Below are 70,341 nucleotides of genomic sequence, written 5' to 3' on the forward strand. Positions count from 1 at the left end.
TTCCATCCATCCATCCATCCATCTGTCATTCATCCATCCATCCAACCATCCATCCATCCATCATCCATCCATCCACCCATCCATCCATCCATCCATCCATCTCTTCTTCCATCCATCCATCTGTCATCCATCCATCCATCCATCTAACCATCCATCCATCCATCATCCATCCATCCATCACCATCTACCCATCACTCCATCCATCTCCATCCATCCATCCACCATCCATCCATCCATCCATCATCCATCCATCCACCCATCCATCCATCCATCCAACCATCCATCTATCCATCCATCCATCTCTTCTTCCATCCATCCATCTGTCATCCATCCAACCATCCATCCAACCATCCATCCATCCATCCACCATCCATCCATCCATCCAACCATCCATCCATCCATCCATCTCTTCTTCCATCCATCCATCTGTCATCCATCCAACCATCCATCCAACCAACCATCTAACCATCCATCCATCCATCATCCATCCATCCATCCATCATCCATCCGTCCATCGCCATCTACCCATCACTCCATCCATCTCCATCCATCCATCCATCCACACATCCACACATCCATCCATCCATCCATCCACCCATCCATCCATCATCCATCCATCCAACCATCCATCCATCGCCATCTACCCATCACTCCATCCATCTCCATCCATCCATCCACCATCCATCCATCCATCCATAATCCATCCATCCATCAATCATCCATCCATCCACACATCCACCCATCCATCCATCCATCTATCATCCATCCATCCATCCATCTGTCATCCATCCAACCATCCATCCATCCATCCAATCCATCATCTCCATCCATCCATCCATCATCCATCCATCCATCCAATCATCATCTACCCTTTCCCCTATCCACCCCCTATCCCTCCCTCCCTCCCTCCCGCCCTCCTCCACCCACCCAGTCACCCAGAAGCAGAGTTACCGAGCACATCTACTGTAAAGCTGGCCTGTGGAGGATCCTACATAGGCTGCTGCTCTCAAGGCACTCACAGAAAGAAGGCCAGCCAGTCACACATTGTGGCCAGGGTGGTGATGACTATGGTCAGGGTAAGGGTATGACACTCGAACTAGGTCCACCACTGCCTAAAGGTGGCTGGGTCTTCTGAAGCACAGTGGCCTTTTCTTCATAAGGAGGCCGGCCCAGTGGCCACCCGCCCAGTGGAGCCCAGGCCAAGAAGCCCAGCCTGCTGACTTGGCCTTTCCCCATTCTTACCCAGAACAAATACTCCGTGTGCTTATCCACCCACACTTTATAGACCGCTTGGGGGGAAGGTAAGTTTATGTCCTATTCATAAACTCTTGCAGTCCAGGAGATGATGTGGGACCTGGTCCTGCACACCCATCGGTCTTTCAGAACCTTTGAAGGGGCAGGACGTGGGAATGGCTGGTGCTGGCCTGCCCTTGAGTCCTCAGATGCTCACTTGCCAGGAACTCTTTCCCTGTGGCTTGCTGGGGCTGGGGTCTCCCCTGGGTGTCCAGAGGGGCTGAGAACCCATGATTTCTTTCGGCACGCCCTCCGTCTGCCTGCTGAGGCTGGGCCAGAGCCGTGGAGCTGGGGTTGGGTGTAGGGTCTGAGAGGGGTGTGTATATAGAGAGAAGGTGGGGAGAGGGAGAGAGAGGGAGATTTATTTTAAAGAATTGTGGGGCCTACAAGTCTGAAGCCTACAGGTTGGACACCAGGGAAGGCCGATGTTGCAGCTCCAGACCAAAGGCCATCTGGGAGCAGAATCTCTCCTTCTGGAGTCCCTCAGTCTTTTTTCTCTTAAGCCTTCAACTGATTGGATGAGGCCCACCCACATTATGAAGGGTGATCTATTCACATCTAAAACATACCTTCATAACAACATCTAGATTGGTGTTTTATCAAAAATTGGTACTGTGGCCTAGCCATGTTGACACATAAAATTGACCTTCACACCAGGTGACCCAGAACGGGGTGGGGGTGGTGGGCTAGGGATGCACCTGCTATCTTCGGGTCTCTCTGACAGGTGTGAGGCTTCATCTTCTCTCTTCTCTCCACAACCTTCCTTTCTTCTTCCTCCTTCCCACTTCCTTCCTGCCCCCCCAACCTCCTTCCCACCTTCTCCCCTCCCCCTACAAACCCTCCCCCCCCACACAACCCTTCCACTTCCCGATGAGTCAGGTTTGTGGACAGAAAGCAGTAGAACAGTCACTTTAGGCTGCGTTTCATGACGTCTTTGTGGCCTCCTCCCTGTGGTAAATTCGTGCGACACTTGGGAACCGTGTCTTGTCAGGGTAAACACTGCTGGGTGTGGGGCCTGGTGGGGAGGCCCCAGGTGCCCCGGCCCTGTGCTGGGGGTCTGCCTGTCACGGATGCAGTCAGCGACCCCTCAACAGCCTCCCGGCTGCAGCTGGGCAGGGCTGTGTCCTCCAGAGGACAGGGGACGAGGAGCCCGTGGGGCCCAGGGGGAAACACACTCCAGCTGCAGAGGGGAGACCCCCAGGGCACACCGTCCCTTTCCCACGTCTGTCCGTGTGTCACAGGTGGTGGGTGGACGTGCCTCAGGGCCCTGGGCATCTGTGGCCCCAGCCGGGCACTTTCCAGTTTGTCTACCTTGTATGCAGTGGAGCCTGCGCCCCACTGACTCACCTGTGAGCGGCCCCATGACCACGGCGAGAAAGCCCAGCTGGCAGCGGGGGCTGACCGGGGATCCGATGGCGGGGATGAGCGTGGGACTCGGTCCCAGACTCTGGAGGGGGCGGTGGGGCGACGCTGGTCACCCCAGCCTGATGGAGCGTTCACTGCCGCCTTCTGTAGGCTCCTTCCCACCACGCACTCGGAGCCTCACCCTGTGCCTGGCGGTCGGATGTCACCGCTCTTCAGGTGCCACCTGAGACCCCGCAACTGGGCAAAGAGGGTCAGGGTCAGACGTTGGGGCCTCAGGTCAGCCCTGCTGCCCCTACACATAGATGTAGGGCTGACCTTCTCAGACCCCGGGGAGGGCCCCACCTTCTCAACCCCAGGGGAGGACGCCACCTTCTCAATCCCAGGGGAGGACTCCCACCTTCTCAGACTCCCGGGGAGGACCCCACCTTCTCAATCCCAGGGGAGGACGCCACCTTCTCAGACCCCAGGGGAGGACTCCACCTTCTCAGTTCAAGGGGAGGACTCCCACCTTCTCAATCCTAGAGGAGGATGCCACCTTCTCAGACCCCAGGGGAGGACGCCACCTTCTCAGACCCCGGGGAGGGCCCCACCTTCTCAATCCCAGGGGAGGACTCCCACCTTCTCAACCCCAGGGGAGGACGCCACCTTCTCAATCCCAGGGGAGGACTCCCACCTTCTCAGACTCCCGGGGAGGACCCCACCTTCTCAATCCCAGGGGAGGACGCCACCTTCTCAGACCCCAGGGGAGGACTCCACCTTCTCAGTTCAAGGGGAGGACTCCCACCTTCTCAATCCTAGAGGAGGATGCCACCTTCTCAGACCCCAGGGGAGGACGCCACCTTCTCAGACCCCGGGGAGGGCCCCACCTTCTCAATCCCAGGGGAGGACTCCCACCTTCTCAACCCCAGGGGAGGACGCCACCTTCTCAATCCCAGGGGAGGACTCCCACCTTCTCAGACTCCCGGGGAGGACCCCACCTTCTCAATCCCAGGGGAGGACGCCACCTTCTCAGACCCCAGGGGAGGACTCCACCTTCTCAGTTCAAGGGGAGGACTCCCACCTTCTCAGTCCAAGGGGAGGACTCCCACCTTCTCAATCCTAGAGGAGGATGCCACCTTCTCAGACCCCAGGGGAGGACGCCACCTTCTCAGACCCCGGGGAGGGCCCCACCTTCTCAATCCCAGGGGAGGACTCCCACCTTCTCAATCCCAGGGGAGGACGCCACCTTCTCAATCCCAGGGGAGGACTCCCACCTTCTCAGACTCCCGGGGAGGACCCCACCTTCTCAATCCCAGGGGAGGACTCCCACCTTCTCAACCCCAGGGGAGGACGCCACCTTCTCAATCCCAGGGGAGGACTCCCACCTTCTCAGACTCCCGGGGAGGACCCCACCTTCTCAATCCCAGGGGAGGGCGCCACCTTCTCAGACCCCAGGGGAGGACTCCACCTTCTCAGTTCAAGGGGAGGACTCCCACCTTCTCAGTCCAAGGGGAGGACTCCCACCTTCTCAATCCTAGAGGAGGATGCCACCTTCTCAATCCCAGGGGAAGACTCCCACCTTCTCAATCCCAGGGGAGGACTCCACCTTCTTAGTCCAAGGGGAGGACTCCCACCTTCTCAGACTCCAGATTCCACCTGCTCAATCCCAGGGGAGGACGCCACCTTCTCAGACCCCGGGGAGGGCCCCACCTTCTCAACCCCAGGGGAGGACGCCACCTTCTCAATCCCAGGGGAGGACTCCCACCTCCTCAGACTCCCGGGGAGGACTCCCACCTTCTCAACCCCGGGGGAGGACGCCACCTTCTCAATCCCAGGGGAGGACTCCCACCTTCTCAGACTCCCGGGGAGGACCCCACCTTCTCAATCCCAGGGGAGGACTCCCACCTTCTCAGACCCCAGGGGAGGACTCAACCTTCTCAGTCCAAGGGGAGGACTCCCACCTTCTCAGTCCAAGGGGAGGACTCCCACCTTCTCAATCCTAGAGGAGGATGCCACCTTCTCAGACCCCAGGGGAGGACTCCCACCTTCTCAATCCCAGGGGAGGACTCCACCTTCTTAGTCCAAGGGGAGGACTCCCACCTTCTCAGTCCAAGGGGAGGACTCCCACCTTCTCAATCCTAGAGGAGGATGCCACCTTCTCAATCCCAGGGGAAGACTCCCACCTTCTCAATCCCAGGGGAGGACTCCACTTTCTCAATCCCAGGGGAGGACTCCCACCTTCTCAGACCCCCGGGGAGGACCCCACCTTCTCAATCCCAGGGGAGGACTCCCACCTTCTCAGACCCCCGGGGAGGACCCCACCTTCTCAATCCCAGGGGAGGACTCCCACCTTCTCAATCCCAGGGGAGGACGCCACCTTCTCAATCCCAGAGGAGGACTCCCACCTTCTCAGACTCCAGACTCTACCTTCTCAATCCCAGGGGAGGACTCCCACCTTCTCAACCCCAGGGGAGGACGCCACCTTCTCAACCCCAGGGGAGGACTCCCACCTTCTCAGACTCCCGGGGAGGACCCCACCTTCTCAATCCCAGGGGAGGACCCCACCTTCTCAATCCCAGGGGAGGACGCCACCTTCTCAGACCCCAGGGGAGGACTCCACCTTCTCAGTCCAAGGGGAGGACTCCCACCTTCTCAGTCCAAGGGGAGGACTCCCACCTTCTCAATCCTAGAGGAGGATGCCACCTTCTCAGACCCCAGGGGAGGACGCCACCTTCTCAGACCCCGGGGAGGGCCCCACCTTCTCAATCCCAGGGGAGGACTCCACCTTCTCAATCCCAGAGGAAGATACCCACCTTCTCAATCCCAGAGGAGGACTCCCACCTTCTCAGACTCCAGACTCCACCTTCTCAATCCCAGGGGAGGACTCCCACCTTCTCAATCCCAGGGGAGGACCCCCCACCTCCTCAATCCCAGAGGAGGCCCCCCACCTTCTCAATCCCAGAGGAAGACTCCCACCTTCTCAGACTCCAGACTCCACCTTCTCCACGTTTTTTTTTTTTTTTTTTGGGACAGACAGAGACAGAGCATGAACGGGGGAGGGGCAGAGAGAGAGGGAGACACAGAATTGGAAACAGGCTCCAGGCTCCGAGCCATCAGCCCAGAGCCTGACGCGGGGCTCGAACTCACAGACCGCGAGATCGTGACCTGGCTGAAGTCGGACGCTTAACCGACTGCGCCACCCAGGCGCCCCAGACTCCACCTTCTCAATCCCAGGGGAGGACTCCCACCTTCTCAATCCCAGGGGAGGACCCCCCACCTCCTCAATCCCAGAGGAGGCCCCCCACCTTCTCAATCCCAGAGGAGGACTCCCACCTTCTCAGACTCCAGACTCCACCTTCTCAATCCCAGGGGAGGACTTCCACCTTCTCAATCCCAGGGGAGGACCCCCACTTTCTCAATCCCAGGGGAGGACCCCACCTTCTCAATCCCAGGGGAGGACTCCCACCTTCTCAACCCCAGGGGAGGACCCCACCTTCTCAATCCCAGGGGAGGACTCCCACCTTCTCAGACTCCCGGGGAGGACCCCACCTTCTCAATCCCAGAGGAGGACGCCACCTTCTCAATCCCGGGGGAGGACTTCCACCTTCTCAATCCCGGGGGAGGACCCCCACTTTCTCAATCCCAGGGGAGGATGCCACCTTCTCAGACCCCAGGGGAGGACTCCACCTTCTCAGTCCAAGGGGAGGACTCCCACCTTCTCAGTCCAAGGGGAGGACTCCCACCTTCTCAATCCTAGAGGAGAATGCCACCTTCTCAGACCCCAGGGGAGGACCCCACCTTCTCAATCCCAGGGGAGGACGCCACCTTCTCAATCCCAGAGGAGGACTCCCACCTTCTCAGACTCTAGACTCCACCTTCTCAATCCCAGGGGAGGACCCCCCACCTCCTCAATCCCGGAGGAGGCCCCCCACCTTCTCAATCCCAGAGGTGACTCACACCTTTTCAGACCCCAGGGGAGGACTCCCACCTTCTCAGACCCCAGGGGAGGACTCCCACCTTCTCAACCCCAGGGGAGGATGCCACCTTCTCAGACCCCAGGGGAGGACTCCACCTTCTCAGTCCAAGGGGAGGACTCCCACCTTCTCAGTCCAAGGGGAGGACTCCCACCTTCTCAATCCCAGGGGAGGACTCCACCTTCTCAATCCCAGAGGAGGACTCCCACCTTCTCAGACTCCAGACTCCACCTTCTCAATCCCAGGGGAGGACCCCCCACCTCCTCAATCCCAGAGGAGGCCCCCCACCTTCTCAATCCCAGAGGTGACTCACACCTTTTCAGACCCCAGGGGAGGACTCCCACCTTCTCAGACCCCAGGGGAGGACTTCCACCTTCTCAATCCCAGGAGAGGACCCCAGCTTCTCAATCCCAGAGGAGGACTCCTGCCTTTCATATTCAGGGCAGGAGGGGCTGGGCTGGGTGTCCAGTGTCGGACCAGGATTTCTCTGAGTCCCAGCAGGGCAGAGGAAGCCTGGCATGGAAAATCACTGCCTTGGGGGGCTGTGAGGGGCCCCTGTTCCTGGGTTTCCCCGGGGCTCAGTGCCAGCCTGTTCAGCCCCACGGGGAAGTGGCACAATGGGCCTGCTGGCCCAGCTGGCTCTGGTTTCCTAATCCCTGCTGCTCCTGGCTCAGGCCACATACTCGTGCCTGGGTCCCTGGGTCCCCGCAGAGAGGACAGTTCCTGGGCCTGGGGCTGGCGGCACAGTGGGATGGGAGGAGGCGCTCCATCCCAGGCCCCCCAGGAGTGGCAGGCTCGCTGCCCCTGGCTCCCAGACACCCTCTTAGACCCTGGGGGATCGGCCCCTTGTTGGGGCCCCAGGAATCATCGGGTGGCGTGAACAGGCTTCTCGTCCCTGGATGCTGTCACTGTGGTGCGGAGGTCCTGTCTGCAGAGGAAGGGCCCACACGGAGGCGCAGGCCAAGGTGCTGACTCTAGCCGGGTCACTGTCTCCGAGGGCAGCCTGGGTCAGGGAGGAAGGGTGTCCCACGCCCTCACGCTCTGGGCATCCACCTCATCCAGAGTCTCAGTGATTGTTGACATGAGTGCCCCCCGCCCACACCTGCCCCTGGAGCTCGGGGACGACTTGACTGTAATTTGTGGGGGCTGAGACTCGGTTCTCTCCCCACCTGCCAGGAGACAAAACTCCGGGCCAGGCAGGGGAGGCTGACAGCCTGGGGCCACGTTCCCCTCGAGGACGTCCACTCCCAGCCTCCTGCCGGCCCTCCCGTGTCCCAGAGGACGCGTTTCGGCACAGCGTCCCCTGGCTGGGCTTCCCAAGTTTCAGTTACAGGTAACTCCAGAGACCGGATCAGCCTGGGAACAGGAGGGGATTAGGGGGCGGGCGGAGCCGGGGGCCTGATGTTACCCAGTGGGCCGCCCTCCGAAACCAGCCAAGGAGCAGAGTCTGCACAGAGATGAGGCAGCCTCTGGGCCTCACCGGAGCCCACACATTCCCTGCCTTGGGGGGCTCGGGGCCCCAGTCGGGGCAGGGCCTCCGGAGCGGGAGAGCAGGGAGGGAGGAGCAAACACGGGGCAGTGGGCCTCCCTGGGAGCCCCCCTCAGGGAAGCACCTCATGCAACCCTCGCTCTGCTGGGATGTGGGACAGGGTGGGCGGGGGCCGGGAGGACCAGGGGCCTGTGGGATGTGGGCGCACAGGACCTCCCTGGGTGGGCCCTGTCCCGCTTGCTGCTGGGAGGGCGTGTGTTGGTCGGAACCGGGGTCATGGGTGTTGGGGCGTCCTGAGAAGGGCTGGCTTTACTGAGAGCTAATAAAAAGATAAACCACAGATAACTTGAATCAATATTTCCCAAGTGACACCACGGGAGCCCCCACAGCTGTTTTCCTGATAACCTGGCAAACGCCCCACCCACGCTTTGCCCCTCCCCTGCTCTCCCCGCCTCTGCCGGTCCTGCTGGGCCATATAAGGCCCGGACCCCTGCCCCAGTTGCTCTCCCCCGCCACCCTTCTGAGCCACCATGGGGCTGCCGCTAGCCGGCCTGGTGGCCGTCTGCCTGGCCCTGAGCTCAGCTGGGGGTGCGGAGCTCCGGAGAGGTGAGAAGGTGGTCAGTGGCGTGTCCTGGGAGGCAGGACGGCCGAGGCAGCTCAGAGCGGAGGCCCTCCTCCGCCCAGCCTCTGGGGTGCACCGCTTGGGTCGGGCATCCTGCCCTCCGACTTTGGGTGGAAGGAAGGAGGAGGGAAGGTGGTCTTGGGTGCCTGTCATCCCTTTGAAGGTGATCTTCGGGTCAGAGTCTGTGGCCAGGTGGTGGTGCCAGGTGCAAACACCTGAGCTGGGCCTTTGTCCAGGGGCCTGGCGGGTCGGGGGGGGGGCTGGGTGTCAGGGCCCAGGGGCAGTCGAGAGGGGCTGGGTGTCAGGGCCCCTTGGAGGGCCAAGGCCAAGGTAGCCTTTCCGCAAAGTGGGGTGTTGGCCGCGTGCCGAAGGGGTCACTCCAGACTGAGATGAGTGGGAACGCGGGATGGGGGTGTCTCCGTCCCATTTGGGTGACAAAGCCGCTGGGGGTGGGGGGAAGTTGGCCCCAAATGTCTGGACACAAAGTGGGCACCCAGAGACACCATCCTGGTGGGTGAGGGGCGGTGGGAGCAGGGGGATGCCGGAGGGGGTGTGGCGGTGATGGGGCAGGGGTCCCTGGACCAGGTGGACAGGGTGCCCTGGGCTCCGGGAAGTCCCTCTATCCCGCTTGGTGCCAGGCTGGGCGCACGGGGGTGGCGGCTGGAAATGTCCTTTCAAGGGGCTGAGACCCCCTGGTCAGGGCGGCGAAGGTCCAGCAGGGGCCAGTCCTGCAGGATGGCCTCGTGGACGGTCCCCAGAGGGCAGCTGTGGGGCGGGGCCTCGGGACAGGCTTCCCGGGGCCTGGCCCGCTCACCCTGTGTGTCCCTGCTCCCCCAGAGGGCAGGACCCGGAACCACGGCCACAGCGTCTGCAGCACTTGGGGCGACTTCCACTACAAGACGTTCGACGGCGACATCTTCCGCTTCCCGGGCCTCTGCGACTACAACTTTGCGTCTGACTGCAGGGACTCCTACAAGGAGTTTGCGGTGCACCTGAAGCGGGGCCTGGGACGAGATGGGGCGCACCCCCAGCTCGACTACATCCTGCTGAACATCAAAGACGACACTATCTACCTCACCCGCCAGCTGGCGGTGCTGAACGGGGCCGTGTGAGTGGGGCTGGGCGGCCCCGCGAGGCCCTCCACCAGCTAGGAGGGTGTCGGGTTTGAGTTCGGGTCACTGACCCATTCAGCAAACACCTATGGGCCCCGGCCAGGAGCCCCCATGGGTGCGAGGGGCTTCACCCATCCTGTACTGGGGGCCCTAGGCCCCCCCTGTTACCCAGGCTCGAGTTACCCAAGGGGGAGGCCCTCTCCCCTCCCCAGCTATTGTCCCCCATTGTCTCGGGAACAACGGGCTCTAAGCCGCATTCCTGCCCAGCCTCCTGCAAGGTGTGCCCTTTGTTTCCCCAGGGGGTTGTGTATAGGCCCCCGGGGCACAGAGCTGGGGCCTGGAGGAGGGGCATAGAGAGGGACAGGGGCAGGCGGGAGGCCGGCCGGCCAAGGTGGACAGGGCTGACCTGCCACGGCCCCGGCTGCCCCGGAGGGTGGCCACGCCGTCCGTGGCCCTGGCACTGGGAGCGGAGGCCACCCCACCCACAGGACGTGCAGCCTCAGTCCCCTCTGGGCAGTGGGTGACTGTGTGGGCCTGCGCGTGACTCCCGCCTGGCGCCCCTCCCCAGGGTCAGCACCCCGCACTATAGCCCCGGGCTGCTCATTGAGAAGAGCGACGTCTATACCAAGGTCTACTCCCGCGCGGGACTCACCCTCATGTGGAACCGGGAAGACTCCCTCATGGTGGGTGCAGCCCGCGCCACAGCCGGGGGTGCCTAGCGGAGCTCAGGGGCCAGCGGACCGGCCCCCGTCACGAGCGGATCGGCAGCAGAGGGGGCCCCTGGGGGCCCAGGGTGCGGGGGGGAGGCGGGCTGGCCCTTCGCCCACCCCACACCCCTGTCCTGGTCCTCAGCGATCCCCGGTGCCAGGACACCCGGGGCTGACCCCGGCCTCCTGCCGTACTGGGCGCCCGAGGGGAGGGAGGTGCTGGGGACCAGCCTGGCCGTGGTCCCGCTCACCTGCCTCCCGTTGCCCCTCCAGCTGGAGCTGGACAGTAAGTTCCGGAACCACACGTGTGGCCTCTGCGGGGACTACAACGGCCTGCACGTCTATTCAGAGTTCCTCTCTGACGGTAGGGTCTCCTTGGGGGCCTGGCGGGCGGGGCGTGGGCGCTGGGTCCCTGCCGCTGCCCCGCTGACGGGCCTGCGCCCCCAGGTGTGTCCTTCAGTGCCATCGAGTTTGGGAACATGCAGAAGATCAAAAAGCCTGGGGCGGTGTGCGAGGACCCCGAGGAGGAGCCCGCGGGAGAGTCCTGCTCTGAGCACGTGAGTCGCTGGCGGGGGAGGAGCCGTTCCCGGGAGGGAGGGGGGGGGCGTCTGGGGGTGTCGCGGAGAAGAGGAGGGCGGGAGCGGCCCTCACCCCCTCGCCCCCGCGCCCTCACCCCCCTCGCCCCCGCGTCTGTCTGCCAGCGCGCCGAGTGCGAGAGGCTGCTGACGGGCGCGGCCTTCGAGGGCTGCCTGGGCCTGGTGCCGCTGGAGCTGTACGTGCAGGCCTGCGCCCAGGACCGCTGCCGGTGCCCGCTGGGCGCCTCCTGCGTCTGCAGCAGCCTCGCCGAGTTCTCCCGCCAGTGCTCGCACGCGGGCGGCCGGCCGGGCACCTGGAGGACCCCCGTGTTCTGCCGTAAGCGCCGCGGTGCCGCTGGGCGGGTGGGGGCGTGGGCACCGTGGGGCCCTCAGGGCGGGGGCTGTCCAGGGACGGGGCGGCCTGGTGCCCTGCGTCCCGGCCCCCTGTACCCTGGGCCCCCTGCAGCCCGGCCCCCTTGTACCCTGGCCCCCCGTACCCTAACCCCCTGCACCCCGGCCCCCTGAACCCCGGCCCCCTTGTATCCTGGCCCCCTGCACCCCGGCCCCCTTTTACCCCGGCCCCTGTACCCTAGGCCCCTGCACCCTGGCCCCCTTGTACCCCGGCCCCCTGCACCCCGGCCCCCCTGCACCCCGGCCCCCCGCATCCCGGCCCCCTGTACCCTGGGCCCCCTGAATCCCGGCCCCGTTGTACCCTGGGCCCCCTGCACCTGGCCCCCTACACCTCGGCCCACTTGAACCCCAGCACCCCCTACCCTAGCCCCCTGCACCCGGCCCTGCTGTACCCCAGCCCCCTGTACCCCGGCCTCCCTGCACCCCGGCCCCCTTGTATCCTGGCCCCCTGTACCCTAGCCCCCTGCACCCCGGCCCCCTTGTACCCCGGCACCCTGAAGCCGGCACCCCTGCATCCCGGCCCCCTGCACCCCGGCCCCATGAACCCCGGCCCCCCTGTATCCCGGCCCCCCGCATCCCGGCCCCCTGTACCCTAGGCCCCCTGAATCCCGGCCCCGTTGTACCCTGGGCCCCGTGCACCTGGCCCCCTACACCTCGGCCCACTTGTACCCCAGGCCCCCGTACCCTAGCCCCCTGCAGCCCGGCCCCCTTGTACCCTGGCCCCCCGTACCCTAGCCCCCTGCACCCCGGCCCCCTGAACCCCGGCCCCCTTGTATCCTGGCCCCCTGCAACCCGGCCCCCTTGTACCCCGGCCCCCTGCACCCCGGCCCCCCTGCACCCCGGCCCCCCTGTATCCCGGCCCCCCGCATCCCGGCCCCCGGTACCCTGGGCCCCCTGAATCCCGGCCCCGTTGTACCCTGGGCCCCCTGCACCTGGCCCCCTACACCTCGGCCCACTTGTACCCCAGGCCCCGTACCCTAGCCCCCTGCAGCCCGGCCCCCTTGTACCCTGGCCCCCCGTACCCTAGCCCCCTGCACCCCGGCCCCCTGAACCCCGGCCCCCTTGTACCCCAGCCCCTGTACCCTAGGCCCCTGCACCCTGGCCCCCTTGTACCCCGGCCCCCTGCACCCCGGCCCCCCTGCACCCCGGCCCCCCTGTATCCCGGCCCCCCGCATCCCGGCCCCCTGTACCCTGGGCCCCCTGAATCCCGGCCCCGTTGTACCCTGGGCCCCCTGCACCTGGCCCCCTACACCTCGGCCCACTTGAACCCCAGCCCCCCGTACCCTAGCCCCCTGCACCCGGCCCTGCTGTACCCCAGCCACCTGTACCCCGGCCTCCCTGCACCCCGGCCCCCTTGTATCCTGGCCCCCTGTACCCTAGCCCCCTGCACCCCGGCCCCCTTGTACCCCGGCCCCCTGAAGCCGGCACCCCTGCATCCCGGCCCCCTGCACCCCGGGCCCCCTGAATCCCGGGCCCCCTGCATCGTGGCCCCCCTGCATGCCAGCCCCATAGTACGCTGGGCCCCCTGCACCCCAGCCCCACTGTACCCCGGCCCCTTGTACCCTGACCTCCCTGCACCCCGGCCCCCCCTGTACCCCGGCCCTCCTGCACCCCAGGCCCCCTGTACCCTGGGCCCCCTGAATCCTGGTCCCCCTGCATCCCAGCCCCGTTGTACCCTGGGCCCCCTGCACCCTGGCCCCGCTGTACCCCGGCCCCCTGCACCCCGGCCCCCTTGTACCCCGGCCCCTGTACCCTAGCCCCCTGCATCCTGGCCCCCCTGCATCCCGGCCCCCCGCACCCCAGGCCCCCGTACCCCTGCGTATGTGTCCACTCAGGGGCCTGCCTTTGCCTTTGCAGCCAAGAGCTGCCCCGGGAACATGGTTTACCTGGAGAGCGGCTCACCCTGCATGGACACCTGCTCACACCTGGGAATCAGCAACCTGTGTGAGGAGCACCGCATGGACGGCTGTTTTTGCCCGGAAGGTGTGTGCTGTGGAGGCCTCAGGGCGGTGGCTGGTGGGTGGGCGCTGCCCTGAGATGGCCCGCCCAGGCCCGTGTGCCCTGGGGCCGGGGGGCGGGGGGGGGGGGAGGTCAGCGATGGCGCTGGACGCGAGGGGCGGTGCCCTCTTCCCTGACACTGGGTAGAAGGGACACAGAAGCTGAAGACCGCCTCCCAAGCGCACACAGTGGGGCTTCAGGGAGTCTCGGTGGGAGGACTCCTTCCTGGTCATCACCCCGAGGGCACCTGTCCCGCTGCCCTGCTCACAGAGCCTGGAGGCCCCCAGGGAGGTGGTCTGGAGGCTGTGTTCCCAAGGCAGATCCCTGACCGGGTGATGTGTGGGGGCACAGGTGTCCCCGAAGGACCAGAGGGGCCTGCGGGTGGGAGGCCTGGCTGGCAACCCCACCTGGGAGATTGCCCCATCACAGGCCAGCCCGGGGCTGCGGCCCTGCCGGAGAAAGCCCCGCTGTGGGGATTCTGGGGTTTTCCGAGGCTGGCCGAGGATAACGTCTCTTCCCTACCGTGCAGGCACTGTGTACGATGACATTGCGGGCAGAGGCTGCATTCCCGTCAGCCAGTGTCACTGCAAGGTCCACGGGCACCTGTACTTGCCCGGCCAGCAGATCACCAACGACTGCGAGCAGTGGTGGGTCCCGGGTCCCGGGCTGGGAGCTGGTGGGCTGGGGGCCTTGGGCTGGGGGCTGGGAGCTGGTGGGCTGGGGGCCCTGGGCTGGGGGGGTTTCCTGGGCTGGGTGCCCTGGGCTGGGAGCCTTGGGCTAGGGGCCGGTGGGCTGGGGGCTGGTGGGTCTGGGGTCTGGGGCCCTGGGCTGGGAGCTGGTGGGCTAGGGGCCGGCAGGCTGGGGGCCAGTGGGCTGGGTGCCCTGGGCTGGGAGCCTTGGGCTAGGGGCCGGTGGGCTGGAGGGGGCAGCTGAGCCTGACCCTGTGCCCCATGGCCCACAGCGTCTGCACCGCCGGCCGCTGGGTGTGCAAAGACCTGCCATGCCCAGGCACCTGCGCCCTGGAGGGCGGCTCCCACATCTCCACCTTCGACGGGAAGAAGTACACTTTCCACGGGGACTGCTACTACGTGCTGGTCAAGGTAGCTGGCCGGGCAGCGAGCGGGCACGGCTGGCTCCCGGCCCTGCATCAGGCTCTGTGTGGGTCGCTGCCACCGTCCCTGTCCCCTGCAGGGCGACCGCGACTCCTATGCCCTCCTGGGTGAGCTGGCCCCCTGCGGCTCCACGGACAAGCAGACCTGCCTGAAGACGGCGGTGCTGCTGACCGACAAGAAGCAGAACGTGGGTGCCCCCGCCCCTCCCCGCCCGGCGCCCCTGGGCCCCCAGGGCCCCTCTCAGCCCCACCGTCCCCTCTGCCTGTCCCGCAGGTGGTGGCCTTCAAGTCGGACGGCAGCGTGCTGCTGAATGAGCTGCAGGTGAACTTGCCCCACGTGACTGGTGAGTCCTGCCCCCTCTCCTCCCCCCCCATGACTGGTGGGTCCACGGGACGCCCAGCTGGGGGTGGCGCTGGAGGAAGTGCAGCCCCCCGCAGCTCCAGAGCCCCTGCTGACGAGGGGGACCCCGCCCCCTGCCTTGCAGCCAGCTTCTCCATCTTCCAACCATCCTCCCACCACCTCGTGGTGAATACCGCCTTCGGCCTCAGGCTGCAGGTGCAGCTGGTGCCCATGATGCAGCTGTTTGTGACGCTGGACCAGGCCGCCCAGGGGCGCGTGCAGGGTGAGTGGTGCCCTCGGCCCGCCCCCACAAGGGCCCCGCTCGCTCGGGGCCTGCCCCCTGGCGCCCCGCCCCTTCCCAACCCTGTCCCGGCCCCTCAGGCCTCTGCGGGAACTTCAACGGCCTGGAAGGGGATGACTTCAAGACGGCGGGCGGGCTGGTGGAGGCCACGGGGGCCGGCTTCGCCAACACGTGGAAGGCCCAGTCGAGTTGCCACGACAAGCTGGACTGGCTGGAGGACCCCTGCTCCCTCAACATCGAGAGCGGTGAGGCTCGGCCCCGCCGGGTGCACGGGACGCCCCGCGGGACCCGTTGGCCGGGTGGGGCTGGGGGGAGGCCGGCCGGCCAGCCTGGCCAGCTGCTGCTTTCTGGCTGGGTAGGGTGGTCCACGGTGGCTGCCCGCCAGGAGTCACCGTGGAGGGGCCAGGCTTGCTCGCTAATCACTGGGTGGTGGCCCTCGCCCAGGGGCTGGTCTGGGGACATGACACACGCCTTCCCACCCACCAGGTCAGGGCAGGTTGAGCGTGGGGCGGCTGTGGGGGTGTGGCCTTGCATCGGGCTGGAGGGGACTGGGCTCCAGGGGACCGAGTGGGTTCCAGCCTGGGCGGCCAGGCAGCGGGGCTCAGGGGACCTGCCGGAGGGGCCCGCCCCTGCTGAGGCTCTGTCCGTCCCCTGCAGCCAACTACGCGGAGCACTGGTGCTCCCTGCTGAAGAAGACAGAGACCCCCTTCGGCAGGTGCCACTCAGCCGTGGACCCCTCGGAGTATTACAAGGTGGGTGGGACCCGCGGGACCCGCACGGGCACTGCCCGTCGCCCGATCTTGCCCGGAAGGTGCGCCCTGTGCGTCGGGCCGAGCCCGACCCTTGGCCTCGAGTCTCCCCCTGGGAGCTGCCGACCGTCAGCACGTGTGCGCGCGGGGGTGCCTGCGTGGGTTTGCCCCTCGCGGGGTGGGAGCCGGTGCGTGTGCGCGCGCGCGCGCGAGCTGCTTCCCTCGCTCACCGCCTGCCTCACTTTCCCCAGAGGTGCAAGTACGATACGTGTAACTGCCCGAACAGCGAGGACTGCATGTGCGCCGCCCTGTCCTCCTACGCCCGCGCCTGCGCCGCCAAGGGCGTCATGCTGTGGGGGTGGCGGGAGCAAGTCTGCAGTGAGTGCCAGCCCCCGCGGGGTGTCTGGCGTCCCCCGTGGCGGGAGGGGTCAGCCCCGCTGTTCCGTGCTGGCAGGGCGGGGCCCAGAACCGCCGCCCGGGCTTCCGGGGGGGGGGGGGGCGGCGGGCGGGGTTCCCGTGCGCCATCTCAGGGAGACTGCCCTCGTGGGCCCCTTGGCCGGGGTGGGGCTCAGGGACGGCCTGCGGGGCGGGGGGCGGGGCGCCGTCCCTGCGCCCCTCACGCCCGCCCCGCGCCTCCGCAGACAAGGACGTGGGCTCCTGCCCCAGCTCACAGATCTTCCTGTACAACCTGACCACCTGTCAGCCCACCTGCCGCTCGCTGTCCGAGGCCGACACCCACTGCCTCAAGGGCTTTGCGCCGGTGGACGGCTGCGGCTGCCCCGACCACACCTTCCTGGATGAGAAGGGCCGCTGTGTGCCCCCGGCCAAGTGCTCTTGCTATCACCGCGGCCTCTACCTGGAGGCCGGGGAAGTGGTCCTGCGGCAGGGGGAGCGATGGTAGGCGGCCTGGGGTTGGGGAGCATGGGGGGAACCCACGGCCCGCCCGCCCCCACGAGGGGCCTGTTCACCTCCTGCCTCTTCCCCTCAGCGTTTGCCGGAACGGCAGGCTTCAGTGCGTTCAGATCCAGCTGATCGGCCTTCGTAAGTAGCCTGCGTGTGCCTGGCTCCCCACCCCTCACCCATCCCCCGCCCCCGCCCCCGGCCCGACCTCCACTGAGCCGAGGCGGCCCCCTCTGTCCCACAGGCTGTCAGGCCCCAAAGATCCACGTGGATTGCAACAACCTGACGGCGCTGGCCATCCAGAACCCGCGACCCACCAGCTGCCAGACGCTGGCTGCCGGCCACGTGCGTGTGGGGGCCGCCGTGGGGGGGAGGGTGTCCCCAGGCGTCCACACTGGCCCCGGGACCTGGATGTTGGGTCCCGCGCGCACACGGGCCTCACTGGCCCTCCCTGTCCCCGGGTGGGGCAGGCGGTGGCGGTCGGCCCCCCGTCCGGCCCACTGAGGGCACGGTGGCCAGCCTAGGGACCCTCGGCCGGCAGCCCTCGCCTGTACCCCGGCCCAGGGCAGAGCCCGAGAGAGGAGAGAGGGCCGGGGTCTGTGGGTGGGGAAGGGACAAAGGGGTGTCTGCCGGGGTCAGGAAAGGGGGCGGCAGTGACGGGGCCAGCTCCGGGCCCCGAAGCGAATCCCTGAACGCCACTCCGGCCCCCTGCAGTACCAGACGGAGTGCATCAGCGGCTGTGTTTGCCCGGACGGGCTGCTGGATGACGGCCGCGGCGGCTGCGTCATGGAAGAGCAGTGTCCCTGTGTGCACAACAAGGACCTGTACTCCCCTGGGGACAAGATCAAGGTGGACTGCAACACCTGGTGAGTGGCCCGCTGACCCCGGCCCCAGGAGCTCTGGCGGAGGGGGGGGGGGTGTGGGTGTGGTTCGTGAGCCGCTCCGGGGCTGTCCGCACAGCGCCCGGCCCGCTGGGCTCCCTCTGTGCAGGGGTGGGGGGACTTGCACCCCCGTGGCCCCTCCAGGCCCCCTTCCCACTCTCCTCAGCACCTGCCGGAGGGGCCGCTGGGCGTGCACGCAGGCCGTGTGCTACGGCTCCTGCTCTATCTACGGAAGCGGCCACTACATCACGTTCGACGGAAAGCACTACGACTTTGATGGACACTGTTCCTACGTGGCGGCTCAGGTGAGGCCAGCGGCGTGGCCCTGCCCCCGGCCCGTGGCCCCGCACCACGTCCTAAAGCCACTCTCAGCCCAGCAAGAAGGGGTCCCCAGTGAGGGGCCCGGGGAGTGAGGGGCTTGTGTGTGCCGTTAAGGGCCCCCTCTTACCAGAGGAGGGCTGAGGCTGGGTGGGGGCCCGGGACAGCGGTGGCCGGGCCAGTGTGGCTCACGTCCCCCGTGGGTCCCCAGGACTACTGTGGCCAGAACTCCTCACTGGGCTCCTTCAGCATCATCACCGAGAATGTTCCCTGTGGCACCACGGGCGTCACCTGCTCCAAGGCCATCAAAATCTTCATGGGGGTGAGTGCCGCCTGATGCCGGGGACGCGCGAGCCCTCGGGGATGCTCCGCGCGCCCAGTGACAGGGCCTCTCCCCTGGGCACAGAGTCTGGAGCTGAAGCTGGAGGGCAAGCACCGCGTGGTGATCCAGCGAGACGTGGGCCACCACGTGTCCTACACCACGCGGGAGGTGGGCCAGTACCTGGTGGTAGAGGCCAGCGTGGGCGTCATCGTCATCTGGGACAAGAGGACCACCGTCTTCATCAAGCTGGCGCCGTCCTACGAGGTGCGTGGCGGCGCCCGGCTGCCGGGCCCCCGGGGCGCAGGAGGGGCCGAGCCGCCCTCCCGGGCGGGCGGGAGCCGCCTCACCACGCCCCGGGCGCGCTGCCTCCGCAGGGCACGGTGTGCGGGCTGTGTGGGAACTTCGACCGCCGCTCCAGCAACGACTTCACCACGAGGGACCACATGGTGGTGGACAGCGAGCTGGACTTCGGGAACAGCTGGAAGGAGGCCCCCACCTGCCCGGACGTGAGCTTCACCCCGGAGCCCTGCGCCCTGAGGCCGCACCGCCTCTCCTGGGCCGAGAAGCAGTGCAGTCTCATCAAGAGCCGGGTCTTCGCCGTCTGCCACAGCAAGGTGCGTGGGCGGGGCCGTGGCGGCGGGCCTGGGCGGGGCCGTAGGCGGGGCCGTGGGGGCGGGCCTGGGCGGGGCTGTGCGCGTGGGCGGGGCCGTAGGCGGGGCCGTGGGGGCGGGCCTGGGCGGGGCTGTGCGCGTGGGCGGGGCCGTGGCGGTGGACGGCACGGATCCTTGCGCAGGGTGGCCCTTCTCGCTCCCGCTGAGGAGCGCCCTGAGGTCACCATGTGCCTCCTATCCTCCAGCTTCAGCTCTATTTTCTGGCCTTTACCAGAGGCCCGGCCCTCCCGGAGACCCCTGGCTGGGTCCCCAGCCCTCATGTCTTCCAGGGAGGGAGGAAGGACGGAAGCTCCGGGCAGGGGGGGGGGGGCAGGGGGGGAGGGGTGGCCCCCTGTCTCTGGACCTCCCCTCCCGGCCCCCTGGGAGGCTAGTGCTGGGTGACCGTGCCCTGCCCTGGGGGTCCTGAGCTCCTCGGCTGCAGGGGCAGGCCCGGCCCCATGAGGGCAATGCGGGCCCAGGGCACAGAGGTCTTCTCCCCCAGGTGGACCCCAAGCCATTCTACGAGGCCTGCGTCCATGACTCGTGCTCCTGCGACACGGGCGGGGACTGTGAGTGCTTTTGCTCTGCCGTGGCCTCCTACGCCCAGGCGTGCACGAAGGAGGGGGCCTGCGTGTTCTGGAGGACGCCAGACCTGTGCCGTGAGTGCCCGCCTGTCCTGGGGCGGGGGCCACGCTGTGGGTGGGCTGGCCCTCCTTACCCACCCAAGGGATGGGGTGTTTGCAGTCTCTTTCCCTCCTGAGAGCTGTTGCTCGGCGCCAGGGTGGCGTGTGGGCTGTCAGAAGGGAGCTGGCCTGGCGCTCCCTGGATCTGACCCCGCGTCCCCCACAGCCATCTTCTGTGACTACTACAACCCCCCGGACGAGTGCGAGTGGCACTACGAGCCGTGTGGGAACCGCAGCTTTGAGACCTGCAGGACGGTCAACGGGATCCACTCCAACATCTCCGTGTCCTACCTGGAGGGTGAGCGTGCCCCGGGGGCCGAGGCACAGGGTCCTCTGCAGACCCGCAGGGTCGCCTGGGAGAGGCCCCGTGGGGCTGGGGACCTGAGGTCCGGGGCGGACCAGGCCCACCTCGCTGTAAAGCCAAGACCCCGCCCAGGCGGAGAGGCGGGAGGAAGCAGGACGGGCGGGTGTCTCACCCAGGGGTCCCGGGGAACCTCCTCAGGGCCTTGGAGTTGAGAACTAGGGATGTGAAGGAGTGAGCCACCTGCAGATCTGGGGAGGGAGTGCCCTCCCCCACCTCCCCAGGAGGCTGGGAGGGGCCTGGCCATCCCTTTGGCCCTATGGCAGTGTGCAGGGCCCAGCGAGGGGGGACCTAGGACTCCCCGGAGGAACCTCCTGGGGAGAAGGCCCTGACATGGTGGGCACGACGGTGGGGTCTGGAGGATGTGGGATCCTCCGTGGCGGTCCAAGCCCTGTGCCCTGTGCCTACCAGGCTGCTACCCGCGGTGCCCCAAGGACAGGCCCATCTACGACGAGGACAAGAAGAAGTGCGTCACGGCCGACCAGTGCGGCTGCTACGTCGAGGACACCCGTTACCCACCTGGAGCGTCCGTGCCCTCCGACAAGGACTGCCAGTCTTGGTACCTAAGTTCGCCCTGCAGGGAGCCCGGGGGAGGTCGGGCGCACGCGCACGTGTGACGTGGCTTCGTGTGCACAGGTGCACACGCGAGCATATGCCTACACGCACACACCACGCATTCGTGTGTGTGGGTGTGGACGCACGGCCAGGGGCGCACACCCGCAGGTATAGACACGGGAACAGGACGTGGGGACAGGCCAGCCTGTCTCTTCTCATCCTCCTGCTCTGTCTGGCCTTTGCCTGCCTCAGCTTGTCCTCCTCGGCCCACAGCTAGACCCCAGTGGGCAGGCTCCTTCGGAGCTGCACCCGGGGTGCACCAGGGAGGGCCTGGGCGGGGGGTGTGTGCTCGGGGTCTGCAGCTCTGTGCTTGCTTTGCAGCATGTGTACCAACTCCTCGGAAGTTGTCTGCCGGCCCGAAGAAGGTGAGCTGCCCTCCCGCCCGGGAGAGCCACCACGCTGCCTGTCCCCGGACTGTGGGGGTGGGGCTCAGTGTCACCCTCCCCTGCTCCTGCGGTCCCCAGAGGCCCTTCCTGGCTCAGAGCCGGCTCTGACTTGCACCGGCCTCCCCAGGCCTGTGGTGAGGGGCCGAGGTCACCCCTTGTGCCATCCGGCTTCTGTGCTCCGATGGGTTTCTGGGGATGGAGTCCCGGTGGCAGATCGGTCTGCCGCTGGTCGGGGCTGGGGGAAAGCTAGTCTTTCTCTGATTGGGACGGGCAGGGGGTGCTCGAGAGGCTCTGTCTTGTCCTTGCCATGTTGACCTTGGCCTCCCGCCCGTCCCCCAGGGAAGATTCTCAACTATACCCAGGATGGGTCTTTCTGCTACTGGGTGATCTGCGGTCCCAACGGGACGGTGGAGAAACACTTCAACATCTGCCAGCCTACCTCGCCTCCCTCGTCCTCCTTGCCGCCCTCCACCACCCCCGTCACCAGCACCACGAGCACCACCCCCACCCCCATCCCCAGCACAGGTGAGGCCCCGGGCCCAGCTGAAATGGGGGGGTGCGCGCAGCTCACAGGCGTCTCCGTTCAGGGGACGTCACCGGGGCCCCTGGCCTGCCGAGTTGAGATGTGGCATCAGGACCACATCCCTGAGCCCAGACCGCAGTGAAGGTGACCTAGGAACACTTCCCGAACCAGCAAGAAAATACCCCTGAGGCTTAGAGAAGCAGAGGAAGGTCCTTAAATCCCCCCATGGTTGTTCTCACTGAGGTGGTAGCCGTCACCGGACGAGCCACGGGGGTGTGGTAGCCACGGGAAAAAGGGACTTGTAAAAATTATAAAAGAGTTTTAAAGGTGTCAAAATCTCTAGTGACAGCCTCCTTTCCTTTCTGGCTCTTGTGCAGCAACGACCATCTCCTCAACGACCCCGTCCTCAACCACTCCCAGTAAGTTGTGTGGGCAGTGTCCCCGAGGCGGGTGGGTGCGGGGGGCAGGGCACCCGGAGCTGCTCCGGGAACTGCCCAGGAGATGCGGATGTGGGGCCCGTGGCCCGTGCTGCTCACTTCACCAGAGAGGGTGCTTTGGGTGGCATGACCCCCTGGGACTCACGGGTGCCTGGCTGACGCACGGGGGAAGGAGCGGCTCGGGGTGACACTGTTGTTCAGGCGTCCAGACCGAGCCCCTTCCCGTGGGCTTTCTCATTGGAATGGCTGACCCTGTCCATGCGAATTGTTTTCAGGGGGACATCAGGATTTGAAAACAGCCAAGGGAGGGCAGAGGGCTGCAGCCCGGGGGTCGGGCTGTCACCCAGGTGTGGCGTGAGGGGCTCTTCCTTCCCTGGGGCTCAGTGTGGAGCTGCAGGAGGAGGGAGGAAGCGGAGCCGGGCCCACACTCTGAGCCGACAACACCCTGGCTCCTTGGCCGTGATAGGAGGGCGGTCATGCCAGTCCCAGTGGGCTCCCCGGAAGCTGCGTCCAGGCGCGGTGACCAATCCAATCCCGGATTTGCTTCCCCAGATGTGTGCTGCTTCTGGTCCGACTGGATCAACGAGAACCACCCCAGCATGGACAGCACCGGTGGAGACTGGGAGAAATTCGACAGTGTCTGCAGGGAACCCGAGGACATCCAGTGCAGGTTGGCCACGGAGCCAGAGCTCAGCTGGGAGGAGACGGGCCAGAAGGTACGGTGTGACGTCTCCTCAGGGTTCATTTGCCTCAACGAAGACCAGTTTGGAAACGGGCCGTTCGCCGTCTGTTATGACTATGAAATACGTGTCAATTGTTGCCTGCCGATGTATGAGTGTCCCGGGTCCCCAACCACGGCCCCAACCACCACCCCCTCAACCACAACCACCACCCCGACCACCACCAGCACGGAGACCCCGACCCCCACCCCGACCACCACCAGCACGGAGACCCCGACCCCGACCTCCACCCCGACCACCACCAGCACGGAGACCCCGACCCCGGCCTCCACCACCACCACCACCACCACGGAGACCCCGACCCCCACCCCGAGCACCACCAGCACAGAGACCCCGACCCCAACCTCCACCACCACCACCACCAGCACGGAGACCCCGACCCCCACCCCGACTACCACCAGCACAGAGACCCCGACCCCGGTCTCCACCACCACCACCACCAGCACGGAGACCCCGACCCCCACCCCGACCACCACCAGCACGGAGACCCCGACCCCGGCCTCCACCACCACCACCACCAGCACGGAGACCCCGACCCCGGCCTCCACCACCACCACCACCAGCACGGAGACCCCGACCCCCACCCCGACTACCACCAGCACAGAGACCCCGACCCCGGTCTCCACCACCACCACCACCACCACCACCACCACCCCTACCCCGGGATCAACCACCACTCCGTGCGTGCCTGAGTGCAAGTGGACTGGCTGGCTGGATTCAGGGAAACCAGACAACACCAAACCGGGGGCAGACATCGAATCTGTCAAGGTCTGTGTACCAGGCTGGGCGGCCAACATCTCCTGCAGAGCCGCCCAGTTCCCTGACATCCCCCTTGGGCAGCTGGGGCAGAACGTGGCTTGCGACATCAACGTCGGGCTGGTGTGCAGAAATGAAAACCAGAAGCCAGGGGGATACATGCCCCAGCCTTTTTGCCTCAACTATGAGATCAACGTCTACTGCTGTTCGTGGCCTCCACACTGTATCTCCACGCCTTCCCCTGTAACCACGCCGACCTCCCTGACAACCACCACCACCAGCACGGAGACCCCGACCCCGGCCTCGACCACCACCACCACGAGCACGGAGACCCCGACCCCCACCACGAGCACCACCAGCACAGAGACCCCGACCCCAACCTCCACCACCACCACCACCAGCACGGAAACCCCGACCCCCACCCCGACTACCACCAGCACAGAGACCCCGACCCCGGTCTCCACCACCACCACCACCAGCACGGAGACCCCGACCCCCACCCCGACCACCACCAGCACGGAGACCCCGACCCCGGCCTCCACCACCACCACCACCAGCACGGAGACCCCGACCACCACCCCGACCACCACCAGCACGGAGACCCCGACCCCGGCCTCCACCACCACCACCACCAGCACGGAGACCCCGACCCCGGCCTCCACCACCACCACCACCAGCACGGAGACCCCGACCCCCACCCCGACCACCACCAGCACGGAGACCCCGACCCCGGCCTCCACCACCACCACCACCAGCACGGAGACCCCGACCCCGGCCTCCACCACCACCACCACCAGCACGGAGACCCCGACCCCCACCCCGAGCACCACCAGCACAGAGACCCCGACCCCGGTCTCCACCACCACCACCACCAGCACGGAGACCCCGACCCCCACCCCGACCACCACCAGCACGGAGACCCCGACCCCGGCCTCCACCACCACCACCACCAGCACGGAGACCCCGACCCCCACCCCGACTACCACCAGCACAGAGACCCCGACCCCAGTCTCCACCACCACCACCACCACCACCACCACCCCTACCCCGGGATCAACCACCACTCCGTGCGTGCCTGAGTGCAAGTGGACTGGCTGGCTGGATTCAGGGAAACCAGACAACACCAAACCGGGGGCAGACATCGAATCTGTCAAGGTCTGTGTACCAGGCTGGGCGGCCAACATCTCCTGCAGAGCCGCCCAGTTCCCTGACATCCCCCTTGGGCAGCTGGGGCAGAACGTGGCTTGCGACATCAACGTCGGGCTGGTGTGCAGAAATGAAAACCAGAAGCCAGGGGGATACATGCCCCAGCCTTTTTGCCTCAACTATGAGATCAACGTCTACTGCTGTTCGTGGCCTCCACACTGTATCTCCACGCCTTCCCCTGTAACCACGCCGACCTCCCCGACAACCACCACCACCAGCACGGAGACCCCGACCCCGGCCTCGACCACCACCACCACGAGCACGGAGACCCCGACCCCCACCCCGACCACCACCAGCACGGAGACCCCGACCCCAGCCTCCACCACCACCACCACCGGCACGGAGACCCCGACACCCACCCCGACCACTACCAGCACGGAGACCCCGACCCCAACCTCCACCACCACCACCACCAGCACGGAGACCCCGACCCCGGCCTCGACCACCACCACTACCAGCACGGAGACCCCGACCCCGGCCTCGACCACCACCACTACGAGCACGGAGACCCCGACCTCCACCCCGACCACCACCAGCACGGAGACCCCGACCTCCACTCTGACCACCACCACCACCAGCACGGAGACCCCGACCTCCACCCCGACCACCACCAGCACGGAGACCCCGACCCCGGCCTCCACCACCACCACCACCAGCACGGAGACCCCAACCCCGGTCTCCACCACCACCACCACCACCACCACCACCCCTACCCCGGGATCAACCACCACTCCGTGCGTGCCTGAGTGCAAGTGGACTGGCTGGCTGGATTCAGGGAAACCAGACAACACCAAACCGGGGGCAGACATCGAATCTGTCAAGGTCTGTGTACCAGGCTGGGCGGCCAACATCTCCTGCAGAGCCGCCCAGTTCCCTGACATCCCCCTTGGGCAGCTGGGGCAGAACGTGGCTTGCGACATCAACGTCGGGCTGGTGTGCAGAAATGAAAACCAGAAGCCAGGGGGATACATGCCCCAGCCTTTTTGCCTCAACTATGAGATCAACGTCTACTGCTGTTCGTGGCCTCCACACTGTATCTCCACGCCTTCCCCTGTAACCACGCCGACCTCCCCGACAACCACCACCACCAGCACGGAGACCCCGACCCCGGCCTCGACCACCACCACCACGAGCACGGAGACCCCGACCCCCACCCCGACCACCACCAGCACGGAGACCCCGACCCCGGCCTCCACCACCACCACCACCGGCACGTGGACCCCGACACCCACCCCGACCACTACCAGCACGGAGACCCCGACCCCGGCCTCGACCACCACCACCACCAGCATGGAGACCCCGACCCCCACTCTGACCACCACCAGCACGGAGACCCCGACCCCGACCTCCACCCCGACCACCACCAGCACGGAGACCCCGACCCCGGCCTCCACCACCACCACCACCAGCACGGAGACCCCGACCCCGGCCTCCACCACCACCACCACCAGCACGGAGACCCCGACCCCAGCCTCCACCACCACCACCACCGGCACGGAGACCCCGACACCCACCCAGACCACTACCAGCACGGAGACCCCGACCCCAACCTCCACCACCACCACCACCAGCACGGAGACCCCGACCCCGGCCTCGACCACCACCACCACCAGCACGGAGACCCCGACCCCAGCCTCCACCACCACCACCACCGGCACGGAGACCCCGACACCCACCCCGACCACTACCAGCACGGAGACCCCGACCCCGACCTCCACCCCGACCACCACCAGCACGGAGACCCCGACCCCGGCCTCGACCACCACCACTACCAGCACGGAGACCCCGACGCCAGCCTCGACCACCACCACCACGAGCACGGAGACCCCGACCCCCACCCCGACCACCACCAGCACGGAGACCCCGACCCCGGCCTCCACCACCACCACCACCAGCACAGAGACCCCGACCCCCACCCCGACTACCACCAGCACGGAGACCCCGACCCCAGCCTCCACCACCACCACCACCGGCACGGAGACCCCGACACCCACCCCGACCACCACCAGCACGGAGACCCCGACCCCAACCTCCACCTCCACCACCACCAGCACGGAGACCCCGACCCCGGCCTCGACCACCACCACTACCAGCACGGAGACCCCGACCCCGGCCTCGACCACCACCACCATGAGCACGGAGACCCCGACCTCCACCCCGACCACCACCACCACCAGCACGGAGACCCCGACCTCCACCCCGACCGCCACCAGCACGGAGACCCCGACCCCGGCCTCCACCACCACCACCACCAGCACGGAGACCCCGACCCCCACACCGACCACCACCAGCACGGAGACCCCGACCCCGGCCTCCATCACCACCACCACCAGCACGGAGACCCCGACCTCCACTCTGACCACCACCACCACCAGCACGGAGACCCCGACCCCCACCCCGACCACCACCAGCACGGAGACCCCGACCCCGGCCTCCACCACCACCACCACCAGCACGGAGACCCCGACCTCCACTCTGACCACCACGACCACCAGCACGGAGACCCCGACCTCCACCCCGACTACCACCAGCACAGAGACCCCGACCCCGGCCTCCATCACCACCACCACCAGCACGGAGACCCCGACCCCCACCCCGACCACCACCAGCACGGAGACCCCGACCCCGGCCTCCACCCCGACCACCACCAGCACGGAGACCCCAACCCCAGCCTCGACCACCACCACCACCAGCACAGAGACCCCGACCCCCACCCCGACCACCACCAGCACGGAGACCCCGACCCCGGTCTCGACCACCACCAGCACGGAGACCCCGACCACTACCAGCACGGAGACCCCGACCCCGGCCTCGACCACCACCACCACCAGCACGGAGACCCCGACCCCCACTCTGACCACCACCAGCACGGAGACCCCGACCCCGACCTCCACCCCGACCACCACCAGCACGGAGACCCCGACCCCGGCCTCCACCACCACCACCACCAGCACGGAGACCCCGACCCCGGCCTCCACCACCACCACCACCAGCACGGAGACCCCGACCCCCACCCCGACTACCACCAGCACAGAGACCCCGACCCCGGTCTCCACCACCACCACCACCACCACCACCACCACCCCTACCCCGGGATCAACCACCACTCCGTGCGTGCCTGAGTGCAAGTGGACTGGCTGGCTGGATTCAGGGAAACCAGACAACACCAAACCGGGGGCAGACATCGAATCTGTCAAGGTCTGTGTACCAGGCTGGGCGGCCAACATCTCCTGCAGAGCCGCCCAGTTCCCTGACATCCCCCTTGGGCAGCTGGGGCAGAACGTGGCTTGCGACATCAACGTCGGGCTGGTGTGCAGAAATGAAAACCAGAAGCCAGGGGGATACATGCCCCAGCCTTTTTGCCTCAACTATGAGATCAACGTCTACTGCTGTTCGTGGCCTCCACACTGTATCTCCACGCCTTCCCCTGTAACCACGCCGACCTCCCTGACAACCACCACCACCAGCACGGAGACCCCGACCCCGGCCTCGACCACCACCACCACGAGCACGGAGACCCCGACCCCCACCACGAGCACCACCAGCACAGAGACCCCGACCCCAACCTCCACCACCACCACCACCAGCACGGAAACCCCGACCCCCACCCCGACTACCACCAGCACAGAGACCCCGACCCCGGTCTCCACCACCACCACCACCAGCACGGAGACCCCGACCCCCACCCCGACCACCACCAGCACGGAGACCCCGACCCCGGCCTCCACCACCACCACCACCAGCACGGAGACCCCGACCACCACCCCGACCACCACCAGCACGGAGACCCCGACCCCGGCCTCCACCACCACCACCACGAGCACGGAGACCCCGACCCCAGCCTCGACCACCACCACCACGAGCACGGAGACCCCGACCTCCACCCCGACCACCACCACCACCAGCACGGAGACCCCAACCCCGGTCTCGACCACCACAACCACCAGCACGGAGACCCCGACCCCCACCCCAACCACAACCACCACCAGCACGGAGACCCCAACCCCGGTCTCGACCACCACAACCACCAGCACGGAGACCCCGACCCTAACCTCCACCCCGACCACCACCAGCACGGAGACCCCGACCCCGACCCCGACCACCACCACCACGGAGACCCCAACCCCAGCCTCCACCACCACCACCACCAGCACGGAGACCCCGACCTCCACTCTGACCACCACCACCACCAGCACGGAGACCCCGACCTCCACCCCGACCACCACTAGCACGGAGACCCCGACCTCCACCCCGACCACCACCACCACCAGCACGGAGACCCCGACCCCGGTCTCGACCACCACCACCACCAGCACGGAGACCCCGACCCCCACCTCGACCACCACCAGCACGGAGACCCCGACCCCAGCCTCCACCACCACCACCACCAGCACGGAGACCCCGACCTCCACCCCGACCACCACCAGCACGGAGACCCCGACCTCCACCCCGACCACCACCACCACCAGCACGGAGACCCCGACCCCCACCCCGACTACCACCAGCACGGAGACCCCGACCCCAGCCTCCACCACCACCACCACCGGCACGGAGACCCCGACACCCACCCCGACCACCACCACCACCAGCACGGAGACCCCAACCTCCACCCCGACCACCACCACCACCAGCACGGAGACCCCGACCCCGACCTCCATCACCACCACCACCAGCACGGAGACCCCGACCCCGGCCTCGACCACCACAACCACCAGCACGGAGACCCCGACCCCGGCCTCCACCACCACCACCACCAGCACGGAGACCCCGACCCCGACCTCCACTCTGACCACCACCAGCACGGAGACCCCGACCTCCACCCCGACCACCACCAGCACGGAGACCCCGACCTCCACCCCGACCACCACCAGCACGGAGACCCCGACCTCCACCCCGACCACCACCACCACCAGCACGGAGACCCCGACCCCGACCTCCACCACCACCACCAGCACGGAGACCCCGACTCCGGCCTTAACCACCACCACCACCAGCACGGAGACCCCGACCCCGGCCTCCACCCCGACCACCACCAGCACGGAGACCCTGACCCCCACCCCAACCACCACCAGCACGGAGACCCCGACCCCAGCCTCCACCACCACCACCACCAGCACGGAGACCCCGACCTCCACCCCGACCACCACCAGCACGGAGACCCCGACCTCCACCCCGACCACCACCACCACCAGCACGGAGACCCCGACCCCCACCCCGACTACCACCAGCACGGAGACCCCGACCCCAGCCTCCACCACCACCACCACCGGCACGGAGACCCCGACACCCACCCCGACCACCACCACCACCAGCACGGAGACCCCAACCTCCACCCCGACCACCACCACCACCAGCACGGAGACCCCGACCCCGACCTCCATCACCACCACCACCAGCACGGAGACCCCGACCCCGGCCTCGACCACCACAACCACCAGCACGGAGACCCCGACCCCGGCCTCCACCACCACCACCACCAGCACGGAGACCCCGACCCCGACCTCCACTCTGACCACCACCAGCACGGAGACCCCGACCTCCACCCCGACCACCACCAGCACGGAGACCCCGACCTCCACCCCGACCACCACCAGCACGGAGACCCCGACCTCCACCCCGACCACCACCACCACCAGCACGGAGACCCCGACCCCGACCTCCACCACCACCACCAGCACGGAGACCCCGACTCCGGCCTTAACCACCACCACCACCAGCACGGAGACCCCGACCCCGGCCTCCACCCCGACCACCACCAGCACGGAGACCCTGACCCCCACCCCAACCACCACCAGCACGGAGACCCCGACCCCAGCCTCCACCACCACCACCACCAGCACGGAGACTCCGACCCCCACCCCGACCACAACCAGCACGGAGACCCCGACCCCGGCCTCCACCACCACCACCACCAGCACGGAGACCCCGACCCCGGCCTCTACCACCACCACCACCAGCACGGAGACCCCGACCTCTACCCCGAGCACCACCAGCACAGAGACCCCAACCCCAACCTCCACCACCACCACCACCAGCACGGAGACCCCGACCCCGGCCTCCACCACCGCCACCACCAGCACGGAGACCCCGACCTCCACTCCGACCACCACCAGCACGGAGACCCCGACCCCCACCCCGACCACCACCACCACCAGCACGGAAACCCCGACCCCCACCCCGACCACCACCAGCACGGAGACCCCGACCCCGGCCTCGACCACCACCACCACCAGCATGGAGACCCTGACCCCGGCCTCGACCACCACCACCACCAGCACGGAGACTCCGACCTCCACCCCGACCACCACCACCACCAGCACGGAGACCCCGACCCCGACCTCCACTCTGACCACCACCAGCACGGAGACCCCGACTCCGGCCTCCACCACCACCAGCACCGAGACCCCGACCCCGGCCTCGACCACCACCACCACCAGCACGGAGACTCCGACCTCCACCCCGATCACCACCACCACCAGCACAGAGACCCCGACCCCGACCTCCACTCTGACCACCACCAGCACGGAGACCCCCGACCCCGGCCTCCACCACCACCACCACCAGCACGGAGACCCCGACCCCCACCCCGACCACCACCAGCACGGAGACCCCGACCCCGGCCTCGACCACCACAACTACCAGCACAGAGACCCCGACCCCGGCCTCCACCACCAGCACGGAGACCCTGACCCCCACCCCGACCACCACCAGCACGGAGACCCCGACCCCAGCCTCCACCACAACCACCACCAGCACGGAGACCCCGACCTCCACTCCGACCCCGGCCTCGACTACCACCACCACCAGCACGGAGACCCCCTCCACACCCACACCCACGACTGTGTCAACGACGTCCACAGAAACGCTCACACCACCAGGACGCCCGTCATCCACGCCGCACAGGCCACCGACCACGAGCGCCACGACCTCCAGTGTGCTCCCCCCCCACGCTGACCCCAATCTCCTCCCCCAGCATTGTTGAAACTACAGGTTCCATCCCCAGCACACCCCTGAAATACTGCTGCGTTTTGAATGACACATACTTTGCCCCAGGTACCCAGGCTTGTCACTTCTGACTCTTAGGCGCCAGAGGCGGGTGGGTTCTGGTCTCCTGTCACCAGTGGTAAGGGGTTAGGCCGAAGTCCCCACCGGGAGCCGGCTGGACGGCCGTCCTTGCGGTCTGCCCCTCTTGGCTGTCGCCATGAGTCAGGGACACGGTCGAGGTGGGCTTTCCTCCCGTGGCCTTGTCGGCACCCGTTTGTATGCTCTGGGAGCCAGCCCCGCGTGGCTAGTGTAGGTCTGGTCTCTGTCCCCTGGCAGGTGAAACGGTGTATAACGGCACGCATGGGGACACCTGCTATTACGTGAACTGCTCGCTGTCCTGCACCTTTGAGTTCTTCAACTGGTCGTGTCCGTCCACACCCTCCCCAACGCCCACCCCTTCCTCGCCAACGCCGGCCTCAACACCCAAACCACCCACGTCCGTGGCATCGAGCACTCTGGCCACCACCAAGCCCCCTGGGTGCCTAGACTTTGATCCTCCCAGAGAGGTCAGTGGGCTGCGGGCCGCTTGTGGTCCCCTTGGCTCTGCGCACACATGCCCACCTGGGAGGACAGGGACGTCTGCGGGTCACCCGTGCCGCCCTGTCCTCCGAGCGGCCTTTTGGGGGCAGGGTCGGCCGAGCGCCCACCTTCTGGGCCACGCCTCCCCTGCCGGGCGAGGAGGAGGAGGCTTGGCCGGTGGTGAGGCCGAGGCGGCTGTCTCCTGCACGGGGTGGTCCCCAGGCTCCAAGGGAGGGCTCAGGGCCACCCCTGTGCAGGCTGGGGCTCCAGGCTGGTGCCCGCTGACCCTGCGCCTTCCCCGCCGTAGGAGAACGAGACGTGGTGGCTGTGTAACTGCACCATGGCCATCTGCAAATACGACAACACGGTGGAGTTAGTGCAGGTGAAGTGCAAACCCCCACCCATGCCCACCTGCTCCAACGACCTCCCGCCCGTGCGCGTCATGGACCCTGATGGCTGCTGCTGGCACTGGGAGTGCGACTGTGAGTTGGCCCAGGCCACGGGACCCTCCCCAACTTCCCCCTTCTGTGGGTGTGGGGCTGCAGGCCCTCAGGGGCTTCTCGTGCCTCCTGCTGGTTCCCCCTCGGGGGCAGGGGGTCCAGGCAGGGGAGGGGCGTGCCTGTTGGAGCCACCTCCACCACGGAGGCTGCTCCCCGCCTGGGGTGGGCGGGGCAGGGCTGGACTTCGAACCCGGACCCTCTGGCTCCCAAGCCAGGCTCTGTCCCACCGAACGGGCTTGGACGCCCCTCGTGCTCCAGGAACCAGAATTTCCGGGACCCCCTGGATTCCTGCTTTGTCTTCTCACTGTTCCTGGGCTCCCGCCGGCTCCTGTCCCTGTCCCAGCCGCTCCCCCGGTTTGGGGCTTGGTGTGGCTCACGGGAGCTCTGTCCGCAGGCTACTGCACAGGCTGGGGGGACCCGCACTACGTCACCTTCGACGGGCTTTACTACAGCTACCAGGGCAACTGCACGTACGTGCTGGTGGAGGAGATCAGCCCCACGGTAGACGGCTTCGGCGTCTACATCGACAACTACCACTGTGACGTCAACGACCGGGTGTCCTGCCCCCGCACGCTCATCGTGCGCCACGAGACCCAGGAGGTGCTGATCAAGACGGTGCAGATGGCCCCCATAAAAGTGCAGGTGCGCTGGCCAGGTGGCGGGGCACTGCCGGCGGGGGGGGGGGTTCCCCGGTTCCCTCGCTCGGCAGGGGGCTGGGCTGTTCTCGCGGGACCAGGGACCTTGACCTCCCGCACGCCCCCTGGCTGCAGTCTTCTTGCACACACTCACGTGGAGTTGCTGGTTCCGGGGGCCTGGGGAGCCTCACCCCTCGGTACAGGGGGACTCTCGGGACAGCGTCCTTGTGATCTCACCCCGGGGATCGGCCGGGACCAGTGGAAAGGAAGCAGTGGAAAGGAAGTGGGAAAGGGACCAGGGCAAGGGGCAGGGCGGACGGGGGGCAGGGGACAGGCAGGGGTCCCCACACCGGACGCACAGGCCTGACAACAGGTAGGGCTGGGGCGACCCCAGATGCTCTGTCAAGACGCAGCTTGCCCCCACTCGCCCCTGTGAGACACGCGCGGCGGCCGGGGCAGGGCCCCGGGGGAGGGGCCACCACGTCGGCCCCGAGGGGACGTCCTGACCGCGGGTGTGCCGGCCGCAGGTGCAGGTCAACGGGCAGGCCGTGGCGCTGCCCTACAGGAAGTATGGGCTGCAGGTGTCCCAGTCGGGCATCAACTACGTGGTGGACATCCCCGAGCTGGGCGCCCTCATCTCCTACAACGGCCTGTCCTTCTCCATCAGGCTGCCTCACCACCGGTTTGGCAACAACACCAAGGGCCAGTGTGGTGAGCCCCTCAGCCCCTGCGGGCTCCCTGCGGCTCCCGGGCCCGCCCCCGGGGCGGGGGTTGGGGGTTGGCTGGGGCCGAGGCCGGTGTGAGGGCCGGCCAGCCGGGGGCTGGCTCTCTGGCTCTTCGGCTGGGGCCCCGGGGCCGCCATGCCGGGTGGGCCCCTGTGGGACCGAGCCGGCCGGAGTCTCGTCCGCTCTGCGCCCTCGGCCCTGGCCTGGCGGTCGCCGGGGCCCCGGGGCCGGCCCGGGGCTGTCTGCTGCGCGGCGTGGCTCTGGTGCTGGCTCAGCGTGGGCCTCCCTCCCGACGCAGGCACTTGTACCAACAACACCGCCGACGACTGCGTGTTGCCCAGCGGAGAGGTCGTTTCCAACTGTGAGCTCGCGGCCGACCAGTGGGTGGTGAACGACCCCTCCAAGCCACACTGTCCCCACGTCGGCGTCACCACCAAGCCCCCGGCTAGCACGCCGTCAGCGGGCAGCCCCACGCCCAAGGACTGTGCTTCCCCTCTCTGCGACCTCATCAAAGACAGGTACCCCCCAGGCCTGGCCGCCGCCCGTCACCCGCCAGGGGCAGGGGCTCAGGGAGCGGCCAGGCGTACAGGGAGAGCCGGGCCGGACCGTGGGGTGGGAAGAAGGGCAGGCTTGAGGGGCTGGGGCCTCGCCCTCAGTCTGCAAAGGGGGGCCGGACGCGGAGCACGTCTGGGGTGTCAGAGCGAGGTCAGGGCGCCACGGGCGGGTGCCGGGCCTCGGACGGCCCGGGGCCGGGGCTTCCGACGTCTCTGGGGCTGAGCGGTGTGGCGAGACGTCCCTGTGCCTTGGCGGGGTCGACCGCGCCGGGGGGCCCTAGGGAGAGAGGCTGAGCCGGGACCGAGCTGGCGTGCAGGGCTGATGTCAGGGAGGCAGACCTGGGCTGAGACGGAGAGGAGCTGGCATCCACGGGGAGCGAGTGCCTGTTCCCAGAGGTGTGCGGGCCGGGGCTGCGTGGCCCCCCTGCCACGGCTGCTGGAGGGGGTCCCGGCACCCGGCAGCCTCCGCCTCCGGGAGGCGGGCGCACAGCGCCTCGCCCTCGGGCTGCAGAGCCGACCCCCCTTCCCCAGGGCGGCCCTTTGCTCTCCTGCCACGGGCAGCCCACGGGCGCCTGTTGGGTGGGTGCAGGCTGAGCCAGGCTCCAGCAGGGCAGCCGGGTGGAGGTGCTGGGCCGGTGGGGAGCATGAGGGGGGCGGGGAGGGCCGGCCGGAGCGTGACCCCCGCGTCCTCCCTCACAGCCTGTTCGCCCAGTGCCACGCCGTGGCACCCCCCCAGCACTACTACGACGCCTGCGTGTTCGACAGCTGCTTCGTGCCCGGCTCGGGCCTGGAGTGCGCCAGCCTGCAGACCTACGCGACCCTCTGTGCCCAGAAGGGCGTCTGTATCGACTGGCGGAACCACACCAACGGCGCCTGCTGTGCGTGCCCGCCTGCCCCTGCCCCAGACCCGTGGTCCCGCAGGCCGGTGGGGTCTCTGGCTACGGCCTGTAGCCACGCCTGTGGGAGGCCAGGCGTCCAGGGAGAGCCGGGCAGGACCGTGGGGTGGGAAGAAGGGCAGGCTTGAGGGGCTGGGGGCCTGGGGCTGCCGCCGGGCTCGCCAAGCACAGCTCGTCACCTGCCTCCCTTCTCAGGACGGCACGGGGCGCCGAGGTGGGCGACGCCGGGCAGCCGCTCACCCCCGCTGGGGGCAGGAATGTCACTCGCCAGTCCCCCCCCTCCCCCCCCCCCCCCGGCTCCGGCTTCTCTGATTCCTGTCCCCTTCCTGCAGTGCTGACGTGTCCGCCTCACAGGGAGTACCGGGCCTGTGGTCCTGCAGAGGAACCCACCTGCAAGTCTGGGTGAGTTGCTGGAAGACGCACGGGGGCGGCGGGCCTCCAGCCGGACCACAGACCCACCTCATGATGCCCTCTCACCCCCAGATCCTTCGAGAAGAGCAACAGCATCCTGGTGGAGGGCTGCTTCTGTCCCGAGGGCACCATGAACTACGCCCCGGGATTCGACGCCTGCGTGGACATGTGTGGTACGCTGCCTGCCCACGTTGCCTCCGTGAAGCCCGCCCTGATCCCGTGGCACCGGGACTCTGCTAACACGATTTGTTTCCTCTCCCTTCCTAGGCTGTATGGGACCTGACAATGTGCCTAGAAAGGTAGGCCTTTCCTCTTGGTGCCACGGTAGGATTCACCCATAAGCCCTGAATTTTGGGGACCAGGGAGGGTGGCAAGAAGAAGCCAGGAGTCTCAGACCCCGAGTCATGTCATTTACATCCCGGAGGGCTGAGCCAGCAGGGTCATCCGGACACCCACACCCAGTCACTTACCCACCCATGCATCTCCCTCCCTCTCTCCCTCCCACCTTCCACCCCTCCATCCATCCACCCACCCATCCATCCTCCCATCCGTGCACTCACCCAACTCTCCATCCATCTGTCTGTCCAACTCTCCACCCATCCATCCATCCGTCCATCCATCCGTCCATCCATTCATCCATTCACCCATCCATACGTCTGTCCGTTCATCTGTCCTCATGTCCGTCCATCCGTCCTCCTGTCCATCCATCCGTCCATCCATCTATCCATCCATCCACCCGTCTGTCCGTCCATCCGTCCATCCATCCATCCATCCATCCATCCATCCGTCCATCTGTCCATCCATCTGTCTGTCCAACTCTTCACCCATCCATCCGTCCGTCCATCCATCCATCCATCCATCCACCCATCCATCCATCCAACCACCCACCCATCCGTCGATCCATCCATCCATCCATCCATTCATCCAACCACCCATCTGTCCGTTGATCCATCCATCCATCCATCCATCCATCCAACTGTCCATCTGTCCATCCATCTGTCCTCCTGTCCGTCCATCCGTCCACCCATCCATCCATCCAACCACCCACCTGTCCGTCGATCCATCCATCCATCCATCCATCCATCCATCCATCCATTCATCCATCTGTCCATCCATCTGTCCTCCTGTCCATCCATCCATCCTCCTGTCCGTCCATCCATCCATCCATCCATCCACCCATCCGTCCGTCTGTCCATCCATCCATCCATCCATCCACCCACCTGTCCATCCATCCATCCATCCATCTGTCCATCTGTCCATCCATCTGTCTGTCCAACTCTTCACCCATCCATCCATCCGTCTGTCCATCCATCCATCCATCTACCCATCCATCCATCCAACCACCCACCCGTCCGTCGATCCATCCATCCATCCATCCATCCATCCATCCGTCCATCTGTCCGTCTGTCCGTCCCTCTGTCCTCCTGTCCGTCCATCCGTCCTCCTGTCCATCCATCCGTCCATCCGTCTATCCATCCATCCACCGGTCTGTCCGTCCATCTGTCCATCCATCCATCCATCCATCCATCCATCCATCTGTCCATCCATCTGTCTGTCCAACTCTTCATCCATCCATCCATCCGTCCGTCTGTCCGTCCATCCATCCATCCACCCATCCATCCATCCAACCACCCACCCGTCCGTTGATCCATCCATCCATCCATCCATCCATCCATCCATCTGTCCATCCATCTGTCCTCCTGTCTGTCCATCCGTCCTCCTGTCCGTCCATCTGTCCATCCATCCATCCATCCACCCGTCTGTCCGTCCATCTGTCCATCCATCCATCCACTGACTGGCCCATGTGTCCATCCACACCTTCATGCCACCCACCCATAGGCCATCTGAAGCTCTATCTAAACCTGAGATGACATCCTGGCCACAGTGTTGTCCTGTCTCCTACATATGGTTGATGCCTTAGCTCTAGTCTGCGAGTCCCATACACGTGTCGTGTGTTTCCCGTGTGCCAGCAAGTGCCAGGAGCAGGTCACGGCTGTGATGTCAGTGACCTGCCCCCACGTGCTGGGAGGTGGGGAGGGCACAGGTGTCCTACGGGACCTGAGTGGGACGCGAGGTGTGGTGCCTTCATCCGGCCGACTGTGGATGTGCTGCGGTGTGGCCCTGGCAGGGGGTCTTGGGTGCCAGCCCGCCTCACCCAAGTGGCACCTGTGACTCCCCTGCCCACCCACTTCCTGCCTGCAGTTTGGGGAACACTTTGAGTTCGACTGCAAGAGCTGTGTCTGCCTGGAGGGCGGGAGCGGCATTTCCTGCCTGCCCAAGACGTGCAGCCAGGAGCCGCCCCGGTGCACGGAGGAGGGCACCTACCCGCTCACAGAGGTCAACCCCGCCGACACCTGCTGCAACATCACATCCTGCAGTAAGGCCACCCCCGGGATGGTGCTGGGTGCTGGGGGCCCAGGAGTCGCCCGGCAGCCCCCGAGGGTGTTTTCACCTCCTCACTGAGCTGGGGAGCCGCTCACTTGGGGGCCTTTGGGGCATGTCCACCTGAGCACGGGTGTCGGAGGAGGCCGGTGCCCTCAGCCCCCTCCTTCCCCTTGTCTCCCCCCTCCTCCCAGAGTGCAACACCAGCCTGTGCCCGGCGACGCCGTCCAAGTGCCCACTGGGATTTGAAGTGAAGAGTGAGATCACACCTGGGAAGTGCTGCCCCACCTACGCCTGTGGTTAGTGGGGGCCGGGGGGTGGGGCTGAGACCCCCGTGGGGTCACCCTGCATGGCGGCCACACTCCCCCTGGGCTCAGTGTCCGTGCTGTCCCGGGGGGTGGGACTGACCGTGGGGTCACCCCGCATGGTGGTCACACTCCCCCTGGGCCCAGGTGTCCACTCTGTCCAGCCCGACCCACGTCCCCGTTCTCTTCCTCCTAGTGCCCAAGGGTGTGTGCGTTCACCAGAATGCTGAGTACCAGGTGAGCCTGGGCAGGGTGCCGGGAAGGGTGCCCGTCTGGGGCCTCCGTGGTGGGCGGTAGCCCCGCCTCACCCGCTCCTCTCTGTGCCCTCAGCCGGGGTCGCCAGTTTACTCCTCCAAGTGCGAGGACTGCGTGTGCACCAACCGCAGGAACAGCAGCACCGAGCTCAACGTCATCTCCTGCACCCACGTGCTCTGTGACAACTCCTGCAGCCCCGTAAGCCTCCCTCCCGCCCCCCCGGAGGCCACGGGCCATCCCGCGGCCACCTCCGTGGCTCCCTTCCTGCCCGCACCAACCTAGCCGTGTGCGTCCGCAGGGCTTTGAGCTGGTGGAGGCCCCCGGGGAGTGCTGTGGTAAGTGTGAGCAGACCCACTGCATCATCAAGAGGCCCGGCAAGGAACCCATCATCCTAAAGGTGAGCGAGGGGCCTGCTCCCATCCCCACCCAGGAGGGGCCGGCCCGCAGCCACGGGCAAGGCCTGGGATGCCTCCCGCCGCCCCAGCAGGGTCTTCCCAGGGCCGGGCATGGCTGTTGCAGTGTCCTGGGGTGGCCGTGACCGCAGACTAGGGCTGGAAACCCCAGGAGTGACCGAGTCTTTTCGTCTGGAGCCGGAGTCCAAGCTGGAGGTGTCGCAGGGCCGCGGTCCCTTCAAGGGCTCTGGGAGAGCCTTCCTGCCTCTTTGGCTTCTGGGGCTCCAGACGGCCCCGGGCTTGTGGCCGCGTCCCTCCACTTTCTGGCTTACCTTCCTGTGGCCCCGCCTGTCTCTTATAAGTATACTCGTTGTTGGGTTTAGAACCACCCGTGTAGTCTGGGATGGTCTCATCTCAGCGTCTTTAACCTAATCTCACCTCTCAACACTCTTTCTCCAGATAAGGTCGTATCTGCAGGTGCAGGGGTTAGGATGTGGACGTGTCTGGGGACTCTAGGCTGGTGGCTCTGGGCCTGCAGGCTGGACCTTCTGTCCAACAGGAGCTGCACTTGGCTGGGTGGTTGGAAACCTGCAGGGCGTTTCTTGTCTATCTTCCGGGTGGGCCTCCTGTGGGTCTCACCAGGCTGTCTTGTGCCCTGCAGCCCGGGGACATAAAGCATGACCCCAAGAATAACTGCACATTCTTCAGCTGCGTGAAGATTCACAACCAGCTCATCTCTTCGGTCTCCAACATCACCTGCCCCGACTTTGACCCCAGCATCTGCCTCCCGGTGAGTGGGGGTCCTTTCTTCGGGACCTGCCCTTTCCCACCCTGAGGCAGGACGGGGCTGCTCACGGCCGGGGGGTGGTCTGGGGGTCCCAGGCTCGTTCTCCTTCCTTCCAGGGTTCCATCACTCTCATGCCCAACGGTTGCTGCAAGAAATGTGAGTACAGCCTGGCGGGCAGGCATCTCTGGGGCACACGGCGCGGCAGGGGAGCTCCCTCTGGGACCCTGGGGCGGGGGTGAAGGAGGCACAGGGGATGATGTCCCGGGACTCCCGTCCCCTTCTGTGCCACTCTCAGCCAGATGTTAAATTGGGGGGCAGCAGCTGGGGGCCCTGCTTGCTGTGGGGTGGCCGGGGCTGGGGCACTCGAGGAGGGAGAGGAGGCCGTGAGGGAGAACCTGCGGGCCCCCTGGGGTGTGGAGACCCCACCCCCCCACCCCAGAGCCTCCAACCCCCCTCCTGGCAGGCATCCCTCGCAACGAGACCAGGATCTTCTGTTCCGCCATCCCCGTCACCCGGGAAATTTCTTTCGCCGGCTGCACCAACAAAGTCACAATGAACTATTGCTCTGGGTCCTGCGGGACCTTCGCCCTGTGAGTCCCAGGCCCCGGGCAGGGGTGGGGGAGGGGCTCCTCGCCCTAGTGGGGGTGGCTCCTCACTCTGGCCGGCCGCCCGCCCGCAGGTACTCGGCCGAGGCCCAGGCCCTGGACCACAGGTGCTCCTGCTGTAAGGAAGAACGGACCAGCCAGCGGGAGGTGGTGCTGCACTGTCCCCAGGGCGGCTCGCGGAGCCACACCTACACCCACATCGAGAGCTGCCGGTGCCAGGACACCGTCTGCGAGCTCCCGCCGGCCCCGCGCCGCGTCCCTGGCCGCTCCCGGCGCTCCAGCCCCGGGGGCCTGCGCCCAGGAGGCGCTTGAACAGGGTCGTGCCACCCAGCTCGCCCCCACCGCCCTCCGCACCCCCCACCCCTCCTGCTGACCCCCTGAGCTTCCTCACCTCCTGAGCCGGCTTCCTCTCTGCAGATATTTATTTTCTGAGTCTTTGTTCAATTCTTCGCTTTCCACAATAAACTTGGGCAGACGCTGTGCCGGTGTGTGTGGTCGGTGCTGGGCGTCCGGACGGCTGCCGTGCACGGCCCCGGGTCTCGCTGCTTCCTGTGGGGCGAGCGGACCGAGAAGGTCCAGAGAGGGGCCTGGTCCGCACGCTCTGCGCACGGGACGGGGTGGGGGGGCCCGCTCACACTTGCCTGCCTGGCTGTGGCAAGCTTCCTGTGCCAAGTGCGGCCCCCAGCGACCTCTGTCCCTCGAGCCGCCTCCAGAAAGCCCTGTCCCGCCCTGTCCTGCCCTCAGCGTGGCCAAAGCCCTTTCTGGGCCATCGTAGTCCAGGAAGACTTCCACCCCTGACTTTGCGCAACAGGGGGCCCGACAGCCCAGGGCGCCGGGTGTGTGCGTGTGTCTGCGGACGTGGCTTGGGTGTGGACGTGCCACGTGCACACGTGTTTGCGTGTGTTTGGAGCGTGCTTCATCCAGGGTGTCTGCACTGGCAAAGCCGAAGGTCCTGGGCCGGGGTCAGGGGCGCACACCAGCCCGTGGGTCAGAAGGTGACCTTCCGGGCCTCTGCCACTTGCGGAGTTCCGGTCGGTTCTGTGGACCCAGGCGGGCGGCCGGTGCCGTGTGTGCGCGCCTCCACGTGTCCACCTGCCTGCGCATGTCTGGGGAGCTGTTCTGTGAGCTGAGCCGCCAAAATGGGGGTTTTAGGGAAGGGTCTCCTCCAGGCCTTTGATGACCGAGAGTGCAAACTGGCGGCCTCCCGCTGGGCGGCCGTGGAGACCGCTGGACCAGAGCCGGAGCGCCCAAGGTTGGGTGACGAGCCAGGTTCTGTTCTCCTGAGGCAGCAGACCCCCGGCCTGACCAGGTGTTGAGGGAGTGGGAGCCCTGGGTCCTAGGGCCGAGGACCCCCGAGTGTAGCCATTTGGCTTGTGAGCACCCCTGGAAACCTAAGGGGAGGTGCCGATGTCCCCGGGGCCCACATCTCGTCCTCCCTGTGATTCTCTGCCACACGTTATACCTGACTGAATGGAGGGTCTCAGGGAGGGCGGATACCTGCTTCAAGCTCCGCAGTGCTGAGGCCAGTGAGGGTTTGCTCCAGGAGGCACCCAGAACCCCAATTTCTCTGCATTCCCTGCCCCCTGAGGAGCTGGGCTGAGGGCTCAGCCCTCCCTCACCTGCCCCCACCTGACGCCAGGGAGGGCTCGATGGCCGATCAGGTTGTGTCAGCACATCAGCGTCACCGTGGCACCTGGGGGTCTTTCCAGTGGCCCCCTGGCCTGGGAGGGCCCCAGAGGCCCCTGCACAGCCCCCTTGGTGACCTCGGGGGTCCACATTGTCCCTGGCCAAGACCTGTGGACTTCCTGGGTGGTCAGTTGGCCTGGGTTGGACTTGGAGTCACCAAGTGGCCTCCTAGGACAGAAGGTTTGCTGGGGGGACAGGGGCTCCCCGCCTCTGCTGTGCGGCCAAGTGGGGTCCTGGGTGCTTCAGGACCAGCCCTTCTGCAAGACGGTCAATGTGCCGACCCGATGGCCCTCACCTGTTCCAGGGCCCCCTCCCAGGGCCACGGGGGCTTGGAGCTCCAGAAATTTTCTAGCGGGCCGTGTGTTTCATCGACGTGGTGCAGAGCCCCTGGCCCACCCTGCTGCGTCTGGCTGTGCCCGGCTGGCCAGCAGCCCCAGCACAGGCTGGACCCAGGCAGAACGAGAATGGGAAGGTGCTCGTGGCCCTCGTCTGGTCAGGAAGAGGGGTCAGCCTTGGGCCGGCGTCCCATCCACCTCCCGGCTCTGCGGCTGCGCGATGGGGACACAAGGGGGGGGCCGCGGTGGGCCGGGGTGCAGCTGGGCCCTGCTCACTTTTCTAGGCTGCGCCCCCAGGTCCCCAAATTAAGCAGAACAGGCAGGGTTTTCTCTGTTTGACACATGGTAGTTTCCATGAGGATCTGTTTGGAAAGAGGTTTCTGGCTTAAGAATGGTTTGATGACCGTTGGCAGATGGTCGCTAAGACTGCTGCCCGCCCCCAGCAGAGGAAGCAGCGGGGGCTCCCCGGGCCCCCGCCCCAACCGTCTGGAGGAATGGGCGAATGGCCCACACGCACCCCTGCACCAGCACCCCCCGACCTGGAGGCTGTTGGGGGTTCACTTCCCTTCTTACAGCCCTTGTCCCACCATTTAGATGAGGGCTCTGCTAGGGACACCCGTGCAGTGGGCCGCACCCCTGCCCTTCTGCCCAGGGAGCGACCGCCTTGGCTGTGCCCCTCCCTGCCCCTCCCACCTCTCCCTTCCCTGGCACACCCTTCCCAGCCCCCAGTCTCCACCCACGTGCTCTGGTCTGAGCACAGCCCACCTGTGAGGGAAGGGGGCTTGTCCCACAGGTGAGGGAAGGGGGGGGTGGGGGGCTGGGGGAGGGGGGCGGGGGGAGGGGGGCGGGCCCCATGCAAATCCCATTGCATAACCAGCTCTCTCCTCTTCCTCTTCTGGCTCGAGACCCTGAGCTGCGTTGTCCGGGGGCTCCGCGGGGATGCGGGACCTGGGACGGGGACAGGCCTGGAATGAAGTGCCAGCCACCCAGGGCCCGACGGGGCGCCCAGAGGCGGTGGCTCGTGCTTGGCCACCACAAGTGGTGCTTGGCACTGGCCCACCTTGTCTTTCCACGCGGTGTGTGCCCTGCGGTTCTGCCACACCCGGTTCTGGGGTGCCGCTGCCCCCCGAGTGTCCGCGTCAGTGGCCCTTCACGCTCTCATGCTGGTCCCTGTGGGCCTGGCGTGGCCGCCGGGGGTCAGTTCAGGCCCCAGCTCTGCCGGCAGGCTCCGTGTGCAGAGGGCCTGGGGTGCCCTCACTTCTCCGTGGGACCATGATGGTGACAAGGGATCGATGGTGACCACAGGCCTCCCAGAGGCCACGCTCGTTTGTCACCCCAGGGGAGGGGGGAGAGTCAGGGCCCCCCCTGCACCCAGAGAGGGAAGGGGCCTCCGAGTCTCCCTGCTGTGACGTCAGGTCCAGTCCGGACGGCGGTGCTACTCCTTCCGGGCTCTGCTGGGCGCCACAGGTTAGGGGAGCCCAGGCTCCACGGTCTGGCCCTAATCATGGGGCCTCAGGGGAACCCCCAGAAAAGAGCCTTCCACCAGTGGCTTTGGGAAGGCAGGGACCGAGGGGGGCTGATCCCGTCTCCGGGGACCCTGTTCCCCCACGGCAGCCTCCTCACCTCCCTTCCTAGGGGAAGCGTTGGTCGGTGTCTGCAATCAGAAGTGAGTCCCCCGTCCCCGCGGTGAGATACTCGTCTGCGGTGACGGTGAGCTCACACTGGTGCGTGAGGCCTGAGTGAGTCGCGAACGCGTGCTGAGGGCTGCACGCGTTCACGCATAAAAGGCTGCGGGATTCGATCCCTGCCACGGAGCTCCGGAAACGGCCAGACGAGGCAACGACAGCAGAGCGGTGGTGCCCTGCCCCGTGCCTGGGGAGGGGGACTGGCCGGGGGGTGGCTCACGACTGCCGACACCCGCCAGCCTTCACCAGGCCGGACGCTCGAGACGACGTCGTTACTGAAGGTAAACAGCACTTTGGTAAAAACCGCGGCTTCTGACACTTGCCTTGAACAGCCCTTACTACCGGTTTGCGGCCTGGGCTGGCTGGTCGCGCGGCTGCCGCCGCTGGGGGTCCGCGGGGCTGGCTTCTGCTGGAGGAGGGGGGGGGTCGCTGACGCCCCCCTGCACGCATCCTGTTCTGTTCACACGGTGCCGCGTGGTCTCCCAGAGCGACCAGAGGGCGGGCCCCGTGCACACGCGAGTCCCGTGGCGTCCCCTGTGTCACATCTGCTGCCGTTCCAGTGGCCACAGGCCACGTGCACAGCCAAGGCCAGACGAGCAAGGACAGGCCACAGGGGTCGGAACAACTGGGGGCTTGGGTGCCTCACGTCACACAGACTACCTCGGACGGTAGGAAAGGTGGGAGGCTCTCACTGGGTCAGCGTGATACCAGATCGCTGGAGAGCGGCCCCAGGCGAGGACACCAAGCCAACACGCAGACAGGCACCTGTGGGACGCGTCAGCGCAGCCGGCCGCGAGCGGAAACGAGAGGCCGCGAGGGGCGTGCGTTTTCTCTGCTGCGGATGCCTCTTTCCACGCGGAGCCTGTCCCTTAGCTCGGGCCTCTGCTGCACTCTGGCCCAGGGAGAGTGCTGGAACTGGAAAAAGAGGGTGCGGGCATCCCACCTCCTCTCCCCGTCCTCTGCTCCTCCACGGAGGGGAGCTGGTCCAGGCCCAGGGCCGCCAGCGACCGGAAGGTTGTCTAATTCCAGGGGGAAACATACCCACAAGCACAGTCCATGAAGCAGCCTATGAGTTTATAATTCGCAAAATTAGGCACGGCCCTGCACCCGCCAAGCCCCTTGCTTATTTTCAATTGGTTCCAGCACTCGGGTCGGGGGGGGGGGTGCTGTGTACGAACCCCCCCCCCCCCGCCCAACAATCCTAAACAAGCCGGGCTTTCCCAGGAGTCCAAGGATAACTCAGCAAGGGAGACTACCAACAGTGGGTCAGCCAGGGTCGCTCTGCTGTGTTGCAGGAACGGAAGCCCCCCCAGTTTGGTTTTCGGTCGTTTGGGCCCCTGTTGTCATCCAGGACCCGGGGTCTCAGAGATCGCGGAGGGCCTGCCACCGTGTGCAGTCTCTGGGATGAGTGGCCACTGGAGGCTCCTGGCAGCCACAGGGGCCAGGAAGTGCAATGCCCCTAGGGGAGCAGAAGGGGGAGCCAGCCGCCTCCAGGAGCCGCTGTGATTCCCACAGCCACAGATTTGAGGAGAAAATCCTGTGGTTTTCTTACCGCGTGCAGAAACGGCATCTGACAAGAGTAAACAGCTTGTCTTGACCGTTTTAAAAAAAACACAGACTGAGACCACAAGGCAACATGCTCAACACGTCAAGGGGTATCTGTCAAAAGGTGGCACCGGTTACATGCGGGGACTTTCACATCATCCCCCTGAGAGTCGAGGAAGCCGTCGGCCACTCCGGCCCGCAGTCGGGGGGGGGGGCGCGGGGGTGGTTCTGGAGGTTCTGGCCAAAACGATAAAACAAGAAAAAAGAAATGATAAATACCACGATTAGAAAGAGATTAAACCGTCCTGATTTCAGGATACCTTCACGAATGGCTCTAGTTTTGGGTCAGAGAGCTCAGTGCCATCGAGTAACATTGTTGGATACAAAGTTAATGAAAACATACCCAAAACTAAGCAGAAAATGTATTAGAGAAGATTAGCTCACTAATGGCAGCCAGAGACCCTGTGTAAATTCCTGAGAGCACATCAGACAGCACCTCCCGGCCGTTCTGAGAAAATTACTCTCCGTTACGGAAGGGCACACAGGAAGGTGTTGGTGCCGGGAGAGAGCGTCATGCTCTCGAAACGGCAGGTTCGGTTTTGCAAAACAAGGTCAATTCTCGGCAAACAGCTGTATAAATCCAGGGAGATGCCCTTCCGAATCTGTAGGGAGCTTCCCTTGGTGGGGGGGGGGGTGGTTCATCCGTCTGCACGTGACCTGGGTGCGGGGCAGGTGGACGGACAGGTGGACCCCCCACCCCCAGGGTAAGGTGAGTTACCAAGTGGGTTAAATAACTAGAGGTTATTCCCAGCAAAACTTGTGAACTTCCAGGAGAAGATAAAGGTGTATTTATGACCTCAGGGTAGGGAAGGACCTAATCAAGTCATTAAAGTCACAAGCCATTATGCGCGTTAAGGTGCGTGCATTTGACCGTGTCACAGTTAAGTTACGTTTGGAAAAGGACAATGTAACCAAGTAAAAATACAGGCCCCGATCCCGTGTGACCGGGGTCCCTGTAAGAAGAGGGCATCAGGACGCAGACACGGGCAGAGGGACGACCCTGTGAGGACACTGGGAGAGGGCGGCCGTCCGCACACAAGGAGAGAGGCCCGGCGGGGGGGGGGGGGGGGGACTCAGCCCCGCCCACGCCTGGACCTCCGGCTCCGGCCTCCTGGACGGGGGACGGTGACTGCGGCGCATGCTGTCTCCTCTGTGGGACTGTGTCACGGCCGCCCCAGGACGACATGGGGAGGGGAGGGCCAGGTGCACAGCGCGGGAAGCTTGGAGGGGCCGTAGGGTTTTGGGGGCCGTTGCTCGTGGGCACCTGCCATGAGAACACACCTCCTGAAAACCCGGAAGGGACGACGGAGAGCGGGTGCTGGCTCAGCTCCGGGGACCGAGGCCGAAACTGCTTAATCCACGTGGCGATCTTGCGGTGGGGGGTGGGGGGCAGTCGATCCTCCCCTCACGTCATAGGCGACAAGCCGGCGGAAATGGCTCGTGACTTCGGGGCCGGCAGCAACCCCCCCTCCGCACTGCCCCCCCGGAGATGCCCGCCTGGCTGAGCGCGTGGCCAAGAACACCTGCCCCGTCCTGGCCGGAACCGGTTCCTGCTCTTCCTGTGCCCGCCGAAGCCAGACCACCGCCCCCTGCGCTGTCAGTGGGTAACCCGGGCATTTTCACCTCCAATCTTCTCAAGCCTCGGTTGGCTTATTTCGTGAGGCCCCAGAGCGCGGGCTGCTCCTAGGGGCCCGAGGCCGCGGTGTCACCCCACCCCGGCCGTCACTGGCCATCCCGGGACACCGGCTACTTACTGCCGTTGGCACGTCCGGGCTCAGCGAGCTACCCGGCCACCTTCCCGGTTCCCGCACGGTTGACGGTGGCTCCCGGCCTGCCCGGGGCTGCGGACGGGGCTCAGACGCAGCTCCGTAGAGTGGGCCGCGGGCTAAGGGGCCGGCACGCCCCCCCCCCCCCGGGGAGCCTGGACGCTGCCCCTCCGCCTGACCCCCCCCACCTGCCCCGGCTGCCCCCTACTGTTGGCCGAGTCCACCGCCACCGCGTGCCGAGAACTTGAAGCCTGACCCCTGGGAAGGATGCCCTGCACCCGGACACGGGCGGGCACTGTGGCCTCCTGTCCGTGAAATCAGGGCCCAAACAGGAGGTGACCCCGGAGAGCAGAACTGGCCCCAAACTGCAGGCGTCTCAGGGCCCTTTCGACCCGTCGGCCGGGTGCGGGGCCGCGCTCCAGGCTATGCCGTTCACCGGCCACAGGGAGCATTGCTGCCCTCCCCGCCCGCAGGGCGCCGGCACGGTTTGCCCAGAAGCTGGATAAAGGCTCTCGGGAGAGCGGCAGGTGCTGTGACCCTGTGGCCCTCGCTGCAGCTGGGCACAGGCCCCTCCTGGGGGCGGGGCGGGGACTGCACCGTCACCTCCCCTGAGGCGGTGGTGCCAGGGTGGCTCCAGCCCTGCAGGGGGTGCCTGTCGGGTGCTGGCTGACGCAGGGGGTCCTGCACGGGGGACGGGGGTGGCGTGTGGGAGAGAGCATCCGGGCACAGCCACACGGGTGTCTGTGGCAAGACCTTGGAGGCTCAAGAGCCGAGGAGGGTTCTGTGTCCTCCAGTTTGAGTGAGCGTTCTGCCGGGTATCTTTTTATTATTATTTAAATGTTTATTCTTGAGAAAGACAGAGCACGAGCGGGAGAGGGACACAGAAAGAGGGAGACACAGAATCCGAAGCGGGCTCCAGGCTCCGAGCCGTCGGCGCAGAGCCCGACGCGGGGCTCGAACCCACGGACCGAGAGATCACGACCTGAGCCGAAGTCGGACGCCCAACCGACGGAGCCACCCAGGCGCCCCCAGTTCGGCTGGGCATAAAAGTTCAAACATCCTTTCTCTTGGCTGGACCACTGCCTGTTCCTGCCACCAGAGCACGGGGAGGAGCCCCAGCCGGGCCCACCTTTCTCAGATTCCCGCGCACCCCCTCTCACTGAGCTGTGACTCACCCGGCTGATGCATTCTCACGAGGGTCCACACGGGGGAGCCATGCCCGGTCAGCACGCCCAGCCCCTCCCGACCCCAGCGGTTCGCCACGGGGTCCAGGCTTTCGTTCTCCGGGCTTGCTTGGCTCTCTCTGAGCGCCCCCCACCCCTTCCGAGGCCTCTTGTCTTTTCCCGTTGGGGTGTCACCCCCATTATTTCTTTAATGTGGTTCCTCCTCATGAAAATTTAAAACTTTAATTGTGGCAAAATACACATGAACCGCACCCTCGTCACCGCGTCTAAGCACACAGCCCAGGGCATTACGCACACCCGCCCTCCTACTTTCTGGCGACTCCAGGGACCTCATAGGAGTGGACCACACCGTGTGTCTGGCCCACTCCCCTGTGTCACGTCCTCCGGGCCCATCTGTGCCCTAGCAGGTGTCAGCACGTCCCTCTCACAAAGGCTGGAAAATCTGTGCGGAGGGACCACGTCTCGTCCGTCCGCTCGTCCACCGATGCCCTCGGGTGGCCCCCACCCCTGGCTGCTGTGGACACTGCTCCGTGGACGTGGGGCGCACGCGTTGGAGGCCCCTTTTCAGCTGTTCGTGGAGGGGGATTCCAGGGCCTTCTTAAGGAGGAAGGGGGATGGGCCCAGGCTCTCAGATGCACCTGTTGTGTCCGCTCGAGCAGACCCTCCCGGCTGGGTCCTCAGCTGAGCCGGGCGGGAGCCTCGGCATGTCTGACCCACCAGCCGGGTGCTTGCAGGGGAGGAGGGAGGAGCGAACCCCGGGAGCCCTGGTCCGTGGCACTGACTGCTTGTTGACTTTATGACACATGGATACACCTCATCCCCCTTGGCCAACGGGCACCGCCGCCAACCTCCGACCTCCCCAGCCCAGGAGCCCGATGAGGGATGGGGCCCCCCCCCGCGGCCCCTGCTGGCCTCCCTGCAGGCCGCCAGCCGGCCAGGCCACCTGGGCGCTGTCTCCCCACATCTCTGTGTCTCTGTGTGTGTCTCTCACCGGGGCGGGGACTCCGGTGCGACCAGTGACTGCGTCATCAGATGGGGCTTCATTAAAACCCCATAAATCTCATAACTAAATAAGGCAGCCTGGCCAGCCCTGTACGCAAACAACAAAAAGCATCCGTGTGGCTTCTGCCCCATTGTCAGGGGAATGTGGGTGCCGGTCCCCGGGGACGGGGATGGGACAGTCCCAGCAAGTGGTAGTTCTGGCACATTCCAACACATCCTCCCTCCGCGTCCTTTCAAAGTGCAAGGGGACAGTGGCCCCGCCTGGCTGGGGCCTAGCTGTTCCCTGGGACGGGGTGGGGGGCTCGAGGGGACCCCTGCGGCCCTGCCCAGGCCCGGCCTGTGGGGCGCTCTCACAAAGAGCAGGACATGGGAGGGGACAGGCCCCAGTGGCTTGGGGTTGCTGCTCAGGGTCACAGGCTGGGGGCAGGGGGAGGCTCAGCCTCAGGGCTGAGACACACAGGCTGTGCTGTCGTTGTCTTGGGTCGGGCTTGGTTTGAACCTAGGGCCCCGCAGATCTGACCCCACCTGGGGCTGTGTGTAGGCAAAGCGTCTGCTTGGGACACCGGCTGCTCGAGTTCACGGAACCTTGCGTGGCAGTCACGTGGGTGCACGATGAGGGTCGGACCCACGGAAGCCACGTTCCACAGTGTGTCTGCCAACTCCCGAATGGGGGTAGGGGCTGGAAGCCTGGGTGTGGCGTGCAGGGGGCTGGCGGTGGGGGCTCAGCGAGAAGGGCCGGGACCCATTTCCCAGCGGCCTGGGTCTGCACCTCGGTGTGTCCCCACACGGACACTCGGGGAGCCTTTTGTGGGGGAACAGAGGGCTGCGGGCCCACGCTGACTCCCAGGAGGACGTCTGAAGGTGTCCAGCTTCTGCTTACGAGGCCTTTTTTAAAAAAGCACAACTGGGAGCGCCTGGGTGGCTCAGTTGGTCAAGCGTCCGACTTCGCTTCAGGTCCTGGTCTGAGGGCTCCCGAGTTCGAGCCCCGCGTCGGGCTCCGTGCTGACAGCTCGGGGACTGGAGCTGCTTCGGATTCTGTATCTCCCTCTCTCTCCGCCCCTCCCGTGCTCTGTCTCTCTTTCCTTCAAAAATAAACAAGCGTTTATTTTTCAGATAATGTTTTTTTAAAATAACGTTATTTTTAAAAATAAACATAAAAAAAAGTACAGATGCTGCCCCCCCCCCCCCCCCGCACTCCCCTCCCCTGAGCCAGGAAGCTACCTAGTTTCTGGACACCGTGAGATGCCAGCCGCCAGCCGGGCCTCCAACCGAAGGCACGTCCCTCGATGTCGACTGTCCTCTGCTCAGTTGGCAGAAATGTGTTCAGGGCAGCTGGGAGCCTGTGTGTCGCGCCCTGACCTTGACCTGTCCCTGCAAATCGCCATCCCTCGCTGGCGATGGGAGCCTGGAGAGCGAACCCCATGTGGTTCTGGGGGGGCTCAACTTCACGGCTTGCTGGGGAGAGGGGGCCACAGTGGGACCGCAGCCCTGTCACTGTCCTGCTAAGTCCCTGATGGGAGGGACTGTGGCGGGCTAGGTCTGCCCCCTCCACGTAGCCCCAGGCGGCCGTGAGGTAGGTAACGGGTGCAAGAAAGAGGGGTCGTTCCTCCGACAGGACCTCCTGGCTTCAGCTGGCTGGGCTAGGGGCAGGGCTGTTGGGACCTCCAAACACCACAACTTGACATCAGAGGGCACTTGCCTGTCTGGGGCCAGCCGGGACCCCCAGCATTCTTTTTGGGCCCCAGACGGAGCCAGGGCCTGACGGAGGCAGCCTGGGAAGACCACATCTGCCCCCTTCCCCCCCGCTTATGCAAACCCCAACCTTGCTCCGGCGACCACCAGACTTCCCTGTCCCTGAGCACGCGGGGAGGGCCAGCGAGAGCCTGGTCATGGGAGGCTGTGGGAGGGGGGCCGTAAGGCCTGCAAATGGGCCGATGGCCACCCTTCTGCCGCACGGGTGCCCCACACAGAGGTTCCTAACCCGCAAGGGGCTGATCCCCACTCCTGGCGGGCCAGCCGGGGTGGCTGCTGGGGGCGCTTAGGGGAGGACCAATGCCCTGGGCCCGGGGGCCTCCGTCCAGCACCCTGCAGGGGGCAGCACCGGGTGGTGGTGATCTGAGAGTCTGGTGATCTGAGACCACCGGTGTGGTCACCATGGTTCCCATTTCCCCCTTGAGCCGTGATGTCCGGGGGCAGGGCCGCCCCAGGCAGTGTCTGTGGGACAAGGAAGGGGGTGCCCACGTGAGAACATCCCCATGGGACGGGTGACTGTCAGAGTCCCCAGGGCCCTCGAGTTGGAGGGACATGGGACAGCTTGAGGACGGCCCCAGCCCCAGCCTGTCTCCTGTGCCCTCCCACACGGGCCCACAAGTGGCCTTAGGAGTGGCCCTGGGCAGCCCAGCCCCAGGGATGGCGCATGGAGTCACCCCTGCCATCTTGGGGGCCTGGCTCCGGACTGGAGGCTGCTACCCAGAGGGGCCCGTACTCACAGGAGGGGCAAGAGCCCAGGCCCTGAGGCCAGCCCGGGCACCCCATGCAGGGGTCTTTCAGAGCGGGGCGCCTGGGGCCCCTTGGCCCAGCTGCTGCCCCCCAGGCCCCAGCCCCTCCTTGGCCAAGGTACGAGCAGTAGCTACAGAGGCCCGAGGTTCAGAGTCATGCTCCCCTCCTCTGCCCTGAGGGCCTGGCCTCTCCAATGTCCCCAAAGGCACAGACGAACCAGGCCTTTGTTTTCCCAGGGAGGAGGGGAATAAGACGGTGTTTTCCTTGTCTGTGAATAGATGTGACTTGCGCTGTCCCAGTGCCAAGTTCATGGCGCACGGGCCGTGAACCCTGCGGGGATGCAGCCTGTGACTCAGGGCTCCCCAGGGAACCCGGAACTGCCCGCACCTTGGGCCGGTGGAGATCCTGGATTAGCCCCAGAGGCCGGCACGCTGGCCTTTGTCATCTGTGGGGCGGACATCAGTTCGGGGAAGTGGTGGCCCAGTAATGTGTCACAACGCGACAACAAAGGCTGTGGTTTGTGCCGGGCCTCCCCTGAGGCAGGTCCTCTCTGCCAGGAGTGCCCCCCCGGGCCCCCTCTCCCGGGCAGCCCCTGGGTCGGTCGCGGGCTCCAGGCAGGCGGGCGGGCACGGAGTGAGCGCTCCCTGCGGGCACAGAGGTGCCTGGTGTCCCGTCGAGCTCAGCACACATCTGCTCAACAAGAGAAGGAAAGAAGGGCCCCACGCTCGGCCGGCTGGACGCACGTCCACGTCCCTGGCCTCCTTACCTGGGGCCTCGCGGTCAGGTCCTCCTGTGTGATGCCGTGTGCTCCGAGCAGGTTCCTTCCCTCTGTGTCCGCCTGCCTCAGCCAGGGCAGGTGGGGTGGCCTGGCCTTCGCGCTCTCTCTCTCTCTCTCTGTCTCGATTGTGGCAAAATCCACTTAACATAACACTTACCGTCTTAACCGTTTGTGCGTGTGGATTTCAGCAGCACAAAGTACAGTCACACGGGCAGGCGTCCCACTTGTCCCGTTTCCCACACTGGCACTCGCTCCTACAGAGAAAACGGGGTCCTCATGAGGCTCAGAGACGGCGCCCAAGAGGGAGGCGGGCGGTCGTCAGTCCACAAGAGCCCCCCAGCAGCACCCCGACGGTCAGCGGGCATAGTTTTCTTTGGGGGGCAGACTCACAAGCGTTTTTTAAAAAAACGGGTAGAAGACGCACAACATAAAAATGACTACGTATCCATTTTTTTAAGTGCACAGCTCAGGGGCACTGAGCACCTTCACGCTGTCGTGCAGCCATCCCCACCCTCCGTCTCCAGAACTTTCCATCTTCCGAAACGGAAACTCCGTCTCCGTGAAACCCGGACCCCCAGCCTCTCCCCCAGCCCCGGTGCCCACCGTCCACTCTCTGTCTCCGGGCATCTGGAGACTCCAGGGGCCTCGTGTGAGGGGATCACAGGTGAGTATCACGTCCCCCGGGGCCATCCACGTGGTGGCAGGTGGCAGAGCGTCCCTCCTCGTCAGGGCTGAGCGACAGTCCCAGGTGGGGACGGACGGACCACGTCTATCCGTGCGTCCGTCGGTGGAGGCCCCTGGCCTCTGTCACTAAGGCTGCTGTGAACGCGGGCTTCAAAGGGCTGAGCCCCTGCCGAGCGGGTGGGCGTGGTCTGTGAGGGGGCGCGAGGGACAGGACAGCCCTCAGGATGGGGTCCTTCAGAACGTGCTGCGTCCGCTGCAGCTGGGCCCGGCAAGCGGGGTCTGGAGTTTGGCCTCCGGCCTCCTGAGGACACACCCGGTTCGGGGTCCCCACCGCCCCCAGTGCCGGCCGAATCTCCCCCTTCCCGCCGCTGTGCTGTTGCCTGGAAACGGCCTGCCCCCCAAATCCCAGGGGGCTCCAGACGGTGGGCGGGACCTGCCCGGCCCCGGAAGGGCCCCGTACGCGCGCCGGAACAGGTGCGTGCGAACAAATGGCGGAGTGAATGGAGGTGAATCTAAGTGAAAGAACCAGCAAGAGGCGCAGCTCGTGGCCTCCCGGGAGCACTTCCACTTGAGGTCCACGGCCGGCGGATGCGGACGCGGAAGCACCTCCCGGCTGCGTCCGGCCAGATCTGCCCGGGCTGGCGACACAGGCCCCTCCTGGCGGTGACTGCAGCGGACAGAGCGTGGCCACGGTGATCGGCGGTGGGGCCGGCGGAGCCCGGCGGGACCTTCCTGTGCCTGTCCACGTGGTGGACGCCGTGGGACTCGGGCTCCCTCAAGTCAGCTCAGACGGCTATCCCCGGGGGGCAGGCAGGCCGAGGACCCCAGCCAGCTGCCGGGCAGCCTGGGGGCCATCCCGGCAGGGGCCAGGGAGCCCAGCACCACCCGGGCCGGCGAGGCGGCAGGCTCTGCCCCCAGCCGCCCAGAGTACCACCCGTGACGGTGGACCTTGCTCCCCCCGCTCCCTCCACACCGGCAGGCGGCCCTGTGGCAGGGGTCTCATTCCCCTCCCGCTGGGTGCCCCGTGCCTGGCCCCGGGGAGGGGCTCGGGGGACGCTGCACCTGTCCCACTGCTCTCAATGTCCAGCCAGAGAACCGAGGTCCAGGCACCCTCTGCCGGCGGGCACCCCTGAGCTCTCCCAGGTGGGGGGATGCCGGGGACTCCCCGAGACCCTCTCGCCGAGAAGCACAGAGACCCGTCCCAAGCTGGGCCCTGGGCTGGGTTTGACGCCCTGGCCTGGGAGGTTCTGGCTCGGCAGAACCAGCAGCTTGGCGGCGACCGTCTCCCGCCAGGGGCCTGACATTCCAGGCCACCAGGGCGTCGCCCACGAGCCTCACGGCACTTGTGGGACAGCGCCCAGGGACGGAGCCCCGCGGGGCCATCCAGCCGCGGCAGGTGGGAAAGGTCACTGAAGCAGGGCCATCGGGCCTCCGTAAGTGTTTGCTCTTTGGCACTTTCCGGTTTGGCCAACAGAACGTGCCGGCGTTTCCCCCATTTACTTTCCCATTCACGGAATAAATCCCTGACGGGCGGCAGTGGTCACGGCTGCCGGGAGCCAGGCTGGCCTTTCTCCGGAGACAGAGAGACCAACAGACCACTGTCCCTCAAGAGTCCACAAGTCCCACCTGAGGGGTGAGAGCAGGGCTGGGTGGGGCTCTGGGGAGCACCTCCTGTGGGGTGAGGGGCACCTCTGTGAGCAGAGGCCGAGCTGCGAGGCCACTGTCCTTGGAGCCCTGGTGCTTGGGGATGTCGGGGCTGGGACGAGGGGCTGGGCCCACGTGCCCCCCATGGAGCAGGCCGTGGGGTCAGCGGGCAGCTCCCAGGGAGGGTCCACTGTCGCTGCAGCTGGGGGCGGGGACAGGCCGTGGTCCCAGAGGGCCCGGGTGGCACTTCACAGGGCCCCCCATGCTGGCCACTTCTCATCGTCTTCCCCATCCGCCCGCACGTGGCCTTCCGGGTGCAGTCACGCTGGCCTCCCTGCTGGGTGGTTTCCCCAGGACCCGTCCCTGTGCGGCCCCCACCATCCCGCTGCACCCCAGAGGGAGGGGCAGTGGACCTCGCTCCCCCCGCTCCCTCCACACCGGCAGGCGGCCCTGTGGCAGGGGTCTCATTCCCCTCCCGCTGGGTGCCCCGTGCCTGGCCCCGGGGAGGGGCTCGGGGGACGCTGCACCTGTCCCACTGCTCTCAATGTCCAGCCAGAGAACCGAGGTCCAGGGTCACCCAGCGAATGCCTCCCTGCCCAGCACTGCCTGGTGGCGAGGGACAGCGTCCAGACATTCAGGAGGAGGGCTGGGGTGTCCTGAGCTTTCCCTGCCACATGTGGGCACTCCCCTGTCCCGGGACCCGGCCGCCACCATGGACGGAGGCCATTTCCTGGCCCAGCTGTCCTGCAGGCGGGCACCGCTCCAAGATGACCCCCGTAGGGAAGGGGGAGGGGCCCCTGCCGCCCAGTGGAGTCCTTTTCCCTTCTCCTGGCACGGCCCAGTGTGGGCTCCTCTCGGGCACGGCCTGGATGACCTTGCAGATAAGCAGATTAGTGCTGTGTGCACCCAAGTGCGCGAAATCCGTGTTATCGAGGCCAGGATGTTGTCTCAGGTGGAGCCGGCAGGCCCAGGCGAGGTGGGCGTTCCCAGGCCACCGATGGGCAGCACGGCTCACTCCCTCCCCGGGGCCGGGGGAGGGCTGGGGCTGCGGGCCTGGGTGGGTGCTGGCCCACAGATGCTGGGGCTCCGGGCCGAGGCCGCCCGGGGGCGCCCAGCACCCCTGTCCCTCTCCCACTTGTCCACCCCCTGATCACTCCCACTCTGAATTTTTGCCCCCAGGACGCCTGCCAGCTCCCAGCCCCGCATCTATCTATGGAAGTCCCACCCTGAACCCGAGCTGAGCTGGGGCACCCCTCCGGGCAGCCCTCTGCATCCCCCCCGCAGGGAGCAAAGCCCCCCCGGGGTGTGTCCTCAGTCCCTTGTCCCCCTTTGTTGTGTCTGCAGAGGGGGATTAGGCTCCTGAGGTCAAGCTCCCAGGTGCGGCCCTCTGGCCGAGCCCTGGAACTGCCTATGCCTCCTGGGAGCTTGCTCCTGCCTCTGTCCCTCCAGGAGGGTGGGCCTGTGGGCCCCCTGAGGCTGGCCCTGAGCCAGGCTAGAGTCACCGGTCAAGGAGAGGAAGGTAAACCACCCTTTGTCTGCATCTTGGCTTCTGCCTGAGGGGCTGGGGAGCCTGTAGCCTAGACTGGCCCCGCCCACAGGCAGAGTGGGAAAAGACCTGGACAGAAATGCCGAAGTGATTGGAGGAAGCTCCCAGTGTCTCCGAGACCTCTGGGAACCCGTTGAGGGGCCAGGGGAGGGACAGCGGAGGCTGTGGTCCTTGGCCCACGCCGGGGGTCGACGCTGCCGTCCTCCTCCCCCAGGGAGGCTCCAGGAGACCTACCTGGATGGGGCCAGTTCACATCAGGGACTGCCCTGTGGCCACACCTCCCCACCCTCGTCGCTCCCACCTAGAGTCACAGCCCAGTGTCACAGCCCAGTGTCAGCCTGTTCCATCCACCCCCAAATAGCATCAGACCTCCTCCAGGGGGACCCGCCTGAAGGGCTTCAGCTAAGAACCTGGGCCTGTGGGGAGACGTGGTCATGTCAGATACTGTGACTGACTGTTGAGTCGGGTCTGTCGGAAGCTGTGACCTTAAGAACGGGAAAGGAGCAGAGGTCAGGAGAAGCCACCTCAAAGCAAGCCACCAACAAACAAGTCAGACCACTGGAAGTGGGGCTTGTGGAAGGGTTCCTTCGCTATTCTAACAAACACTTCTCTGGAGAGGTTGGGGGTGGGGTGGGACAGTTTTGTTAAAAAATATATATGTGTGTATATTTGGAAACAAGGTGTATTTTACAAAATATTAATTCTGGAAACCTTGGCTCAGTGAAGCTGAAAGTGAAAGATGAATGAAAAAGGCAACAGATGGATGAGAGAGGGGGGTGGGCGTCACCCGACATGGGGAGGGAAACAGATGACGCAGGAGAGCTGGTGTCCGTGCCACAATCAGTAAGAGCAGGATGACCGCGCACAACATTGAAAAAGGACTGTGGAAGATCGCAAACGTTCTCTGAGGATAAAGAAGCAAAAGACAAAGGGGTTAACTGGCGTGCGTGGCCTCCCCGGTGTTTTGGGAGCAGCTCACGACAAACCCAGGACAAAAGCGAAAATATGGGGAGCAGCCCAAAGGAGGCGGCGATCACACGGAGAAGGAGTCGCAAGAAGGGAGTCCACATTTTGGGGTCCACATTTTGCCGGTTTCCCCGGGAGAATCTCCCCCGGCCGCAGGCTCATGGGGCTCAGGGGTCCGAGGTCCAAGCTCAAGGCTGCTGGAGAGACTGGAAGTGAGGAAGGGCGACGTGGGAAGGATGCAGCCCCGAGAGCTGGCTGACCCCTTGCACATTGCACGCGGTCAGGTCAGCTCTAGCACCGCGTTGGAAAGAACCAGCGTAAGGCTGAAAGAAGAAAGCTTGGGGCAGTGTTTGGAGCTCACGTCAGCTACCTTAGAGACACCTGACGGATGCCTTGGACTTTCCGTTACGACTCCCTTAAAGCCGTGCTTCTGGACTAAGGACTGTCCTGGGTTAACTGAAACCAGACGCAAAACCGAAAGGTGTCCAGATAACAAAGCCTAAAGCATCCTCCTCAAGATCATCAATCCACCAGTAACTTAACTCCCACCAGCACCAAACAGAATGCTCTTGTGACCAAGATGACAGACTCTAAGTCTGCCGTGGATCACGCACAAGGTCCAGCGTCACAGGGCCTGATCGTGTGACCAACAAACAAGAGGAAGAAAACACCCGCAGAGATTATGTTTTGGAATTAGAACACAAACTTTTTAAGGTAGCCATTACAAACATGCTAAGTGACTCCAGAGGAAAATGGATATAATGGGAGGGAAAGAGGTGAGGAACTTCAGGAGAGAAACAAATTCTGAAAAAGAATGAAATGGAAACCCTAAAACTGAAAAACAGTATCTGAAATAATATAGTCATTCAATAGCTATTAATGAGTAGTCATTAAGTGAAGATTGGGTACCATAGAGGAAAGGATCAGTGAGCTTAGAAGAGGTCACTAGTTGGGGCACCTGGGTGGCTCAGTCGGTTGAGCATCCGACTTCGGCTCAGGTCATGATCTCGCCACTCATGAGTTTGAGCCCCATGTCAGGCTCTGTGCGGACAGCTCGGAGCCTGGAGCCTGCTTTTGATTCTGTGTCTCCCTCTCTCTCTCTGCCCCTCCCCCAGCTTGTGCTCTGTCTGTCTCTCTCTCTCAAATATAAGTAAACATTAAAAAAAATTTAAAAAAAAGAGAGGAGGTCACTAGAAATGATCTACCCTGATGAACAAAGAGGAAACGGCTGTTCTAAAAGGCTTCAGTGACCTGTGAGATAAAGGTCAGATATTAAATTGTCTAAAGAGGAAAAAAGAAAAAAGGGGACAGAAAAAGTATTTGAAGAAAAAATGGCCAAATATTTTCTATTTTGACTAAAAACGAAGACATCTTAGTTCCAAGGAACAAAGCCCAAGCAGAATATTTAAAAAAATCACGTCTGTGCACCCGATCATCAAACTGCTAAAAAGAAAAGATGAAAGAAACTCTTTAAAGTAGCCAGGAAAAACAATACACATAGCATACAGAGGAAACAAATAATAAAATGGTAGATATAGACCCAATGATAGACAAATTTACATTAAATGTAAGCGGACTAAACTCTTAAAAAGGCAAACATCGGGGCGCCTGGGTGGCTCAGTCGGTTGAGCGTCCAACTCTTGATCTTGGCTGAGATCCACGGTTCATGAGTTCGAGCCCTGTGTCAGGCTCTGCACTGACAGTGCGGAGCCTGCCTGGGATTCTCTCTCTCCCTCTCTCTCCGTCCCTCCCCTGCTCGTGAGCTCTCTCTCTCTAAATAAATACATAAACTTAAAAAAAAGCAAACATTTTCAGATTGGACACAAAAAAGCGTGAATCAACTTATGCTGGCCTGCAAGAGACACATTGTGAAAATGCAGATTTATTTGCAAATGAAAATGCAATTTACCTTGTAAATTGTAAATATGCAGATCGGTGAAACCTAAAGGATGGTAAAATGTATGCCACCTGATCAGCGATCACAAGGAAGCCAGAATGGCTATGTTAATATCAGACAAAGTAGGCTTCAAGACAAGGAGTATTACCAGAGATAAAAAGGGTCATTCTGTAATGATAATGTGCCAATTTACCGGAAAGCAGAACAATGTTAATTGCGTATGTGCCTCATAACAAAGCTGCAAAATACACAAAGTAAAAATTGACTTAAATTAAGGGAGAACAGACATATCCACGAGATTTTGGGATTTTTACACTTTTTTTCTCAGTAAATGATAAAGCAAATAAATATAAACTCAGTAAGGCTATCAGAGATCTGAAAGACACCATTGGTAGACTTGACTCAGTGCTTTAAACGCTACATGGGACCCCTGATACATGTTGTCTGCAAGTCCGCGTGGACCATTCACTAAGAGAGAAAAATGCCAGGCTATAAAACAAGTCGCAATGAGCTTCTAAGGACTGAAATCGTCAAAGTATGCTTTCTCACTGAAATAGAAATTAACTAAAAGCCAGTAAACCATAAGATAGCAAGAAAATACTTGAAAATCAAACAGCATAGTGAGCTCTGAATCACTTACAGATCAAAGATGTCACAACAGACATACCAGAAACGGTAATATGTGGGTAAATATAAGTGAAAAATATTTAATTTTCTTACTTTCTCTGAAGGACTATTACCTATTTATTTATTTATTTATTTTTTTTTTTAATTTTTTTTTCAATGTTTATTTTTGGGACAGAGAGAGACAGAGCATGAACGGGGGAGGGACAGAGAGAGAGGGAGACACAGAATCGGAAACAGCCTCCAGGCTCTGAGCCATCAGCCCAGAGCCCGACGCGGGGCTCGAACTCACGGACTGCGAGATCGTGACCTGGCTGAAGTCAGACGCTTAGCTGACTGCGCCACCCAGGCGCCCCGGACTATTACCTATTTAAACGAAACAATTAATTGTAGGGGTTGATGACACGTGTAGTAGTTAAATACATAGCACTAATACCACCGACAATGGAGGACACGGGAAATCAGCCTGTTCTAAAGCTCTTATGTTTCACACTGAGTGGCATAATATTAATTCAAGATAGACTCGGGTAAGTTAAGGACGCGTACTACAGTCTTAAAGAAACCCCTAAAAATATAAAGCTGTATTGCTACAAAGGCAATAGGGGTGTTACAGCTAAACGATGCAGAGCCCTTAACAGACTATCCCAAGTGTTGGCAAGGCCATGGAGCAGCTGGGGACGAGGCGTCACATGGCTCTATCTCTTTGGAAAACGGTCCAGCAGAAACATGCTGAACACGTGGCCCGGAAATTCTACTCCTAGATACTTATGCAAAAGAAGTTTACAGGGGCGCCCACCGGGCTCAATCGGTTGAGTGTCTGACTCTTGAGTTTGGCTCCGGTCATGATCTCATGGTCATGGGATCGAGCCCTACGTCACACTCCGTGCTGAGTGTGGAGCCTGCTTAAGATTCTCTCTCTCTCTCTCTCTCTCTCTCGGTGCCTGGGTGGCTCAGTCAGTTAAGTGTCTGACTTCGGCTCAGGTCATGATCTCACAGTTCATGGGTTCGAGCCCCACATCGGGCTCTGTGCTGAGAGCTCAGAGCCTGGAGCCTGCTTCAGATTCTGGGTCTCCCTCTCTCTCTGCCCCTCCCCTGCTGACGCTCTGTCTCTCTCTTTCTCTGTCTCTCTCTCTCTCAAAAAGAAATAAACATTAATAAAAGAAGAAGAAAAGAAATTTAAAAGTGTGTATTTAAAGAGACTTGTACAAAGATGTTCATAGCAGCATTATTAATCATTTCGAAAGATTGGAGACAACTAAAAGATTGGCCAAGAGGTGGGTGACATAAACAGATTGCTGTATGTCCACAATGGAATACTGCTCGAGAATAAAGAGAAACAGATTTACAGATCCATAGCACAATGTGGATGAATCTCAATCGTTACGTTGACTAGAGGCCAGTCACAAAGGCATTAATACTCTATGATTCCATTTGTATGAAGTTCCAGAACACACAGAAATAAGGTATAGTGACAAAATTCAGGCCGGTGGTTGCCTGGGTCAGAACTAAGGGTGGGGTTGGCGGGCAAGGGGCAAGCCTAGCCTTTTCGGGGTGATGTGTCTTGATGGTGTCTTGCTTGTGATGGCGGTTCCAACGTTTGCCCAAACTCACCGACTATTAACTTGAAATGAATTAATTTGATTACATGTAAATTCTATCTCAACACTATAGGAAGGAGGAACAAAGGACAGGTGGATGAAAAGATAAAATGAATTCCCGGGTGATAGGCTTAGCCAATCACACTCAAACACAAGGAGATTGAAGACACAATAAAAAAGCAAAACGAAATATTCCCGCGTCGAAGTAAGACTTCAGTCTTGCTCACTCATTTAGCTGTTTGAGAGTGTCTCCTTTCCATTGAGTGATGTGCATAAAACAGACAGAGTTCTTGCTTTCATGGGGATTAGAATTTAGTGGGATTATGGTTTGGTTATATAATTTTATTAATTGGTGTGTAATTGTAAACGGTACATAATTCTGTGGGGAAAACTCATGATGGGGAGGGGAGCCAGCCTGGAGCAGGCATTGGCCAGAGGAGGGGGCCTCGAACAGGCTGGGAGAAGGGTAGTGTCTTCAGACACAGGAGGCAAAGCCCACAGGGGGAGGGGACTGGCCCTCCAAAGACTGTTAAGCAAAGGATTCAGAAGAGTAGTTGCCATATACGTTTCCTGGAAACTGGAGACCCACGTCAGTCTACTGAAACACAATCTCGACGGAAAACTCCAGAATGGGGGTCATTCTGGAAAACTATGCATTGAGGCAACGGCAGAGAATGCAAAGATCACAAATGATTCTGGAAGGACGGAACACAAGGGGTGAAATCACGATCACAATCGGAGGGCAAGGAAGGGAAGTGATTTCTCTTCGGACGCCGCAGTGAGTCGGGACTGCTGATGGAAAAGTTAGTCTCTATGATAATTTAAAACCGAGCAAACGTCCACAGGAGAAAAAAAGCCAAGGACACGTGGAGAGAGTGCAAAGGGACAGAAGACCCCAGAAGAACGTGGGAGTCCGTTAAGAAGTGAAGAACCCACATTCGGGCGTGACTGGCAATGCACACTGGACCCCCTGTGACAACGAGGCCGGAGGTCGGGCTTCACGGAAAGAAACATCCTCGGACTGACTGCTTGTTATTGACAAGAATCGTATGTAAAAGTCCTGCCACGGAAAAGACAGAAGCAAGGGAAAGTGGGGCCAGACGGAAACACGCAGGCACGGAGCAGCGGCCACAGCGTCCGAACACAGAAACATAGAATCAAGACAAGAAGGCAGGGGAGCCCGGGAGGCCCAGTGGGTTAAGCATCCGACTTCAGCTCAGGCCATGATCTCATGGTTCGTGGGTTCAAGCCCCGCGCGGGGCTCTGTGCTGACAGCGTGAAGCCTGCTTGGGGTTCTCTCTCTCTCAAAATAAATAAATAAACATTTAAGAATTGAAAAAGATAAGAGATCAAATAGGACAGAGAGGATCATTTAGCACACCCCCAGATCCTGAACGTTATTTGTAAGACAAGCACAAGGAGACGGAAGGGAGGAGAGAAGTGGCCTTGGCACCCACAACACGCCCCGGGGGGGGGCGTTCTCTGGGCTTTAGTTAAATCCCAGCAAAACCTGCTCGCTTGAGCCAAGGTGACTGGGAACCGGGGCAGCGTGTAGATGAGAAGTCAGTAGCTGCCGGACGACAGGAGCAAAGGCTGAGGGGACCAGGCTGCAGCGGGGCGCCCCAAGCTCTGGCTGGAGGTCGGGCAGAGTCAGAGCTGTGTGCACGCCCGGTGGTAAGAGGGCCCCGCCCCCGGGATCAGCGGGGGGCAGTGCCCACGACGGTCAGTGGGAAGGAGACATCCTCTGGGAAAGGAACCCAGAGCTGCTCAGCAGAAGTCCCCCAAAAGCAGCGAAATATGTGGGTGGGGCACCGGTAAACCCGACGGCAGGGATACACGAAGTTACGGTTACTTGTGGACACTGGGACGCCCCTCCCCCGCAGCCGACAGGACAACTGGACAGAAAACGAACAAGGATACGGTAGAAGTTCACGCCATCAGCCAACAGGACCCGATGGACATCTACCCTACACACCACCCAACGGCAGCACAGCACACGCTTTACAGGTGCCCACAGGGCGGAGACCGGCACCGGCCACATCCTGCTCACGGAACAAACCTCAGCATATTTGACATAACTGAAATCGGGCAGGGTTTGTTCTCTGACCACAGAATCAATTAGGAGCCGATAATAGAAAGTGCTGGGAAACACACCTCTAAATAATCCACGGGCCGAGGAGGAAGTCTCAAAGGAAACACCAAGATAGGCCGAACCGAATAAAAACGGAGGCACAACACGTCAAGAATTGAAGGGCGGCGCTAAAGCGGGGCTGGGGGCGTCGGTATCAGGGGGACGATTCGGCGCCTGATTTCCAGCTTAATTGGCCGCAGTGATCAGACTGTGTGGTAGAGGGACCGAGACATGGTCAGCGGGGCGGAACCAACGACCCAGAAACAGAGCCAGGCCGATACACCTGGCTGAGTTCTGGCAAATGTGCCCAAGCAATTTGGTGGAAGAGGGATCGTCTTTTCAGCAGGTTACGGGGGCAGTCGGACGTCCCTGAGCAAAAAGGAGCCCACCCCCAAGTCTCACAGCTTATACAACATCTAACTCAGACGGATCACAGAGGAGAAAGTCTTCGGGATCCAGGGATAGGCAAAGAGGCTGCAGCCCCAACACCCAAAGCATGACTCAGAGAAGGAAGGTACCTGGCACGCCGGCCGTCACCCGGATGGAACCCCTTAGCTCCAGGAAAGGCCCCAGGGGGATGAAGACCACAGGTACAGCCACACAGTCAACAAAGGGTCGCTTTCTAGAATATACGACCAGCTCTCAAAACTCCACGCGGAAGGCCCAACAAGCCAGTCGGAAATGGGAAACAGATCTGAAGAGTCAGCTCGCCGCACAGGATGTGCGGATGGTCAACAAGCATGAGGACAGAGGCCCCACGTCACCAGCCTGGGGCAACGCAGATTAAAACCGCAGTGGCCTGTGGGACGAGACCATTGGGCGGCTGCAGAGAAAGCCTGGGGACCCCGGGTGCAGATGAGCACGTGGGGAGCCCACTGGCTCGTTCACGGTCCACGCGAATGCCCAGTGACGGCCCCTCTGGAGAAGAGTCCAGCAGTCCGGCGACCGTGCTCCTGGGCGTTTGTCCCAGACAAAGAAAAGCTGATGTTCTCACAATGTCTGTCGCGGCTGTTTCTGGAATAGCTAAGAACAGAAAGCAGCCGTGCCGTCCCTCAGCAGGCGTCTGGTTCAACAAGCCGCCGACCACCCGCTCGGCAGTAGGAAGCCACGAATGTCGACGCACAGAACAGTATGACGTGAATCTCCAGAGATTCACTGCATGAAAAAAGCCAGTCCCCAAAGTCATAGACTATTCTTGAAAAACACAACTATCGAAGCAGCACAGACTTGTGGTTGCCAGGGGTTACGTGGGTGCTGGGAGGGGGGTCCTCGCGGGGATGGAAATGGTCTACGTCTTGAGCGTCCATGTCACGGCCGGGTGGGGACCTCTCGCTACAGTTTGGGAAGATGTCACCACGGGGAGGGGGGACACAGGGTAGGGGGGACATGGGACCTCTCTGGATTATCTCTTAAGGCTTCATGGGAATCTGTTATTATAAGCACATACACAGCTTGATTGAAAAAAAAAAACACTGGAATATCTTAACCTGTCTTTTCAGCAAATGTGCAAAGACAATGGGACACTGATGTACAAAACAGGAAAGGAGGAGGCAGGGGGAGGGAGGGAGGGAGGGAGAAGACTCCAGCCGTCCTCACACCTCATCCAGAAACTAACTCAAAACGGACCCAGGGCCTCAGCGTCAAAGCCAATGTGATAAACCTCCAGGAGAGACCAGGAGAAAGTCTCTGGGGCGCTGGGTGAGGCAAGGTCTCTTGGCTGCGTGGCCAGAAGCAAGACCCTGAGGGGACTTGGTACACTGAGGGATGGCCTGCTGCTCCCTGGCAGACCCCTGCCCAGGTGACGATGGCAGCCCTTGACCCATCCGGTAAAGAGCTCGAATTCCGAACTCGGAAAAAAGAAAGCCAACAGTTCGGTTGAGAAAGTTGGCGTAATCTTATGTTTGATGCGCACTTCAACGGGGAAGACGTGTGTCCTTCTGGAGCCTCAGGGGATTCGGGTCCCCTGCTTTTTCCAGCTTCCGGAGGTGCCTCGCAGCCCGACCTCCATCGGCACGACTGTGGGCGCGTCTTCTCTCTGACTCCGTTTCCACCGCCTTCTTCCTGCTGCCTCCTTTCTCCGGCCCTCCTGCCTCCCTTTTATAAGGACCCTGGTCCCATCGGGACCCCTAGACAATCCAGGGTAACCCCACCCCTCATCTCAAGAGCCTTAATTTGGGTACACCTGCAAAGTCCCTCTTATCCTGTCAGGTGACACCTTACATGCGGGTTGGGACCTGGATGTCTCTGGGGGCCGTGATCCAACCTAACACCGAATATACGAGAAAGTATTCCAATATAATGATTCTGTAACAAACCGCTGGACATGAGCATCAGGACCCCTTCGGATACTTAGGAGTAGATTGAACAAGAAACATGTGGGAACTCTGCTGAACACTGCAGAGAATTGCTCAGAGAAACCTGAAAAGAACAAACTAGATGGCGAGGTAGGTCTTGTGACCCAGAGCGGCCGGGGCGACCTGGAAGGGTGATGCTGAAGGGGGGGTGCCGCCATTCTCCAGACCTTGTGAACCACCACGGAGCAGCCCTGCTACAGACTGGACCCGTGGACGGGGTGGGACAGAGGGGCCCAGAGACAGAGCCGCACGCGGTCGCTGGGTCTACGCCCGATGCACCAGGGAAGCCGGCCGGGCCAGGGCGACTGGGCGTCGGGTTGGAAACACGCGAGCCTGGCGTCTAGGCTCACCACGCGTGGAGACGGACCCCGGCTGGGTCACGGTCCTACACGTGAAAAGCACAATGAAACTTCTAGGAGAGCGTCTGAGAGCGTGTCCTCAGAGCTTGGAGGCAGGCAAAGTTTACTTAAACAGAAACATCCGTCCTAGAAGAAAAAGTTAACAAACTGGGCTCCCTCAAAATTAACGGTTCCTGAAAAGATGCTATTAAAAAAGATATACGCTGTACAAACTTCTGACAAAGAACTTGTATCAAGTGTATAAAAGCATCATACAAATCAGTAAAACCAGCCAATCTAGAAAAATCCAAATGCCACGGACATACCAGGGCATCGCAAACAAAAGCACAAGACCCCACCTCACTCTCACCAGAATGGCCCAAGCCGAGGCCTCATGGGAAAACGGTCCCACGAGGAGTGGATCCCCACCCCCACCCCTGGGGCCCGTGGGGGCTCAGGCAGGGTCAGGTGGCCCTACCTACCCAACTGGGGCAGCTGGATCCTGGCTCGCAGGATTCGGGCCAGAGGGCCTTTTCCTGTCACTCACCTCCGGGGGTCCTGCCCGCCGCCTGGCAGCATTCTGAGCGGGGTCCGCATGAGGGTGTTTGGGGGACCGCCTGTCTGCTCAGGGCCCGTGGCTCGTGTGGAAGGGGTCAAAGCTCTACGTGGCCTATCGTCTGCTTGCCAAACCTCCTCAGCTCCAGGGGCCACAGAGGCGGGGCTTCCCGGCCCAGCCTGAGCCTCCCCGGGTCCCCGCCAGCCCTGCCTCTGTGCGGCCTCAGCCTCCGGTCCAGGGTCAGAGGGCGTGTCTGGCCTCTGGAGCGGAGCCCGGATGGGCCGGGGGGGCTTCTCCTGCCCTCAGGGCTCCCGAGAGCCCCCTACACACCCTCCCAGCTGGGACCCCACGTCTGTCAGGGAGGGGGTCGGGGGGCCCTGGCACCTCTCTGCAGACCCCAACGCTCCAGAGCAGATGGGGGCACAGATGATGGAGAGAGAGCACCGATTCAGTCCAGGAACTGCCCCGGGTCTGCCGACCGCCACCAGGGTTTCCGCTCTCTGGCTGGTGGGCGTGTCTTCGGAGGAAGGGACACCCACCGAAACCCTGCCACCTGCCGCCCCGCAGTCCTCGTGGTGACGTCCCTCGGCGTCTGGCCATTCACATTTTTATGAACCAACCGGGGTCTCGCGGGCTATGATCTGGTGGCGTTTCTCTCCCGGGATCACCGCCCCCGGCTGCCCGGCCCCTGGGCCGCCCGGAGGGACGGGTGCGGCCCCTCCCCGGCCCTGTCATCCCCAGGGCCAGGCCGAGGCAGGTGGGACACTGCAGTCCAGCCACCCGGCCTCGGGGCCGGGCGGGGGGCAGTGATTCAGAGCGGGTGTGCACAGGGCACCACGCACCGTCCTCGTGGACCCCGGGTTTGCCAGGTGGGGGCCCGGGAGGGTGCTTCCCAGCTCCTCGGGTTCCCAGCCCCCACAGTGGGTGTCCGGGCATGTGTCCTCGGAGGGGTGGGACCCCCGCCAGCTCCGGGGATGCTGCCCCCCCCCCCACCGCCGTTGCTTTTGTGAACATAACCTGGAGCCACGGCTGGTTCTTTTGCAGTTTATACGAAGCCGGGCAATCTCTTCTGGCGAGGACGGCTGGGCGGCAGGGAGGGCGCCCGAGGGGCCACCGACAGGCTCGGGAGAGTGTGCCGCACAAGGCCTCCCTTTAGGTCTGCAAAGTTCTAGCCAAATTAGTTACGGTTGTTTTCTCAAGGGGAGGGGTCGCTTGAAGTTTTTAATTAAATAAAAAAAACTGTGATAAAATACACACAGCGTAAAAAGTACCCTCTTCGCTGCCTCTAAGCGCGCAGCTCAGGGGCTCTGAGCACGTTCACGCCGTTGTGCGGCCGTCCCCACCCTCTGTCTCCAGAACTTTCCATCTCCCCAAACGGAAGCTCTGTCCCCGTGAAACATGGACCCCGGCCCCTCCCCCAGCCCGGGCGCCCACCGTCCGCTCTCCGTCTCCGGGAACCTGGAGACTCCAGGGGTCTCGTGTGAGGGGATCACACGTGAGCATCACGTCCCCCGGGTCCATCCACGTGGTGGCAGGTGTCAGAGCGTCCATCCTCGTCAGGGCTGAGCGACAGTCCAGGGAGCGGACGGACCACGTTTTGTTTATCCGTTTATCGGTCAACAGACGCTGGGGTCCCTTCTACCTTTTTGCTGTCGTCACTAACGCTGCCTCGAATGTGGGCGTGCAAATATCTCTTTGAGACCCTGCCTCCCATTCCTTTAGGGATGTCCCCAGAAGTGGTGCTTTAATTATTGCCAACAGGATTTTATACTGAGAAGAACACCTTTTAAATTCACTGATAGCATTAGACAGACCCTCCCCACCACACCCCTGCCATGCTGAAGTGTTTCTTGTTCTGAGGTCAGAGGGCCTGACCTGTGTCCAGGTGCCCTGGGGACCCACAGGGAGAGACCCGCGGGTGACCCTCGCTGGCGAGCAAGTGGCCTGGGTCCCGGAGCCCGGGTGGGCAGACAGCACTGTAGATGAGGGTGCTTGGTAGGGCCACCGGCCCCACCAAGGGGCAGGGGAGGGTAGAGAGGACACACGTGTGCTCACCGTCAGGGACCGGCCCAGTACACAGTGTCTTCCTCCACTGTCACAGACCCTGGGGCTGTGGGGTCAGGGTGGGGCCCTCTGAGGAGGGGGTGGTGGGAGAGAATGGGGTAGGGCCTCACGGGGACCGGGGACCGGGGACCGAGGACCGGGTCTGGTCCATCTGCCAGACCTCAGACCTTGGGGGCCAACCTAGCTCTCGGGAGGGATTCTGTTTGCCCAGTGATTCAGATTAATAAATACGTGCACGAAGGTTTCAAATCAGCACGGCCCCACCATAAAACCAAATTTACTCTCCGCTCCCTTTCTCTTGCGTGGGAGAGCACGCCCCTGACCCCCAGCCCATCCGGCAGCGAGGGGCTCATCCCCTCGGGGCCGGGAGGCTGACCCCAGCAGCGGGCATCGCCGGACGGCTCTCCCCGAGCCCCCACCACAAAGCAGGGAGGGACCGGGTCGTCTTTGTCCTTATCAAGGAAGCTCCCAGCCTGGAGAGGCCCAAACCTGCCCTTTCGGTCAACAGCGCCCAGAGATAATCCTTCCGCAGCTATCAGAGGTTCCCAGAGCCCCCGCCCACTTCCTCTTCCAGGCTGTGCGGGT

General features: G+C 63.8%; 1 protein-coding gene across 1 annotated transcript; it reads left to right on the forward strand.

The window, feature by feature from the left end:
* Positions 1-8,630: 8,630 nt before the first annotated feature.
* MUC2 (mucin 2, oligomeric mucus/gel-forming) lies at positions 8,631-41,126 on the forward strand. Its single transcript, XM_047100576.1, is given in 52 exon segments — positions 8,631-8,706; positions 9,560-9,830; positions 10,403-10,517; positions 10,815-10,905; positions 10,989-11,098; positions 11,243-11,453; positions 13,385-13,510; positions 14,055-14,172; positions 14,487-14,625; positions 14,717-14,824; positions 14,911-14,980; positions 15,122-15,259; positions 15,358-15,522; positions 15,935-16,029; positions 16,278-16,404; positions 16,668-16,923; positions 17,015-17,067; positions 17,171-17,271; positions 17,641-17,792; positions 17,974-18,112; positions 18,337-18,447; positions 18,532-18,711; positions 18,822-19,061; positions 19,600-19,756; positions 19,947-20,078; positions 20,553-20,700; positions 21,078-21,121; positions 21,482-21,667; positions 22,043-22,084; positions 22,655-25,404; positions 25,468-27,907; positions 28,220-31,329; positions 31,331-31,744; positions 31,746-31,857; positions 32,125-32,354; positions 32,675-32,849; positions 33,262-33,509; positions 34,030-34,213; positions 34,526-34,745; positions 35,481-35,659; positions 36,010-36,079; positions 36,161-36,261; positions 36,356-36,387; positions 38,291-38,465; positions 38,665-38,769; positions 38,972-39,012; positions 39,106-39,228; positions 39,329-39,427; positions 40,084-40,212; positions 40,326-40,365; positions 40,673-40,799; positions 40,889-41,126. Coding segments are annotated over 52 exon segments (15,243 nt in total).
* Positions 41,127-70,341: the final 29,215 nt, after the last annotated feature.

This window comes from Lynx rufus, unplaced genomic scaffold, assembly GCF_022079265.1.
Source record: "Lynx rufus isolate CCGP_SWC_20201006 ecotype Redwood Valley unplaced genomic scaffold, mLynRuf1.p SCAF_50, whole genome shotgun sequence".
NCBI classification, from domain to species: domain Eukaryota; kingdom Metazoa; phylum Chordata; class Mammalia; order Carnivora; family Felidae; genus Lynx; species Lynx rufus.